Source organism: Felis catus, chromosome D4, assembly GCF_018350175.1.
Source record: "Felis catus isolate Fca126 chromosome D4, F.catus_Fca126_mat1.0, whole genome shotgun sequence".
Taxonomy (NCBI): Eukaryota; Metazoa; Chordata; class Mammalia; order Carnivora; family Felidae; genus Felis; species Felis catus.
In genome coordinates, this window is record NC_058380.1 from 88,549,971 (window position 1) to 88,613,632 (window position 63,662).

Below are 63,662 nucleotides of genomic sequence, written 5' to 3' on the forward strand. Positions count from 1 at the left end.
CATCCTCGCCAACATTTGTTGTTTCTTGAGTTGTTCATTTTAGCCACTCTCACTGGTGTGAGGTGGTATCTCAGTGTGGTTTTGATTTGCATTTCCCTGATGATGAGTGATGTTGAGCGTCTTTTCATGCGTCTGTTGGCCATTTGGATGTCGTCTTTGGAAAAGTGTCTATTCATGTTTTCTGCCATGGATTATTTGTTTTTTGGGTATTGAGTTTGGTAAGTTCTTTATAGATTTTGGATACTAACCCTTAATCTGAGATGCCATCTGCAAATATCTTCTTCCATTCTGTCGGTTGCCTTTTAGTTTTATTGTTTCCTTTGCTGTGCAGAAGCTCTTCATCTTGATGGGGTCCCAATAGTTAATTTTTGCTTTTGTTTTCCTTGCCTCCAGAGGCATGTCAAATAAGAAGTTGCCGTGGTCTAAGTCAAAGAGTGCTGCCTGTTCTCTCCTGTGGGATTTTGATGGTTTCCTGTTTCACATGTAGGTCTTTCATCCATTTTGAATTTGTTTTTGTGTAGGGTGTAAGAAAGTGTCTGTTTCATTCTTCTGCATGTTGCTGTCCAGTTCTCCCATCACCGTTTGCTAAAAAGACTGTCTTTTCTCAGTTGGATACTCTTTCCTGCCTTGTTGAAGATTAGTTGGCCACGTATTTGTGGGGAAATGAATGTGATTTTTCAAAGAAAGAATTGTTAGGAGAGTAAAGAATAACTCTTGTGAGTTAAAAACAGGACAGCAGGGGCGCCTGGGTGGCGCAGTCGGTTAAGCGTCCGACTTCAGCCAGGTCACGATCTCGCGGTCTGTGAGTTCGAGCCCCGCGTCGGGCTCTGGGCTGATGGCTCGGAGCCTGGAGCCTGTTTCCGATTCTGTGTCTCCCTCTCTCTCTGCCCCGCCCCCGTTCATGCTCTGTCTCCCTCTGTCCCAAAAATAAATAAACGTTGAAAAAAAAATTTAAAAAAAAAAACAAAAAAAAAAAACAGGACAGCATACATGAAAAACCCTACAGAAAGATTGAAAGATGAAATTGAGGGAATAGCCCAGAAAGAGGAGTAAAAAGAAAGACAGAAAGTAGAAAATAGAAGACAATTAGAGGACCACTGTAGGAGATCCAATATCCAAATAATAGAAACTCTAGAAAGACGAATAGAGAAAATGCTGGGGGAAATCCTCAATTAAATAATTCAAGACAATTTCTCAGAACTGAAGGACATAAATTTTCACATCAAAAGGGCAACTAAAAAGGGCCAGCATAAAGGATGGAAAAAGACTCATTCCAAGATCAAAAAAAGATTTCCAGAGAGAAGGGGGAAAAGGTCAAAAGGATAATATAGCAGAATAGCATCAGGCTTCTCAACAGCAATGACGGTTGCTTGAAGGTAGTAAAAGAATGCCTTGCCTTGTAAATTATTATCCCAATCTAAAATTCTATATCCAGCCAGTCTATCCATCATCAGTGGTGAGGGCTGAATAATGAGCTAGAGAAAATGTCCTACTGTCCACAAGGAAAAGAATAGCTCTGAATAGACCCAATGATACCACTTCAATTCTAGCAGAGCATCTGGGGGAACTCCACCCAAGTGATAATACTTAAGGAGTTGATAAACTGGGATTTATCCACCCATTACACTTCATTGTCACTTACGGAGAAGGGGTGTTGGGAATACAGACATACAGCAATTTCTATTAGGGATCTGGGTATGTCATTTGGTTTCACCGTGCCTTACTTTCTCCACTTATAAAATGGAGAATCTGATGCTAACCTATGGTGCCTCACAAAGATGATGGGAAGGCCGGGAGGGTGAGAAATAAGAGTAATTTCAGCTCCTCAAAAGGAAGACGACAAACACATATGAAGCCAGTTCTTTCTTCGTGTGACTATAACAGTCACTGACTTTTGTCTGCCCAACAAATATTCCATTCCATTCCATTCCAACCTCCAATCCCACTGCAAGGGTGATGATGAACCCCACTCCTGGCCGCGGTTGATTGGTTTAGGGGTGGACACCTGGCCTTTCTGAGCCAATCAGAATTGTGCCCTAGAATTCTAAACCTGGAGCCAAGATATAGGAGTCAGTTTCTCTTCAGGTGGCTGGAAGTGAGGTTGTGTAAACCCCAGTGCTGTCTGCTCCAATAGTCCATCATCCAGTCTGAGAAGCAGAAGTAGCAGGTTGGCCACCAGAAAGGATGAAGCCAAAAAAGGCACAAGACAGTTAGCAAGGCAACAGATGGAGAGAGAGAGAGAGAGAGAGAGAGAGAGAGAGAGAGAGAGAGAGAGAACTTCCTGACCTGCCAGGCTTGCTCCATTGCCAACCCCAGTCCTTTAAGGCCATGTGTCAGTCCAACAGAGCCTCCCCCTCTTTTTCTGACTCCTCAAAATTTGATTTCCTAGGTGATTAGGTTTTTTATTATGGCAAAATACATAGAACATAAAAATTTACTATTCTCACCATTTTAAGTGTACAATTCAGTGGCATCAGGAATGTTCCCCTGGTTGTACAACCATCCCCACCATCTATCTCCAGAACTTTTTCACCTTCCCAAATGGAAACTCTGTACCCATTAAGCAATAACTCACTGTAAATGTTCACTTGCTATATGATCCAGCTATTTAAAATTTTTTCATGTTTATTTCTTTATTTTGAGAGGGACAGCACTGCACTGTCAGTGCAGGGCCTGACTTGGGGCTTGATCTCACGAACCATGAGCTGAAATCAAGAGTCAGACGTTTAATCTACCGAGCAACCCAGGTGCCCCAGGTCTGGCTATTTTGCTCCTGGGTATTTGCCCAGGAGAAATAATAGTGTATGTCTATATAAAGACTGATAGCCAAATTTAACTCTAATATCCCCCAAATCAGAAACGGTCCAAATATCCACTAACAGGTAAGCAGATAAATAAATGTGGTATATCCATTCAACGGAATACTATTAGGCGATGACAAGGAATGAACTTTTCATACACGGCACAATATGGATGAATCTCAAAATAATTATGCTCTGTGAAACACCTCAGGCAGAAGAGTCATGCTGTCTGCGTTCACTTATATAACATTCTAGAAAACACAAACTAACCTAGAGTGACAGAAAACCTATTGGTGGTTGTTTGCAGATGGAGAGGCTGCTGGGGTGGAGGCTGAAGAAGCGTGGAATGGTAAGATGGCTGGTGGTGCATATGTTCATGACCTTGACAGTTGTATGTATATGTGAAACAATATCAACGTATACACCTTACTTATGTGCAGTTTATTGTATATCAAGTTTTTATCAATAAAGCTGTTTTAAAATACTGGACGCTAGGGGCGCCTGGGTGGCTCAGTCGGTTAAGCGTCCGACTTCAGCTCAGGTCATGATCTCGTGATCCGTGAGTTCGAGCCCCACGTCAGGCTCTGGGCTGATGGCTCAGAGCCTGGAGCCTACTTCCGATTCTGTGTCTCCCTCTCTCTCTGCCCCTCCCCCGTTCATGCTCTGTCTCTCTCTGTCTCAAAAAAGAAAAACAAAACAGTAAAAAAAAAATACTGGATGCTAGAGACAGTGAGTGATGCCTCCAATATTTTAAAGAAAAATTATTTACAGTCCAGAGTTCTGTAACTAGCTAAACTGTTCATTTTGTTATAGTGGAAGAAACAAATAATAAACAAATAATTACACAGTGATTTAAAATCGATTGTGATAGGGGTACCATATGTGACTCAGCCAGTTAAGTGTCTGACTTTGGCTCAGGTCATGATCTCATGGTTGGTGGGTTTGAGCCCTGCATTGGGCTGTGCTGACAGCTCAGAGCCTGGAAACTGTTTCAGATTCTGTCTCCCTCTCTCTCTGCCCCTCCCCTGGTCATGCCCGGTTTCTCTCTCTCCCTCTCTCTCAAATAAACATTAAAAAATTAAAATAAAATAAAAAAATTATGATGAATTTTAAGATGATGAAATCCAGTGTGCTAGTCGGACATACACCATTGGACTTGATCGGGTCTGGGTCGTCTTCCCCTTCTGCGCCCTCAGAAATAAGTCAGCTGCCCAAAGTTACTGAACCAGTAAAAGTGGAAGAATCCGAACTTTGTCTTCCTACTTAGACACTCTGTAGTCTTTGGAATACGCCTTAGGTTTGGGCCAAGAGCTCTGTTTTCACTGTTTATACTCATAGGGAGAGCCAGCTGGAATTTGGATTAACATACTCACCTCAGATTTTTAAAAATATTCAAAACACAAGCATTGTGAGAGTGGGTCGGTAGAACCATCCCCATTCCTGAAGGTTGATGCCACCTTTACCTTGAGTTTTACAAACTTGGCAAAATTAAAACACTCAACACACCCAGGATGGGCCACAAATAGATATGTTAGCATGCGTTGGTCCGGTATGTCCAGGATAGGTATGTCCGGTCATGTGTTGGTTCTGCCTCATGATAACCCTTCACCAGTAACAGCAACCGTGGTCAACTCTGTGCTTTTCTCCACGGGCTGAAACATTGTGTCTGAAAGTGATAACCTTCACTGTGACAAGTTTGCCAAATTCTTTTATTTCGCCATAATCTAGGACTTATTCCGATTTGGCATTATTCGATTCAAAATAACTTCTCTTGGCCGAAAACTACCGTGTGTCAAATTCTAGGGATACAGGGAAAACTAAGACCCCGTCTCTGCCCTAAAGGAACTCACGGTCTGGTCGCAAAGTCACGAACAAATGAAGAACCTCTCTTCGATTGGCCAGTTACTCCACACACTTCTTTCTAAAACCCAAAGCTCTCTTAGCAAAGGATCATCAAAGGAAAACCACACTGCATTTTACTTCTTAATTTCCTTTCTGGTGCTCCCCTTCCTTCGTCACTTCAAGAGGCACATAAAATGCTTGACGTGACTCTCCATTAAAATCCAACTCCTGGGCACCACAGGCCTCGGGAAATATTAATCCTAAGGGCAATCGTGTTAATCAAAAGATGGGAGCCCCTGCTTGGGCCTGCCACCAGCAAGATGTGGGTCAAAACCCCTAAGCCTTGTTTCCTTTCCAGCACGAAGATTCTTTCCCTTGCTTTGAAGTATCTACACCTAGCGAGTACCATTAGGAGAAAGTTACTTAAGCATTCCCAGAAGCCCTCTGGCAAGACGGTTTTGAGTCAGCAGGCTTGGAAACAATGATGGTCCTGTCCTATCTCTTCTTTCCCCAGAGCCCCAGAGTTAGCGCAGGAATGTGTAAGAGGACAGCATGCTGGCTTTCCAGCGGGAGCGTCCTTCCTGAGCTGTGTCGCCAGGTAATCCCAGGTGGGGTTTAGCCCAGCCTCGTCCTCCTGCCACCTGGACCCCGGCCGGGTGCTCTTTGCAAATGTTGGGGAACAGACATTTTGCGGCGCTGCCCCCTCGCCCTCCAGCCTCCCTCTGGGCCGTCAATGGTGCCATTTCCAAGAGCTCAGTCCCAATATTCCAAACCAATGGCCATTCCTGGGAGGGACTGCCAGGGTCAGGCTTTTAGTGAACCAGGGCTGCTCGGGGGCTGTCTTGGGAAAACCATGTCATTCCTCTCTGGGTTTCCAAACAGCCGAGAGCCGGACACCTCGGGCCCCATCCGAGCCTCAAGGGCCTGTCACGACATCAGCGACGGGCCTGGCCCAAATCCGGTCTGGGAACAGCTCCGCGTTCCTCGAGGCCAGACAGCGGCCGCCCCCCCCCCCCCCCCGGCGCTGGACACGCCCCCGCGCCCGCGGCCCCGCCCCCACTTCCGGCCGGGCTGGGATCACGTGCCCTGGCCCCGCCCCCCACAGACTCGGCTCCTCTTGCTTCCAGCGTCCCGGCTTCCCTTCCGCCGGAAGTGGGGCGACTTTCCCTTTCCGGCTACGGGTCCCCAAGCGGAGCTGGAGGCCGGACGGGGGAGCTGAGCGGCGGCGGCGGCGGCGGGGGCGGTAATGGCGGAGCTGGTGCAGGGGCAGAGCGCTCCGGTGGGGATGAAAGCCGAGGGCTTCGTGGACGCCCTGCACCGGGTCCGGCAGGTACGGGCGGGGCCGGCTGGCGGGAGCACGGGAGCCCGAGGCGGGGCCGGGCCGGGCCCGATTGGGAGGAGGGGGTCGGGCCTGGGGGCGGGAGGCAGCCTGGGCTGACGCCTCAGCCGGGCTCGGCCTTTTCTTGGGGCGCCGGCAGCCGGGGAAGCGGAGGGAGGAAGCGCCACCGCGACGCCCGGGCCCAGCCTGTCGGGCGGCTCTCCTAGGTGCAGCCGCTGGGAAACGGTTTGCCGGGGTCGCTTGGCCCCATCGCGCCCCCGCGCCCGGGCTGGGCCTGCAGGGCATCCAGCGTGGGCTTCTGGGGTTCGCGAGGGGAAGGGGGCTGGGGAGCTCCCGGTGAGGACCCCGGTATAGACACAGAGCGGCCGTCTCGGGCCCTGTAGCTTCTTAAAACTTGGAAAACATCGTCTTCGGACTTCCTGTATTCCAAGACTGGAGTGGAAGGAATTCGAGGGTACTTTACTTTTGAAGTTGCTCTTGGAGAGGGGAGAGAGGAGGATGTTAAATAGCTGTGGGTGGTCCCCAGGACGTAGAAGTAATCCCTTACGGGCAGTAGTTTTCCTCTCTCTCGGGGAGAATGTGAGATGGACTCATCCCAACAGTGAAACTTTACCATCTGACAATGTCGTGCATTTTGCCAGAGTTAACTAAGCTGGGTTTTAAGAGATTGCGGGCTTCCCTGGAGAACGAATATGGGACCTGCCAGGAATACTCTGGCTTCTGGCAGGGTGCTTAGAGCAAAACGTGTCCTTGTATCGTGTGTAAATCTTACAGGTTAGCTCTAACACCTAAACCGTTTCTGCTGAGTGTGTTACAGGCATCGTCTCTTCCTATTTAATTGTAGGCATAACTAACTGACAGTGTAAAAGTTGGGCTGTAACTAATTACTGCTTGATTCCTAACAGAAAGCCACAGGACTCATTGTATTAGAAGAAGGTCTCCACTTGGTCGCTTGAAGATATGGTCTTTACATCTCTTTCCGGTATTCCAGGGGAGGGAACCCTACCTGTGTCCCCGATACTGACTTTTCATTTTAATACCGATGCTCCTATAGACATGATATTGGATCCCAGCACTTTCCAAACCTGTGGTTCCACCTAAAATTGTGTCTGATGGCTTGTTACTTACTGCCTAGGCATCAACCAGTACAATAGTGAGTATCCACCTTACTTAGACTTCAGAGCCAACCAGTGGCTGTAATGGATGCCATCCAGCTCCCTTTCCACCACTCTGCTTGCCGGCGTGTTGCACTGCTCTCCTCTACAGTACAGGGTCCTGAACTTTGTTTCTCACTGGCTACTAATATGTAATGGCTTTCGCTTTGTGGCTGATATGTGACACTCGACCTGGTGGCCCTCTGTATCCAGGAAGAATTATAGTCACTACCCTAAAGAGCTCAGATCCTCAGTTTACAGAAGGCCTGTAGTTGAACATAAAATGAATTTTGAACCATTGAGAAGACTTTCTGCTTCTCTTGAGCCAGTGGTTGAACTCGTACTCTTGGACAACCTGCTCAAGAGGGAGGGAGACCCTCTGTTAAATGCTGACCTAATGTGGATTGTTGAAGCAGTGGTGTTTCCTACTAGCAAAGAGAACTTCATTGGAAAAGTTCCCAGCTCTGAAATGCGCCATTGACTGGAGCAGTAATAAGCCCAATGGAGACAGTGCTGTAAGTGTATTACTTCTGAGTATTAACAGCTGGAGGTCGATACTATCTCCAAGGATCTGATGGCCTTTAAAAATCTAAAGAAAAAAAACAGGTTTGTGGGTAATTTTAGGTTTATTTCCAGATTCGCATTGAGCAAGAATGGAATGTGAGAAATTGAAACTGTTGTGTGCTTTATTTATTTTTTATTATTTTTAAAAAATGTTTTTATTTAATTTTGAGAGAGAGAGAGAGAGAGAGACTGAGCGTGAGCAGGGGAGGGGCAGAGAGAGAGGGAGACACAGAATCCGAAGCAGGCTCCAGGCTCTGAGCTGTCAGCACAGAGCCCGATGTGGGGCTTGAACTCGCGAACCACGAGATCATGACCTGAGCCGAAGTCGGCCGCTCCACCGACTGAGCCACCCAGGCGTCCTGTTGTGTGCTTTATAGAAGAGCTTACCTCAAAGGGTCTCCTGTTAATTTGGGCATCCGGTTGATGATGGTTCTACTTCATTGTATACACAGCATGTTGCAGAGATGTGCTTTTTTTCTCTCCAGTAACTGGAAATAAAAGACAGTGTACTTATTTATTTAAATGATTACGCAGCTTCCCTCCACCCCCTCGTCCCCTGACATGCCCTCGTAAACACCAGCAACGGTCTATAAAGCCCTTGCTAGTTTGTCAGGGAGGAGTAAGATGTCTTGTGCTCACTTTATCTAGAAAACCACAATAAAGTCCCAATTGACCCTGCTGGGATTTGAACCTCCTGTTTCTATTAAGTCGGGTTTGTGGAGTCCAGTACCTAAACCCACTAGGCTTCCTGCCTGGCATCTTGAAGCCTCCTGCGTATCCTTTGGACTCTTTGCAACAGAGGGAACCAACCCCTTGTTACTGTTAGTTCACTGTGAACACGGTATTCCTCGATCAAAAGGGAGTCTCTGAAGTTGTGTAAAATTTAAAATTTTCCCCAGCAGTGAGTTAATAGCGTACGACCATTCTGAAGGGAAGTATCCAAGTGTCCAAGCGCGGTCTGACTCGGTCCCGTTGATGAAGATCTAAGACCTGCTGGGTACTGAAAAAGCACGTTCAGTTCTCCTAACTCCTTGGCGGGTCAGCAAAAATAAGGTATTTGTTAAACTCGTTTAGAGAGAGTAGGGTCCTCGTAAGGGTGGGAGGTGGACCCAGAGCCAGACCAGGCTCGGCCATCCTGCCCTGCAGCCACACTGCGTTTTCACCCTGACTGTCTGGGCTCCCAGACGTCTTCGAGGAAATGACGGATAACTAGATACGAATCCCTTCTGTTTGGTTGGTTTTTTCTAAAAGCGAAAATACTTCCCCAAAGCCCCCTGCTACTGGGGATCCAGTAGCCTCTGCCATCTAGCGCACACGTTTGCTTGTTCACAGGACAGTGTGAACGCCACAGTGTGTTGCAGGTTCCCAGCCGCCTTTCCCAGGTTGGGCCAGCTGTCTGTCTGTCATCACCTGAATAGAAGTTCTCTTGCCTGACGGCTAGTGCTTTCCGGGACTTGAAGCTCCTGTGTCGACCTAGACGCAGTCAGTGCTGTGTGTTGCATAACTCCGCGGCTATTCTGTTCGCATGAATACAGTGTGATCGGAGCCTGTCGGAGTTGAGCACCGTGACGGTTCTGCGCCCTGACGATCGGGACTGAGCCGATGCAGAACCAGTAAGAGAGCAGCCTTTTGGACAGTTCCGTAGGCCTGGCGCCTGTTCTTTACAGTACCTTTTTGGGGGGAAAGGTTCATTGGGTTGGGGCCTCAGAATTTCCTTGGTCCTCCGGAAGATGCCATGCCGTGCTGCTGTCTCACACTTTGAGCCTCAGCAGTAGGAGATCTGGCGCTGCGTTGCCTTTACGAGAATGTGCATCCGCCGTTAAAAGACAGAGCCTTTGCTCGTTGGCCCCTGGTCACTCCCAGGGAGAGACTGCCTTTGCTTCCTTCATGTGTGATGTTTCTGACTCACGGCAAGTGTGTGGCGTCTCCATCGATTTAAGCCGGACTCCGCCGAGACTGTCTCACACACGCCCGGTTTGCGTAGCTCAGGTCCCTCAGTCACCAGGGACTGACTACTGAATGTGCGTTCATTTTTGCTCCCTCAAACCCTGTTGCTGTATCTTTGGTGGCACCCAGTAGAGTACCCTGTAAAGAGTGAGACCTAGTTCAAGGGTTTAGGTGATGTGACCAGCTATTTGGGTCACCGCTTTCACGGAAGCCCTGAACTTCCTGTTTGCTATTGGAAGGTAAATAGTAAATGCACACTGCGTTCCACTGTATGTTTCCAAGGTTTTTCTCGTTTTCAACGGAGACTTCTTTTTTTTTTTTTTTTTTTAATTTTTTTTTTTTCAACGTTTATTTATTTTTGGGACAGAGAGAGACAGAGCATGAACGGGGGAGGGGCAGAGAGAGAGGGAGACACAGAATCCGAAACAGGCTCCAGGCTCTGAGCCATCAGCCCAGAGCCCGACGCGGGGCTCGAACTCACGGACTGCGAGATCGTGACCTGGCTGAAATCGGACGCTTAACCGACTGCGCCACCCAGGCGCCCCCCAACGGAGACTTCTTTACCTTTCTCTTAAAATCTGATAGCCCAAATGTATCATAACAAACTTCGGTTTCTTCCAAAGTCCCATTTGTTCTGTAGATACAAATTTGCCTAGACCAGGGTTCCCAAGCTGGTGGCCCACGGGCTGGAGAAGGCTCACAGGGGGCCTGCAGGCACGCTTTGTTTCACCTACACAATGCCAACGCTTGGAAACTAGAATGACGTCCAGTAAAACTTGAGATTTCTAGCTTTTCTGGAAAAAATCTGGCCACACCGCTCCCACATTCTGGAATGGCAGTCCTCAGCAGGAGCCGAGTAGCAGCTGCCCTTTCACACGGGGCATCGGCTCTCTGGGTTGCCATTGGGATGCCTAGTCAACAAGTTGTTTTCTCCTCATCCCTTTCCAAATTGTGAGTCCATCTCTGGTTTTTATTTGAAATTTCTTTTTTTTTCTTTTAAAGGAAAGACTTTTTTTTAAGAAAATGTCTTTGTTATTTGTTTTTGAGAGAGAGACAGAGCATGAGCAGGGGAGGGGCAGAGAGAGAGGGAGACACAGAATCCGAAGCAGGCTGCAGGCTCCGAGCTGTCAGCACAGAGCCCGATGCAGGGCTCGAACCCACAAACCGTGAGGTCATGACCTGAGCCGAAGTCGGACTTAACTGAGCTTAACCGACTGAGCCACCCAGGCACACCTTGGTTTGAGATTTTTGTTTGTTTGTTTGTTTAGTTATTTTTGAGAGAGACAGAAACAGAATGAGAGTGGGTTGGGCAGAGAGAGGGAGGCACAGAATCCGAAGCAGGCTCCAGGCTCGAGCTGTCAGCACAGAGCCCGACGTGGGGCTCGAACTCACGAATCGTGAGATGACCTGAGCCGAAGTCGGACGCCTAACTGACTGAGCCACCCAGGCGCCCCCTTTATTTGAAATTTCTAATGGAAAGAATTGTGTATGGAGATTTAGGAGACCTGGGTCTCCCGCAAGTAGCTATATGACCTCATGCTGGGTCAGCCATTCCCAACATTTGATCTACAGGCTGTTCATAGATCTTCCATGGGAAAGAGGTCATGGACAGATAACATTTGGGGAATACAGGGTTAAGTAAAGGTGAATTGACTTTTTAATGCCGGATTTCTCCGAACCTTTAATATGCTTGTGTGTATTGAGTCCTACAGGAGTTCAGGGTGTGCGTTGTAAATATCCTGAAGTTAATGTAATTTCATACTTTCTTTTCATAAAACCAAGTCATTCTACAGATCACGTTTCAGGAAATGTTAAGCTACATAATCTCAATAGTTCCTTCAAGCCTGCGAACGTTCAGAGAGCTGACATCTAGCTGGAGCTGAAAAAAAATTGATCATATCTTTTGGTTCTTTTGCTTTGTATTATGTTATATCGGGCACCTATTCAGACTCCCCTTCTCCCCAGCTTTCCTGTGCAACCCTTTTATTCTGTTAAGAATCACCTCTCTTGAAAATGTTTCGCATTTGGAGTTTTCTTATAAAGACACTTGGGAAAGAATAGTTGATACTTCTCTTGGAGACATCGACTATACTTTGATCCTCACACCAGATGATAGCAAATCACTTGCAAGACTGAGTAGTGTTAATAAAAGTAGTGATGTGATTCGAATTGCCGGCCATTATTTGAGGATCTGCTGACTCCATGGGCCTCTTGCCTGGATGCTGGGCCAGCACAAAGATACGACAGCTTGCGGCTGGTTTCGTCTTCTTGTGGGCTCAGTCCTCCCCATGAGCAAGTGAAGTAGCCGGGACGAGGGTTCTCATTCTCATCGTGTATTTGATAATAATGAGCCAAAGGAAAAGAAAGCAGTTTTCTCAAAGGCACGCAAAGAGTTAATGCCGTCGTTCTTGGGCCCACATTTTCTGCATTCTAAGGGCTTGGTTCCTTCACAGAGGTGGCTGGCTAATTTTCCATCTCTGCGACTTCAGAATCTGAACAAAGCATCGAAGGATGCTGGTGGAATTCACTGGGACGTAGGGTAGAAGGAGAATGGACCTCCCCTCTTCAGGGCCCGCGCTGGAGGGTCCAGCTGGAGCGTTATTTCGGCTTAGAGCTTTGCCTGGTCGTCTTAGCATTGTGGCCACCAGTGGGCTTCTCCAGATCTGCTTTCAATTTAGCAAGCCTTTGAGGGGTGCCTTCCATGTGGCGAGCACTTTGCTATGCATCAGGGGAGTTGTGCTTTACCTTCTGGGAGCAGGGGCCTTTTTAAGACTCTTGAAAACTTTGAACCTCACCACAGCAATATTTAAATAGTCTCGTGTGTAATTTCAGGAGGTTCGTGAATTCTCTGAAGCCAAGCCCTGAAGTTCTCCGTTAAAAAACCTTTGTCCTGGCGGTACTAAGAAGCTTGAGACAAGTCTGTTCCAAGAGCTCCCTGTAGGGGGGAGACCATAGGACCAATAACTTTGTCAGTGAGTTACATTATTCAAAGGTAGTTTATAAAGTGCTTTGCAAACACAGAGAAGGGAGTATTCCATTCTGCCCCGATGTGGGTGGCATGAGGTTGTCAGGAAAGCCACCACGAAGTGCTGTACCTTATTTGGCCTATAGAATTCCTTGTTTTGGTTAATGCTAGTAAATAGGGCGGGATCAGCTGGGGCCCCGTCTCATGACAACAATGGCCGGCATTCACGGAGCCCCTGTCGTGCTGGGTGCCAGGCAAGGACTTCCATATACGTTCTCTCATTTGATGGTCGCAAAACCCCAGGGGGTAGTACAGTAACCCCCCCCCCCCCCACCTGCGGTTTTGCTTTCCAGAGTTTATCACCCTTGGTCCATCACAGTCCAGAAGCAGACGGTCCTCCTGACACGTCGTCAGGTCAGTAGTAGCCTAACGCTGCTCCACAACGCCTCCGTCACCCACCTCGCGTCACCACAAGTAGAGCGGGTCCAGTACGAGATACACCACGTTCACATAACTTTTTTTTTTTTTTTTTACAGTATATTATACAGTTCTATTTTCCTTTTAGTTATCGTTCATCTCTTACTGTACGTAACTTGTAAGGTCAACTTTATTATCACAGGCACGTATGTAAAGGGAAAAACGATACACGTGGGGTTGGGTGCTGCCTGTGGTTTCAGGCCTCCAGAGTCTTGGGATGTATCCCCCGTGGATAAGGGGTTGCTGCTGGGCCTGAAGTGCCTGTTAAGACTTCGGATTCAGACCGTGTGAGTTCAGGTTCCGGTTCTGCCACTTGCCAGCTTAGTGACTGGACACACAATGTAACTTCTTTAAGTCTTAGTTTCTTCGTCTGGAAAATGGAGGTCTTTGATGGTTGTGATAATTTTTTTGAATAGCTAATATTAGACGTTAGGAGGTCCCCCTTGGGAGGTGGGGGTAGGTAGTGACGGAAGGAGGTAATGAGGCAGACCTTGGGGTACCGGAAGGAGGTAATGAGGCAGACCTCAGGGGTGCCGGAAATGTTCTGTGTCTTGATCTTGACCCTAGGCCACAGGCATTTTAGGAAGCGGACGTCCAACGAGCTGTAAACTTACGATCCGTGTCCTTCTCTATATTATTATTATTATTCAATAAGATACTGGCGTTGTCCTGGGTGCTTTACATTGTTATTTCATTATCCCAGTGGATACAGTTCCAGGTAGATGCTCCCAATCCCACGGTAAGGAGAAGAGTAGCTACCGTGTAAGGTCCCCGTGAAGACGGAATGGGGGCACCATCAGGCACTTAGCAGGCGATAAGTCTGAGACACCTGCTGCTCTCCTTGGGACCCTCTTGGGTCGTGGGAAGTACCACTTGGACTTGACCCTGCACACCCTGACTCCAGAACCTGCCGTCTGGGACTTGGTCTTAGCCCTTGGGCTCCACTGCCTGGGTGACACGCCGTTTCTTCTTGCTGTGGGAAGCAGCGGCTTTCGGTCCAGCCCACGTATTCTCAGGGTCTGAGCGGGGTCACTCAGGGGACCGTGGAGCAGGGGTTCCCGGGAGGCAAGTTGGGTTCCTGCTCCCTGGCAGGTGGCGGGAGCTTGCAGCCTGTGCTTGCTGGGTCCGTGACCATCAGCAGCGGCTCTAGCATGGGCACGGTGTGTGGATGACTGGGTCTTCAGGTGGCTTGGTCTGTTCCTGGTCGGTATAATGTTTTCCTTGTGAAGTGGAGATAGTCACGGCTTCCCCTTTGGGTTTACGAGGCGAGCTACTTGGATTATGAGCCTTGTCAGAGAGTTTTAGTCGCAGGCGTGTGCCCTGGGGATCATTAGTGGCTGTTTCCTAAGTTTAATGATTTGCATATCGCCTTCATGATTTTCGCCATAACGCTGACCCCCTCGATGTTTACTTAGTATTTTTAAATCTTTTTAAAATTCAGACTGACTTAGAATATTTCTAAAAGGAAACTTAATCACTGTCAGAAGTGAACAACTTTGCCATGCATGGAAGGTAACTAAGAAGTACATATGTACGGAAGTTTGAAAACATTTATCCGTGCGTCTCCCAAATATGCCTGTGTACCTCTTTCTCTTAGGGAAACACCGGTTTAGTCTGTCCGTGCATTTTACAGGTGAGTACCCCCAAGGAGCAAGGCCGTTGGGGGTCGTACCCTGGAAGGGCTGACTGGAAAACCAGGACTCTTGACTGCCTCCCAGTTCAGCGCCCCCCCTCTCCTCATTGCCGCTAACTAGTCAGAGTCGGGGTCACATGTGTGACGTTGATCAGTGTTTCATCTATAAGGGTGCCTCCAATAGCACGTGTAGCAAGATAACTGATTTTCCTCCTTGCCTCCCTCCGAAAGAGGGGAGAAGGGGGTCGAGTGGTAAAAACAATCAGTAGCAAAGTCCCCTCAAGGTCAGGCTCTCTGATAAGCTCCGGACTGGCCTTGGTTTTGTTGGAATATCCTGGCTTCAGTGACTCTCTTATATTCTGGCCAGCACCAGTATTAGCTGAGAATGTACCTCACCTCCCTTAAGCAGCTACCGGTCAACGGTCCGTTACGACGTGAGGGATTGCTTCAGCTCCGTGCCCTGGAAGTCATTAGGTCTCAGGTCCTTGGGAAGTGAGAAGTACTCGAGAAAGTCTTAGGCGGACGAAGGGGGGTGCCCAGCGCTGTGGTCGATAGCACAGACTAGAGCTGGGCAGGCCAGGCTTAAATACGGTGCCTCCGCTTATGAGATGTGTGACTTTGGGCAGAGCATTCAGCTTCTCTGAGCCTCAATTTTCCTTGTTTTAAAATGGAAATCCTACCAGCCTCCTAGAGAATCGGGGAGAGGAACAAATGAGGTAGCGAATTTAAAATGGTCTTTGCGAAGTACCCAGCACATAAGTAAACACTGAGTTTTAACTCCTTATTTTAGTGGACATGTAAAATCATTTCTTGAAACAAGGTTGCATTTGTATGAAGGAAGGAGTTCCTTGTCTCTTTATAGAATGTTGTTGTATCTACAACGTATTGTCAGTGATATAATTGTATCTTGTATTGTCAAACTCCTGTTTAACATTGTTTAACCAAGAGTTCAAGTGCAGCCCATTGACTTCAGGGCTACCCCTCTTAACCAGTATTCTGTACTGCTTTTCTCTTAGTGGAAATTTCCCAAATTATAGATAACTGAAGTAAACATGACTTAAGAACAAATCTGAGAGCCTCAGCCTTTAATCAAATTCAGGAACAGGAAACTATTGTAACATTTTTAGCGTATCGGCTTTGGGAAAAAATGACATTCCGGCAACATGTGGAACCTAACCGTAGAAATTACAAGGAAGGCCAAAGACTCAGGAACACATTCTAGCTACTTTGGAAGGGAGGGAAAAGATCTGGAAGCTGAGAGTGTCCTCCGAAAGGAGCAGGGAACGTGCCTAATGTGTCGAGTTTACGTTTTGGGGTTCTGCGTGTGGGAGTGATTTGACACGCATGCTGTTGGGGGACTCCACTGAGAATCATGAGCCCTTGTCCCCCTTTCTTTGTGTTTTGGGGTCATCTTCACTGTCTACTGGGAGCCCTTGGGGCCATCTGTGAAAGCAACTGGGCCAGTAATCCCCAAAACCCCCACGTCAGTCGTTGGCCACTCGGTTTATTATGGCACATGCAAGGGTCTCCTTGGGGCACCAGCCACGGCAGTATCCTCGCCTTTTAACCCACCTGTTTTGCCAGCTGGGTCGTTCACAGTAACATTTGGATCTTAAGTAGCCAACCTCCACAAGCTTATCCAAAACAAATACGGAAAGCAAGATTGCGAGTCCGTGGTAGAGGCAAGGTTTGTACAGTGTTTCGTTTGATAGCAAATGGCCTCCTGGATATAGGAGGTTGGGTTTCTAGCAGCAGTCTTAGTATTGTAATCAGTTATTTATAATACTGTTGTTAAGCAAGCACTCATCCAGGGTGCCATCATCTCTAGCCTAGACAGGGGCCGGCAGACTTTTCCCTTTAAAGGTCCAAATAGTACATGATATGTACGGGCATCATACGCCACACGGTCTCCGCTCAGTTCCTCAACGCAGAACGCACGCGCCTGTATTCCAGTAAAACTTTCTTTACAAAAGCAGGTGGTTCACCAGCCATGCTTTGCTGACCCCTGACCTAGAATATCTCCTAAATGATCTTCTCACTCGTGTCTCCTTAGACGCTGTCTTCCTTGTCAAGGGGATGCTACTTCTCCTACTCAGCCTTGCGGTTGCTTTCTGTCACCCTTCCTGTAAAATCCAAGCCCTGGCGAACCGGCCCTTGCCTGTGTCTTGGAACACGTCCAGTTCTTTCTTCTCTAGTGACCTTGACCTCTCTCTCTTCTAGGCTCATACCTGCCAGGCAGGCTGGCTCCTGCCTCAGGGCCTTTGTACAGGCTGTTTTCTCTGCCTGGAATGCTCTTCCTCAGATTTTTGTATAGCCAACTGCTCATCAGATAGGCCTTAGATCCCATGATCTAAAGAGATCAGAGCAGCCTTCCCTGATCACCGTGTTTCAAGTAGCTCTCCTAAGCACTTATCTTCTCATTAGCACAATTCACTATCTTCTCTTATTAGTATAATGCTTATCACCAGCTGAAATGATCGATTCTTGGTCAGCTCGCAGACCTCGTCACTCCCCACTGACTGCTGACACAGAGTAGGGGCCTGGTTATTCTCGTCGACCACAGTAACCCGGTGCCCGGAACAGAGCCCCGCACATAGTAGGCACTCGGCATTTGTTGGACAAGTCGCCTTATTTTAACAGCCGTGCTGTGAAGTGCTTTCTAGCATACAAAGCTCCTTTGTGTTGAGAGTGTGTTGGTAGCTTGCCCCAAAGTGTGCAGCTGCTGGTGGTACATCCAAAGGATCTCCTGCGGAGGGGAGAGGGGCTTGCCCAGCACCACAGGGCTAGGAAGCCAGAGGGAGAGACCTGACCCCTGGATCCCTGACATCTGAGCCCTGCCTTGGGGTTTCAGTGTCACGCTTGTCTTTGGTTTTTTGTTTGTTTCAAGTCATTCATGTCGGTCGCAGAAGCCGGGCACGTTGGGACAAGCCCAGAACTCCCACCGAAGACCCGCTGTGTGGGGCAGCCCTTCCGTCTGCCCCTTAGTCCACCCTTACTTCTTAAGCTTAACTCAGGGACCAACTTCGAGAGCAGTGGCTGTAAATACTCCTTTGATGACATGATAAAGAGCTGATTTATCAGGGAGATCCCGTTGAACTTTCCAGTGAGAACAAAGTAGACAGAACTTTCTGCGCAGCATTTGTTTCTGGGGAGAAACACTTCAATAGCTGTATGATCATTTTTTTTTTCTTAACTGATAATATTAAAAATGAAATCGCTCTCCGAGGTCTCTCGCTTGGTCCAGCGCAGGAATCCTTCTGAGGTAGTTTGGACAGACAGCCGTGTTCCCCCCTCCCCCCCCCCCCCCCCCCCCCGCCCTCCTCCCTACTCGGACACTCCCAGTGGGGAGCAGCTTGCTGTTCTATGTCTGCAGCGATGACATCATCACTTAACAGGCGTTCAAGTTATGGGATGGATGTTTTCCTAACGCGCGGTCATGTTTGAGCAAACACAGCCTTTTAAACAGTACCGGGGGATTGGTTTCTTAAGGGAATCCTGCGATAAATAAAACCTTTTGAACAGAGTTCTTCATGTCGGTGGCCTGCCTGTTTTCTTCGAATGCAGTGTACCTGTATTTCAAGGGATGGCTTAGAAATACTGATTTGTAGAAGACTGATGTTCAAAAGTATTTACTTCTAAAGACACATTGTTACTGAGGCCGAAAGAAGACTCAGGTGGCAATGAAAAGTGTCCTCGGTGACACTGCCTCGTGCTAATCTAGGTCAGGGGGAGAAGCGGGGGAACACAGGCCTCTGAAGAGAGCTCTCTCGTCTTTCTCCCTCACACGGAGCCCGGATTTGTTACTGAGTCTTTAAATCTGATTCTCTCTGTAGATTGCTGCTAAAATTGATTCAATTCCTCACTTGAATAATTCCACACCTCTAGTGGACCCCTCAGTGTATGGATACGGAGTCCAGAAACGGCCCTTGGATGACGGAGGTAAGTTGCGGGGAAACGTCTTTGCCTTTCAGATTGTAGCAAACCTGCCACTTAGGCCGGAGCCGCGCGTCGGCCGTTTCCACGACAGCTGCCGCCAGCGTCCTCCTGAGGAGGTGCGGTCGAGGGGACCGCCCGGGGTGGATGTTTCTCCGCGACTCTCCAGCCCTTGAGCTCTTAGTCGCCTTGATGATGCAAGAGCGCTTACAGCTGGGCTCGGAGGTAAAGACGAGGCCTTTGCGCATCAGTTCGGAAGTCACTCGACTGATTCGAGGGTTTTGTGCGACGTGGCCCTTCGTGCTTCCAACACGCGTGTGGGGGTTGAAGCTCCCACTCTCCTCCAAAGAAAAGCTAAGATTCGATGCCTGACTCTTAGGAAGCCTGCGGCTACATCCTGACCTTAGAGAAAGAGAAGGTGGGGGCCGGGGAGGGTGTGACCTTGTTTCGGTCGGCTCCCTTTTTCACCGTTTTTGACAGGCTCTCTCTAGAAGCACCCATCTCTCGTTCATTCCTGTGTTATTTGGTGGTTTGGTTCTGTACGCCACTTGAGCCCCCCAAAGAGTTTGAGACCAACGTGGAAGTGCCTGTCCCCCGGCACCTCCGCGAAGAGTATCTATCAGATGGGTCTGTTCAGAGAACTTGGACCTCCTTGATCACGTTGGGTGTCCTGCAGAGTAGGACTGGAAGGGGGAGTCTGAAGTTTACTAGGTTGTACACGAATATGCACGCAGTGGGTCAGCCAGTGTCTTCTCTGGCCTTCTGTCGGTCTGCATGCCTACCCAGCCATGTGTATGCACTTATTTCTATGTTGTCTTATTAGGTGGAAAAAAATCAAGGTGTTCAATAGTATATACAGAGCAATTTCCTTTTCCAAAAAAGAAGCGTGTTTTGGTGTATGTAGAAAAAGTAATTTGGTATGACTGATTTCTCCAGTGTCTTCCAAAAGGGGAGATTGCCATTGTTTTTATTTATTTATCTATTTATTTTTATTAAATGTAATTTATTGTCATATTGGTTTCCATACGACACCCAGTGCTCATCCCAACAGGTGCCCGCCTCGGTGCCCATCAGCCATCGTTTTTAGGTGTTAAACATCTAAAGGTTACGTTGGTAACCTTTTTGGAATAATTGGATAGGTTCACGCTGGGAACTTTATAAGGGGGCTGTGGCTCATTTTGGTGTAAAAGTTCCTTTCTGCTTAAACTTCTTTGGGTTTTTTTTTTTTTTTTTTTTTAAGTTTATTTTGAGAAGAAGAGCACGAGTGGGGGAGGAACAGAGAGAGGGAGAGAGAGGATCCCAAGCAGGCTCTGCACCGTCAGCACAGAGCCCATTGTGGGGTTCGAACTCCCGAACCATGAGATCATGACCTGAGCTGAAGTCGGACACTCAACCGACTAAGCCACGCAGGCGCCCCGTGTTTTTGTTTTTTAAAGTTTACTTAACTTTGAGAGAGAAAGAGCATGCGAGTGGGGGAAAGGGAGAGAGGGAGAGAGCAAGAATCCCAAGCAGGCCCCCACACTGCCAGTGCAGAGCCCAACGTGGGGCTTGAACCCACAAACTGTGAGATCATGACCTGAGCCAAAATCAGGAGAGACACTTGACTGACTAAGCCACGGAGGCACCCCAAGATACTGTTTATGAATATACACTCAGGCAAGGTCTGCCCCATTGGAACTAGGTGACCATTTATTTAATTAATTAATTTATTTATTAAAAAAATTTTTTTTTCTTTTAACGTTGATTTATTTTTGGGACAGACAGAGACAGAGCATGAACGGGGGAGGGGCAGAGAGAGAGGGAGACACAGAATTGGAAGCAGGCTCCAGGCTCTGAGGCATCAGCCCAGAGCCTGACGCGGGGTCGAACTCAAGAACCGCGAGATCGTGACCTGAGCTGAAGTCAGACACTTAACCGACTGAGCCACCCAGGCGCCCCCTAGGTGACCATTTAAAAAAAATTTTTTTTATGTTTATTTTTGAGAGAGAGAGAGTCAGAGCGTGAGCAGGGGAGGGGCAGGGAGAGGGAGACAGACTCCGAAGCAGGCTCCAGGCTCTGAACTGACAGCACAGAGCCAGACGCGGGTCTCCAACCCATGAACTGCGAGATCATGACCTGAGCCGAAGTCGGACGCTCAACCGACTGAGCCACCCAGGCGCCCGGTGACCATTTTAAATGGCTGCTCCAAAACGGTCCCCTGTGATCTTGTTTGGCTGGTGCTAGTGATTTCTTAGACCAAATATGACTGATGGCGTTTTCTGCAGTTGTGCCTTCGTGAAAAGCTCTGATGCGAAGTAACCATCTTCCCTTCTCAGGGCAATCGTGCTTCACCTCTTCTTACAGGACGTCAATACAAAAATAAAACTGAGTTGTCTGGCTCTGAGCACACGCCCCGGTAATGGACAGTCCAGTCTCCCCGGCCCACTGTTTCCAGAAATCAGGATCAATACCTTTCACCGCGCTCTGCCTTGCCTGCGCCCGCCACGTGGTGGGGAAGTGCAAACTGTGTGCGCAGAGTAGGCAGTCACTGTGTCCTTTGCATAAAGAGCGCCGAGGTATTTGCAAATGAAACCACTGTCCCCTGGCAGACTTTCTTCCCCTGTTAGCCCGCTGGACACCCATTTCAAAGAAATTTGTAAAAGCCGCTGAGTTTGTTGACGGAGAGTAGGCAGGTGCAGCTGGTGAGTCCAGAATCTCACTTGCATGCTGCCGCTGTGTAAGGCCACTTCTTGTTTTGAGGACGGTAAGTTTTTCCGTGTCTGCCTTTGCGGGATTGAGTCCTTGGAATCAGAAAACGAACACGGTTTCTCTTCTTCTTCCTTCTGAACACGAAGCCCGGTTACGGTAGGGACGAACCTTCCCGTGTCGGGCCAGCTGTCCGTCTTACGTAACACACTGTGTGTGAAGAACCAGAAACTTCCCCCAGGCTTTTTACATTGGGCAGGACGGCTTGATAGTTAATCCTCTTCTGCTGAGCACCTTCCAAACAACAGAATCAGGCCAGTCGCTTTCCTCCAGCTCAGCTCTCCACCTGTGGCATTCGCTGTTGAGGTTAGAGAGAACTCTGGGAGTTGGGGGCAGGTTCAGAGCCCGCCGAGATCATCTTCTGACGAGGGTGGCAAGGTCACTAGGCCAGTTCTCTTCTCTTGGATAAATGAGTTCGGCGAACGAACAGGACCCGTCAAGGAAGGTGATGTTCGTGGTGACCGGACAGCTTTCTCGAAGGGTCATGGCTGTACCACCTGTGCGACGAGAGTGTAGGAGAGCAGAGACAGTGTAGGAGACGCCGAGCAGGAATTGCCACGCTTTGTTGTTTTTTTTTTTTTTTCTGAGCAACAAAGATTTCCAAAGGGCTCGCTTGCAGTTTTTTGTTTGTTTGGTTTGGCTTGATTTTTTTTTTTGGACAGAAGTTCACCAGATCACTTCTTTGGCAACACGAACCCTCTACCTTTCCCGGGAAGCCGGGTTCTTTAACCTTTGGGGGTTAAAGCTCAGTCCCCTAGAGGCTTTTGGAGGTGTTACGTGGGCGGGTTTAAAAGTGCTTCAACCCGGAAGTCAGGCGGAGAGCCTCGGCAGAAGGTTTAGGCCGGGCCTTGAGATTTGCAAACAGGTGTATGCATAGGAGCGCGAAAACCAGTCAACTAAGGGACGAGACTTGGTCTTGTTGTAGGAAGGGACCGGGGCAGTTGTGTCCAGGGCGGTTTGAGCTTGTCGGGCCACGGCTGTGTGAGCCCACTCGAGGGGTCGGAGCCTGGCTTCCAGAGCCTGCCCTCCGCTCGGCTCAGGTCAGGCTCAGGTCATCATACCTCTCCACGTCTTCAGTCAGCACCCACACCTCCTGGTTTCTGGCAGGTGCACCCTGCCAGCTCGGGACTCTTCCTGCTGCTCTCTGTGTGACAGCTTTTCTATCCAGTGCCTTCTCCCTGCTACCCCCGAGGCCTCTTGGCTGGAGCCAGTCTGACCAGTTCCACTCCTCTGTTCTAAGACCTGTGGCAGCTTCCGCTACCCAGGGGGTCCCGCCCTTCCCTGCCTGCCCTTCTACCGGCTTCCCCATCCTTGCCGCAGGTCCTGTCTCTTGTCTTCGCTCTTCCTGAAACCCATCCCCCCTCCCAGCGCTTTACCTTAGTGAAGAATCTTTACCTTATCCAAGTCCCGGTCAGTCCTTGGGTCTCAGAAGTGATGGGACATCCTCCCAGGGACCCGTTTTGACTCCCTTCAGTGCCTCGCCAGGTGCTCCGTAGCTTCTTTATCTTCTCTTGTCCCCTGTTCCCCCCCCCCCCCGCTTCCCCCTTTCCACACACCCGTCACACTGCTCTGAAGTCCTAAACCGGTGTCCCCTCCCCAGGGCACACGTCTGCAGACACCAGGCGCTTCTCCTGCCGAACTCTGCAGGCTACGATCATGGAGACGGGCTCTTTCTTCCTCACCTCCCTTATGTAGTTGGTGGATAAGTGTAGTAGGTGGATAGTTGGTGGATAAATCACGTGATGCTTCACTTCTTCCTTTTTAGGTCCAAGATGAGCACTTAGAACATTTTACGGAAAGCAAGCTCCAAATCGAAGAGAGTAGTATTAGCTAAGAGATTTGAGAGGTGCAGATTTACTCAGAATCGGGGGTTGGGTAACTTTTCTTAAAGGACCATTCGGGGAGGGGCGCCTGTGTAGCTCAGTCGGTTCAGCATCCAGCTCTCGATCAGCTCATGATCCCACAGTCCGTAAGATGTTTATTCTTTCAAAATTAAACATTTTTTTCTCTTTTCCCCCAAAAGGACCATCCGGTAAATTGCTTTAGACTTTCAAGCCATATGGGCTCTGTCCCACCTACTCAGCTCTGCCATCAGAGCTTAAAAGTAGCTCTGGATGTCCAGGAGCATGGCTGTGCAGCTGGCCCTCGGGCCCTCGGTGTCTTTGAGGTTTATGTACTATCGTCCTAGATAGTACTGTACTTTTTCTTTTTCGTTAGGCTTATTTATGTATTCAGAGAGAGAGAGAGAGAGCGTGTGAGAGGGGAGGAGCAGAGAGAGAGGGGGAGAGAGAGAATCCCCAGCAGGCCGCACACTGTCAGTACAGAACCCGACGTGGGGTTCGAACTCATGACACAGGAGATCATGACCTGAGCCGAAATGAAGAGTCAGACGCTTAACGGGCTGAGCCACCTGGGCGCCCCCAGTGCCATACTTTCTCACGTTATCATGCTGGTGTTCTTGGGGTGCGAAGGCAGAATTTTTGGGTGTGCTCTCACATGAACCACTTACAGGAAGACTGAGACGGAGCATCTCTGTGGCCCTGGCTGAGTTTTGTGTTTGCACGTGTGGCCCAGGACAAAGAGGAGGGAGAAACAAGACTGAGGAGGAAAGATCTGTTCAAACCCAGACTTGGCGAGCAGGAAGAGGGATGAGAGGCGGCAGTCAGTGCTGGGGCGCGGGGAGGCCCAGGGTTCCTGCTGCCGGGGGGCATGGGCGTGTGGGCCACTGTGCACGGCCCGCACCGCCTCTGGCAGGAGCCCGCGGGGACCAGGGTGTCTGCTTTGGAAAGAGAGAAACTGAATCTCAGACACGCCCGCTCGCACTGTCCCCAAAGCCCACGCTCCCCCGTAGTGCCTGAGGCCTGAGGCCTGGGGGGGCGGGGTGGGGATCAAGAGTGTCCAGTAGTGGTTGGTCTTCCAGCAGGGGGAGTGAAGACTCCCCGGGGTGAGGTGGGCGGGGGTGGCCCTCAGGGAGCCCTTCCCAGCTCCTCCCCTCGTGTGCACCCTCTTCCCTAAAACGCACCCCTCTGAGAATTGTGTCTGTGCCGGAGACCCCGTGCCCTTCTCCTTTCCGTGTCCCCGGTCACATTTCCCCTCGGTTTACGGAGGCACGTCACCATCCCCGGGTGCCTCAAGAGGCAGGAGTCCAGATTTCTGGACGGGGATTCCCAGGGCGACAAGGCACGAGAATCCTCCTAAGACACACTGATGGGGAAGCATCTGATGTTGGTTCTATTCAGGTAGCAACTTCCGGCAGAGGCTCAGGCGGTCCCCTCCTCCCCTCCATTCATCCACCCGTTTTAGGATTAGAATCGAGAAGTGAGTGGTAGTCATATGGGTGCATAAAAACATGTATGTGTGAGTTGGAAAGAGGAAGTGAGACTTGTTTTCTTTCCTGGCAAAGTATGATCTGACTGGTTCGACAGTTGGCTTAGCCGACTGGATACGACACGGTAGATCGGCATCGTCCACAGGAATGAATGAATCTGTGGCGTCGACGACCAAAGCTCATACACAGGATTTTAGATGTCACGTTGAAAGGGGATTTATAGCTGTTCAAAATCCTTCTAGGAAATGGGTGACCCAGACTGGCCCTCTACCCTGGCCGGGTGCAAGAACCCCCCAAGGAGCTTTTAAAAGCACGTCTGATGGCACAGCCTCTTTAGAGAACGTACAGAACTCAGCACGCACGTTGTCATTCAGCACACGGCTGCACCAGTTCGTCCTCCAGAGACAAAAACCTGTCGCGGCTTTTTATTCGTAACAGCTCAGGTTTCCTTCAGCAGGTGAATGGTTAACAAGATGGCACATCCGTGCCACGGAACGCTCCTCAGCAGCGAAAGGAATAAACTCTTCATACACTCGGCAGCCTGGATGAGTCTCCAGGTAATTCAGCTGGATGAAGGAAGCCGATCCCAAAAGGTTGCATTCTGTGTGATCCCATTTATATCGCGTTTCTGGGATGGAGAATAGATGAGTGATGGCCAGGGTTTAGAGGTGGCGGGGTGGGGAGGCCCCTGTGTAGAGTAAGAAAAGATGGCTACTGGAAGGAACCCTGAAGCCCGAATTCCCTTTCGTGTAGATAAGGATACCGATGTCTGGGGAAGCGGTTTGCCCCAGGGCAGGTGCCCCAGAAGGGCCAGAAGGAGGACTTGAACCTGAATCTCTGTCTCCTGTGCCATGATGGTGCGTGCCTGCAAAGGGGAGTTCCAAAGTGGGAGAGTGGGGTGTGAATCCCAGTTCTGCCGTTTGTTAACTGTGTGAGTTTGGGCAGGTTGCCCAGCCTCTGCGAGCCTCTGTTTCCTCACCTGTGAGATGGAGACGATACCCACCTCGTGAGATTGTCCTAAGGATTATAACAAGTTATTTTTGAACTTTTAAAACTCTGCTCACAGTATTTCCATCCGAACCAGTTAGCACACGCACGTTAAAACCCGTGTAGCTGAAATAAAAGGCTTTATGGAATACGTACCCTTACTGCATATCATACGCTGTTTTTTTATCTTCGTTTTTAACAAAGCTGCTCGTGATCCCCAATATTGAGTTCATGGCCACCGGTTTAAACGAAAATAAGGCCTAGTGCTCCAAACATGTATCACAGACTTGTTTTTCCTTGGGTCGGGCAGTGGGTAGGTGCTTGGACCGTGGAGGGGTGCCGGTGGGGTTCCCGGCACCCCCACAGGCTTGGAGACTAGGTCAGGTTACTGCTCACCCAGAGCTTTCTCCTGCCCTCCTAAGACTCTGCTTCTTGAGGGCCAAGGTGGCCTGGTGCACCGTGTTACCCTGGGACCGGCCCAGTGCCTGGGCCAGAGAGGCCTGACCTGGAGCACAGCTTCGGGAGCACAGACCGTGACCTGGGCCCTTCACCTTCTGTCGGTAGACGGGGCCTACTGAGACAGCGTCTGCCCCCCTGGGCTCTTGGAGGCCTGAGTGGACTCAGCGGGTGAGGCACCTACAAGAGGCGGCTCCCCAAAGCAGATTAGCCTGCGAGTGAGGGCGCCCTTATTGAGAGGAGCTTGGGGGAGCTTGGGTTCGCTCTCACCTTTTACAAATGACAATTTGCAAGAAGTCCTGAGGGATTACTTGCTTAGAGACTTTCAGCTGACCTCAGCCTGTCTGTGTTTTGTGGCCCTGGCTGGGGAGAGTTGCCTCCTTAGAACACGGGAAGCCTTTGTGCTGTCCTTGGGAGAAAAGCGTTTTAAAAACGCTTTGAAAATGGGAGAAATCCCTGCAGCTGACCGCAGGTATCACTGACGGGAGCCGAGGCCTGGAAGGGCATCGGTCAGAGTCACAGGGAATCCAGGCACGGGTGCAGGATTGTTTCCCAAATCTGCAGAAGAAGGTTTGGTTTATTTATTTGTTTGGTCAGTCATATAAAAGGTGCTGATGTTTTCTGTCCTGGCCGACCCGCTCCCCCGCCTCTGGTCTGCTGCTCTGCGCACCTGCGAGGAGGACGTGGGTGCTGCTGTTCCTCGGGAATGGGGGTCGGCTGTTAAAATGCAGGCATGTTGAAAAGTTGGGTATGTTCCCCAGTGATGGTCGGTAGCATTTCTTTCGGAGAAGAGAAAGGAAGCCGGTTTTCTCCTCACGGCAGGGGGGCGGGGCGGGAATGTGTCCAGTGCCTTATTTTTCTTCAAAGATCATTATTGAAATTGGCAGAGTATTACTACTCTTTAGAAAGAATTTCTTATATCGTGGCGTGAATCTTTTCTGTGGGGAAGCTCATTTTCCCCTAGCCCAGATGGCTTCCCATTATGCGGGGTGTCAGAGTAGATGAGAGCCACACTGTGTGTGCATGAGTGTGTGTGTGTGCGCGCGCGTGCGTGCATGCATGCACACATGCCGGAATGGGGCTGAGCTGAACTTTGGAGGAGAGATGAAGCATTATTGGCCAGCACGCACCATTAACAGGAAATAGAACTGATGGTATGCGGTATTTTGCCTTTTTTACAGTAAAATGACTGTAGTTACTATTGAATTGAACTTGGTAGGTGTTCCCGCAAGCCTCCTTTATTTGACTCCCCCCCCTTCATCATGAAGACCAAGAGAAGCCCGCCCCCCCCCGCCCCGCCCCGTTTGTGGAGTCAGATGTTACCAGGCTGCTGTGTGAGTGCCTAGCGTCCCTGATCTAACTCCTGGTTTTCATTTTGAGGCTTCGAATGGGAATGTTTCTGCAGGAACCGAAACTTTAAATCATGTGTTTCAGCCTAGGACTGCGGTATTTGCATGGAGGAAGGGGGCTGTGTGTCCTTCCTAAGAGTCCAACTTGAGTTGAGTCCAGATTGGAATTTGGTTTCATTTTTTTTCTTTAAAAATTTTTGCAATGTTTATTTTTGAGAGAGAGAGAGAGAGCGCGTGTGCGCGCCTGAGTGGTGGAGGGAGGGGCAGAGAGAAAGAGAGAGAGACAGAATTTGAAGCAGGCTCCGGGCTCTTAGCTGTCAGCACAGAACCCGACGCGGGGCTCGAACTCAAGAACCACGAGACCTGATCGTGACCTGAGCCGAAGTCGGACGCTCAACCGACTGAGCCACCCAGACACCCCTGATCTCACTCTTCGGTGTGGCTCTCATCCATGTCTCTGGGATGATGGTGTGTGTGCTTCTGGTTTCAATCTTTGCAAATGCCTCCCCTTTGTCAGCAAGGCATATGGCCGTACTGTGTGTGTGTGTGTGTGTGCGTGTGTGTGTGCGCGCGCACGTGTGCAACACCTGTGACACACAACCCTCCCGACAAGAGGAGTTTCCTTTTTTTGTGACAGGCACAAAATTTTAAATGGCTTTTGACCAAGAGCCTCCTGAACGTTCTCGTGAACCTCATGAAGTTCTTTACGGTAGCGTTGCCCTTTACCCTGTTTCTGTGGCTTTTCTGGCCCAAATCTCTGAAGATCATCTGCCTTTTGAACATCTCTTACCAAACAGCACAGCGGGCCAGGAGCCAGGGTCCAGCTGTGTTGTCCTGTTTGGGGACTAAGCATCTCTCTGCGTTCTTGGCATTTCAGGCCATCTTAGTGTTCAGCGTCCCTGTCTTCAGTGTATGTTATTCTTGGCCCCTGAGAGGAATTCTGACAGCAAGCAGAGAGGCTGAGCTGGACCCTTGAGGATAGACAGGTAGCCAAACTCATGGGCACTCTTTTGTGGGCGTTCTTCTTTACTCTTCTTCAGCCTGTTTTTTTCAGACCCACTGCCTTCTGTGACGGACGTTCCTCTCTCGCGACACCCAGGGGCTGAGTGTGTGATGGGGGTTCCTTGCCCAAGGTTGTAACTGTCCAGTTTCCGTGTTGCTGGGAGTCGTGAGCACTGTCCATCCCAAGTGAGAGAGAGCATTTGTCATATTCAAACTGGAAATGCAAAACGAGAATTTTAAGATTCAATGAAAAACAATTCTCTTATCCCTGAGATAAGCAGATTAATGGTGTATCGTGTCAATATTTTGGCTGCAAACCATTATCTTGCCATCGATCCGGAAGAGATACGGTATTGACTCAGTAGCCTCGTTTATTTTTTGCTAACATTGTTTCTTTATGCATTTTCTTCTTCTTCTAAACTATGACCTGAGGGGGCACCTGGGGGGCCCAGTCGGTTGAGCGTCCAACTTCGGCTCAGGTCATGATCTCACGGTTTGTGAGTTCGAGCCCTGCGTCGGGCTCTGTGCTGACAGCTAAGAGCTCGGAGCCTGCTTCAGATCTTCTGTCCCCCTCCCTCTCTGCCCCTCCCCCGCTGTGCTCCCGCATAAATAAACATTTAAAAAATACATATCACGACCTGGTTTCTTTTCCTCTGTCTTCTTACGATCAGCTCCTGTCCAGTCAGAAGGACAGGGTTAAGTTCACGCAGAAAAAAGAAGCAATTGGGAGCCATGGACTCGAGATGTCAGACTAGTTCCCTCTTTGTTCTGAAGCTGATGTGACGGACCCTTCCCCACTTCCCTCCTGTCTGTCCCCCGCACCACTCTCCCCAGAGACCTATTTTTGAATGTCTCGCTAGCACATCATAAGGTCCATTCGGTTCCTTGGAATATGTTTAGGATTTGTACTTTTTCAGTGTCTGCTGACCGTGTTTCCCGGGCCGCGTTTTCCAAAAGAGAGACACCACGGACTCCTTTTTGCTGATGGCTGGTGAGGGAGCCGCTCGTCAGTAGCTAAAAGAGGGGAAGCTGGAACCGAAAGCGTGGCTGAAGTGGTTTTGTGGGACTGTGATTGCAGAGTGGGTTTTCATAGTAAGGGGCCGTTTGGTACTGCTGTCTCTGTGAAATGGGCCGGACGGACACTTGCCCGTTCTTCCCGTCCACGACGTGTGGACTGTGGCGGTGGGTTAACGAAGAGCCCCAAGGGGGGAAAATGCCAGCTCCTCTCCCTGAGATGCGTATGTTTTCGGGAGGGCAGGGAGAATTGGGGGGTGGGGTGGGGGGACGCCCCGTGGCCGGCGGGAACATATGTGCACGTTCTCAGTGACCACAGCTGCCGTGGAGCCGTCCTTAACAATGCTCCCGGGCTCGGAGGGTAAATCTTCTCATTTGTTTGAAAAAGAGAAAGAGGGAACCCTCACTATCTTTACATTGAGTTTGGATCCCGAGCAGGAGGGAGGTGGGAAGGGAGAGGGATTTAGGCGAGCGGGATTTTCTCCCAGGCCTCTCAGCATGTGGACACACAGATCAATTTCTTATCCTGCGTTCAGCTGGACACTGGGTTAGAGACTGTGTTGATCAAGACGTCCCCTCCTGTTTCGTATCATGTAACGCGTTCATTGCAGCCACTGAGCCTAAATTACTGTTTGCTTTCTTTCTGCCTGCCTTTTTTTTTCCTCCCCCCCCCCCGCCCCCCGCCCCCCGCCCCCCGCCCCCGAAATGGTAAGAACTTGTGGAGTTAGTTTATCCGTGCTAATGCTTTGATTTTTCTTTTCTCTTTCTCTCTGCCACAGTAGGTAACCAGTTAGGGGCCTTGGTACATCAAAGGTAAGCAGTGGGTTATGTTTTATTATTTATTGATCATTTCTAATTGTTTATTGATCCACCATCTGTACTTGAGTGTTAGCAAGTCAGAGGTTGAGAGTGTGAAAAACCAGGAGCTAGATTTCTTTAAGGCTCAGATTTTTTTTTTTTTTTTTTTTAATAGTCCTTTCCCAGACACTGGAAGCTCGAGGGATAAATGAACAGGGAGTATTAAAAATCAGCCACTATTATATGTAAACTCAATGGATCTCTAGGATGTGGGAGCTGCTTTTTTTCTCTGTCCACCTACTTCTAATTTAAAAGGAGAGACTGTGAAATTTTCCATCCTGATTTGACGGCTTTCCCCGTGTTTTGAGAACCCTTAACGTCTTCATCTGAGCAAACGCGTCCCGAAGAAGTGTGAGTCACTGGGCTTTCACAGGATAAAGTTTGTGATTCACAAGGAGTCGTGGGCCTGGGAGGGCAGAAGCCCAGGGCCCACCCCGTGCCCTTGCAGCAGGGACTTGCCAGAGAACCTTGGAGAAGTGCCCATGTGATCCCCTGCCTCAGTTTACCTTCATAGCCTTCCCTTACAGACTGGGGATTTAGAGAGATACACAGGCCTCTGGGCTTTAAACAGACCGGTCTCTGTAAGGTGCAGGGTTTGCAGTCACAACGTTATCCTTTAAAAAGAATGAAATACACAGGAAAGCCTGGGACAGTGTCTCTTTCCTCACGGATGAAATTCTGTGCTGTGCATCAGTTACTGTAACATATTATCCTTCATTTTCACCAGCAGCGATACAGCTGTGTCCTCTTGTGTGCTGCACAAATGTTGGGGGCTTTCTAGAAATCCTCGGGCACCAGTCAACCAGAAGATTTAGCCTGGGTTTTGCCATTGCCGTGTTACTGGTTTGCTTTGTTTTTTAATGAACTAAAATAGTTTAAACGACGTTGTTAGTATCAGACGTCACTCTCCCATAAAGCCTTTTGTAGAATTTTACTTTCCAAGATGTCCGTACTTTGTGCATTAGACAAGCTTCGGCCCCGCAAGTCAGGTGGAGCTTTGTCTCCAGAGAGCCCTGAGCAGCCAGCCCCTCTTCACACACTTCTTCCTCAAAGAGGGTCGGCTCTCACCGTCCTGAGGGCGGAGGACCTGCCTGAGTTTTGCGACAGTTTGTATTACGATAGCGTTGAACCCCGTCGGTAAATTCCCCGGTAACCCCTGTTGGGAATAGACAGCAGGTGCCATGCACACGAGCCGCGGTCTCGTGGCTGCACGTATGGGAGCACCGTCACCCTCCACCCCAGCCGGGAAACCCTCCCCACGGGGACCCCGCGCCTCTTTCCGGCTGTGTTGGGCCCGCCGAGGCTTGGCGTTTTTGTCCGCGGTTTACTGATTTAGGAAGCTGGAATTGCCTGATTTCGGGCTGAGCTCCAGTAAGTACCCCAAGAGCCAGAGAGGATCCCTGCACGCGTATAACCGGGGGAGGTGAGCTCTGGGAGGCGAAGGCTGTTAGCTCTCATCAGACTGACACGCTGGCAAGTGCTACTTACGCTATTGAGTTCCTGCCAAGTGCCACACTTGCCCTAAAAACGTGTGTTTTATTCGATCCTTTCCGTGATGGGTAAAAATCCAGCTGTGCGAGAGATGTTTAAAAATGCTTATTACCCTTTTTTCTTTTTAAACTACTTGCATTTAGCATCCTCCTAAGGTAAATGTTTAGATTTGATTGCTTTCTGGGGCGTCGGGCAAATTGGATATTGTCCGCAATACACTATATGGCAAATCGGAAGGTTTGTTTGAGAGAACCAGCACAGTAGTTGTTTTAAAAAAAAAAAAAAAAAAGTGAAAAACAACCCAACAGGTAAAGGACGGGATGGCGTTTAACGGAAGGAAGTACCTGATTATTCCGTCCTGGTCAGTGCTGATGAGGCCTCTGTTGGATGCTGGTTCCATTGGGAGTATCTCACCCTAAACATCGGATACATTAGAGGGAGGCCAGAAAACAAGAAAAAGGTTGGGAAACGGGGAATGTTGAAGAGATGTTGAATATCTGTATCCAGAAAGGAGACCGGAAGAGAAAGCTAAACTCACTCCGCAAGCCCCAAAGAATGTTTTGAGTGTTAGGGAATACTGAGAAGCAAAGGCAGTTGTTAGGAGAGTTGACGGTTTCGTGAAAAATCAGAGGTTTCTTCCTCTGCCACAAGGAGAGAGGAGGCTTGGGTCTTTTCGAGAAGTGATTGACCGGAGAGGGTCCATCAGACGGCGCTCTTTTCTCGAGGGCTGTGGCCTTGGTGGCCCAGTCGGCACGGTTCGTTTTAAGTCTCTATCTTCCAGCATTGCCCGTACGGGAAATTTGGGGAAAACCTAAAATGGCTGTGAATTTCTTTCTTCTATATGTTTTTCCAAAATGTTCTTTGTTTTTAGGGCAGTAATAACAGAAGAATTCAAAGTGCCCGATAAAATGGTTGGATTTAGTAAGTATCCGCATTATCTCCTTGCCCCGATTAACCTTGCGGTGTGACTGTCACTGTGGTAGAACGCTTTGCACAATGTGTCCCCCAGAGCCCCGAAGTGCTGTGGGTCTCTCTCCAGGCTGAGAGAGATTCGTGGGTCCCTCCCTTCCCGCCCCCACCCCTGTCCTCCTCCCCACCGCACCCCTCTCTGCGGTTCAGCTGGGGTACCCTGTATCTGTCTGCTGTGTTTCACCTGTGATTTTTTTCCATGGGCTCACCAAGGCCACCCTGATTTGTAACGCTGCGAGCCAAGTGTAAATGTTTGCTGAGTTAATTAAGTGATTCGTGCATGGCTAGAGATGGAACGGGGGGCACGTTCTGACCTTGTTCGATTTGTTTCAGTTATCGGCAGGGGAGGTGAGCAGATTTCACGGATTCAAGCAGAATCTGGTTGCAAGATTCAGATCGCTTCAGGTAAGCCTTCTTTTTTTCGTAGATCTCAGTTTGGTAGAAATCAGTGTTTTGCCAAGCTTCCCAGATTCGTTACCTTTGCTCGTCACTTAGAAGTCTGGGGGCCCGGGTAAGTATATGGGATTGCTGTTTTCCTTGTACTTTTGGAGCCGGACTCCCAGATGAGAACCCGAAACGCCAGGGCAAAAGCAGGCCCCGACACGAGGCCCTCCGCAGTTCCGTGGCTCCTCGTGGCCCCTGCCAGACGCCTGCTGCCCTAGGATCTCTGTTTTCTGCACCAGGATGTTATGCCAGACGGCGGGGCCCGGAAGAGTGCTGGGGCTCTGGGATCACTCCTGGGGTCTGCCCACCAGCTTCCCTGCAGTGGGACCGCCCTGGCCAGCTGGGGGTTCTGGCTAAATGAGCATGTGTTAAACGCAGTCCAGGACCCTCCCCAGCTGGGTCCGTTTCGACCATGCGACCTGGAGAGAGACAGATTGCGGAAGAAGCGTTTTTATTAATAGGTCTAACGACGAATTTGCATTTGTTCTCTTTCCATAGTGGAGGAGGGGCTTTGGAGGAGGACAGTGCGCTAGAGGAGGTGTTATCCACTGAAAAGATACATATTACAGTGTCCTGAGGGCAGCAATTGGTGTTAGTTGTCCTTTTTTTTTTTTTTTTTTTTTTTTTTTGAGTGAGAGTTTTGAGAGGCAGCTTTTTTTAAGGAATAAAGTAAAGCATTGTGTGGTGTTGGAAAGCAAGCTTTTCCTGTGTGGTCACATGGCCCGGAACTAGTTCCACGGAGATGCCCCCGACGTCTCAGGGTAGCCTTGCAGTCGCGCTGAGATCATCCGGAGGTGCAGACCGTTAAATCCCTCGCTAGGGAGCCACCGGGCCGCTTGGGAACAGGCGACCTGAAGCCGCTCTGCGAGCGGAGAAACTGAGGAAGAGCGGGTTACGGGGCTCAGGCCCTCCTTGGCACAGAGACGGGTCCGAAATGAAGCAGGACGGGTCATTAGGGCCCACTCGGCCACCTCTGCCATGTCCTCCCACTTCCCCTGCAGAACTTGTTTCGACTTTGAGAACCTAGGGTGGCACTCCCAGCTTACTGTTCTGCCCGCGGGCGGAAGCAGACCGTCTTTTTCTGGGGCCCGGGCTTCTGTGGGGCCGGCGTAGGAGCCAGCCCAGAGAGGCAGTCTGTACGTGGGGCAAAGGCGCACAGCGGCCTGGCGCCCACCAACACACCTCCTCTTCTTGGTTCTTCTTATAGAGAGTTCTGGGATTCCAGAGAGGCCCTGTGTACTTACCGGAACCCCAGAAAGTATTGAGTAAGTTTATTTTATTTACTTTTTCCTTGTACTCTTCTTCTTCCTTCCCCACGTGGGGAGAAACGGAAGGGCAAAACTGTCACTGAGCACGGTGGATCTGTGCCGCGGCCCGGCCACGACAGCAGGCGCTCCTGCGGAGAAGGGTCCGGGAGGCTGCCACGCCAGGGGAGTTTCCTGTTGAACGCACGCGGTGGCGCGTTTCGGTCCAATTCCACAGAGTTTCTGGCGGCTGTCCTAACATCTCCTTCCTACACCAGGTCCCTTAAGAGCGTGCGCTCACCCCACCCGAATGCTCTAGTCAGCCTTCTTCTTCCTTGGCGCTGTCTCCTTTGCCCGAGCAGGTCTGCATTCGTGAGCCCGTCACTTCGGGAACCAGGGGGACGTGCCGGCACCAGGTCTTTAGCCTGGGCCGGTCCCCCTGCCCTTCTGACACTTTCGAACCAAACGAATTGACTCTCGGTGGCCGTGGCTCCACTCGGGGGGCTGTATGGACTGATCAGAGTGCATCTTGGCTTTCGGGGCCCTGGCAACCACCTGACGTTGCTTGCCGCCCCTGGGCCACCCGAGCTCCGAACCTCGTATCAGATGCAGGCCTCGTCGATCCGACAGCCTCCTAGGGGACAGGGAGGTACTAACTTCCAGTCTGCTCGCTTCCCTCTTTTCGATCCACTGAGTAGCGTCGCACTTGGGGACAGGGGTGCCGAGATTATGTCTGGCTCAAAAGACAGGGCTGTTTCATCGTCTGCGTTTCTCCGGGAGTCCAGATGAGTTTAAATTCTCTTGTTCTGCCGTCGCATTGCAAGCAGTGAACCAGAATAAAGATTGCCGGCAGGTGTGCGTTCTAGGGCACGCGGGATGGCTTTGCTGGAGTCACGGCATTTTTCTTCCAACACAGGTTAATTTAGCACACTAGCAAAATACTAAAAAGCCGCTAAGCTGAGAAGACCCGCAGGCCGATTCTGCACACAGAGGCTCAGGACTCCCAGAGGCAACGTCTGTTTCCCACCTTACTCTTCTAACCGTTCTGCGTCTCTTCTCCCCAGGCCTTCGGGGTAACAGGATTGTAACTTCAGGACAGTACAGCCAGCCTGTGTAGTAGCTGAATTCTTCCCTATTGGAGGAACCAAAAAATAGGTTGTACGTGGTGGTTTAAAGAATAAACAGTGAAAACAAAACAAAAGCCAGCCAGGGGAGATTCTGGTGCAGAAAAGGCAGTTGCCCCCTCAGGTGGCCTCGGTGGGTTCGGTGGTACTGGTTGAACACTGCGGTTTCCCTCCCCCCGCCTCCAGATAAACCGGCACCAGACAGCATCGCAGGGAAAAGCAGGGTCCTGAAAATCCAGCCGGAAAAGCTCAGAGCAGGCGTTTGTGACTCTACAGCCGCACCAGCGTCTTGCCTCCTCCCTCTCCCACCCCTCGAGACCAAACTGGCGGTTCACGGCGTTTGCTCAAAAGTCGTAGATGGGGCGCCTGGGGGGCTCAGTCGGTTGAGCGTCCGACTTCGGCTCGGGTCACGATCTCGTGGTTCGGGCACGCGTTCGGGCACCGCGTCGGGCACTGCTGACGGCTCGGATCCTGGAGCCTGCTTCCGATTCTGTGTCTCCCTCTGTCTCTGCCCCTCCCCCACTCACACTCTGTCTCTCTCTCAAAAATAAATAAAGATTAAAAAAAAAAGTCGTAGAGCAGGTTGGTTAGGGAGAAGACCTTTGGAGTCTGGGAATGAGGATGGTGATTACTAACCCTTGCTTTCTTTCCTCCCGTCTCGTCTCTCGCTGCTCTCTCCTGCCCATATTTAACCAGTGTCATTCTGAGTGTCTACTCTGGGGGAAGCGTCATGCCGGACTGGGGACCAGAGGGAGCAAAGGTGGTCTCTGCCCCCATAGCGGCTGACATTTCTGATAGGAGACGAGACACGTGTGTGAAGTGAATGCCAGACAGCAGCACGAGCAGAGGGCAGGCTGGAAGGGGCTGTGTTGGAACACTGGCGTGTGGTGTGGGTCGCTTTTAAATTCCAGCCCAGTAGCGTGGCGGATGGCAGAGACCTCCCGGGTTGTGGGGGCAGGAGCTGGAGCTGGATGGAGGGCTGCCTTGACTCCTTCGTGTTCTTCCCCCCCGGTGCTGTTTCCCCTTCGTGGGTGCCTAGCGCATTCATTTAATGCTCCTTCTCTTGTGATTCTCTTCCCGCCCAAAGACAAGCCAAACGGCTCCTGGGGCAGATTGTGGATCGCTGTCGGAATGGACCTGGCTTTCATAACGACATAGACGGCAATAGCACCATCCAGGAAATTCTTATCCCCGCGTCTAAAGTGGGTCTGGTCATCGGCAAAGGAGGGGAAACAATAAAGCAGCTGCAGGTAGGTGAGCCCTTAGCACAGCGGCGCTTAAACAGACCTTCCAGCATCGCCGGACAGATGCCTTTCTGAACATTTACCCTGGCCAGGCCTGAGGCCCGCTGTGATGCCGAGTCCTGCAGCTCCCCCGGCCCCCGCCCCGCCCCCCGAACTTACCACGGCCTTGGGGCAGTGACGCTCTGCTAGGATTTTACCACCAAATGACCACATCTCAGATGAAAAGACTGTGTCCAGAGCTGGGGCTCTTAGCCAGCCGTACGCCCCCTCGTTACCTGTGTCATCTTAAATACGTTTCTGTATATCTCGAGGACTCGGGAGTCCTCGTCCGTAAAGGCAGGGAAGTGCCTGCCTCACTGTTGTCAAGAAGCTGAAATAATACTCGTGATTTTATGTTTGTTTAAGACCCCAGCCCAGAGCCTGCTACTGAGCAGATGCTCCGTTGATGTTAGCTGCTTCTGTTCCAGAATCCCCCATCAGAGACCTGGGGAGCCAAACGTGTTTCGGAATTGAACAGCCCCGGCAAGTTCCGGGACCGCACCCTGTAATCCGATGCCTGTTTCCATAGCCAGACACAATGACGGTCACGCTCAGTGAGGGAGGGGTCTGGAAATAGGCTTCCGTGACCTCAGGCTGGCTTTGCTGCCAAATGAGTTAGGAGCAGACTTTTATTTCCGAACTTTTGGGCTTTCGAAGTGGCAGGTCAGGGGTCCCGGTCCACCATGGGTGCCCTCTCGTGGCCCAGGCTCCGGACAGGTGGCACGCTTGTGCGTGGGCTCCAGAGCTCTGGAAGCCGGGACCCGCCTGCTGCTCCCTCCCTCCCGCTCTGGAAGTCCGGGCGACTTGCTGTCAGAGCCCGCCCAGCAGTGAACGAGAGAAACGGTCGCACCCGCTTCTCAGAGCTGCGCACCAGCCCCAGCGAGAGGACGTCCACGCTGGGCCCTACATAAACATTGCTCACTAAACTGGGATCTTCTGGGGACCAGGAAAGGAGGAGGGTTTGGGGAACCGGTTTTCCGTCTCGCACTTGGAGGCTCTCTGGCACGGCCTGTATGCCGGCATCCTCGGGGGACGGCGCCTCGTGGTGGGTGGGACGTGGCCCAGCCCTGCTTCTCGCGCGACACCGCGTTCTCCTTCGTGGCGGCGAGGGCCATACCGCGTGCTGCCCCCACAGGAGCGGACCGGTGTGAAAATGGTCATGATCCAGGACGGCCCGTTGCCTACGGGAGCAGACAAGCCTCTCCGCATCACCGGGGACCCATTCAAAGTACAGGTAGGAAAGACACCGTGAATCGGGCAGGCCCCGGGTGTGGGGGTATCACCTGGTGGGACGTGTAGGGCTTTTACATCATTGGGGAAGTTCGAAAACTGGATGGTCCCTTATTTGAGGTCAGCCGTCGTCCCAAACCAGGTGTGATGGTGGAAGGGCTCGGGGGTTGTACTGCCTACACCAGAGCCACTGGCCACAGGCGGCCATAAATGAACTCGGATTCAATGATTGAGCTCCTCATTTACGCTGGCCATATTTTGAGAGCCCAAGGGCCCCATGAGGATGGTGGCTGTGTTATGGGTCACTTACCCATAAACGAAGATGGTTTTGTTGCACCGATCGGATGCAGTTTTCCACGTGGTGGCCTGTGGGTCCCCTCGGGTGCCGGCTCTGTTTGGCTCTTCCTCGCTCGTTCTCTCTCGGCCCGTTTTTGCAAGGCCTCCGGCTCAGGCAAGAGGTGAGCACCCCACGGGCACGTGTGTGTCCTCGTAGCAAGTGTCCTGTGCCCTGAGCTCCTAGCCACAGAGGGCAGCCCGTTTCCGAAAGCAGGGAGGGGCTTAGCTGGAAACCCTCATGACCTGAGCTGAAGGGGCGGCTCCACCGTCCACCTCTTGCTGTCGGCAGGGATGCGAGTGGGCTGCGGGCGTGGGGACGTGTCTGTTCCCGTGCGATGCGAAGGTTCTTTTCCTGCCCGCTGCAGCGCGCCTCGCCTTTGCTGCACTTAGAGGAGCTCCTGGGTGACGCGCCTTGCGAGCTGGTCTGTCAGCAACAGCTGTTCCTCTGTCCGAGTCTTGGGGCTTTGATCCAGTGGATATTACCGGTCTCTGGCAAAATATTTCCCCCGACTCTCTCCCCTCCTCCCCCCCCCCCCCCCCCCCGGCATCATATGTGCGTGTTTATTTACGTATTTATTGTAGTTGACCCACGATACCATGTCAGTTTCAGGGGTACAACATAGCGACTCGACGTATTGTGAAATTGTGGACGTTGTGATATAAGTGTGCTTACCGTCCATAACCGTCACCATACAGGGTTATTACAGCATCATCGACTGGACCCCCTATGCTGTACTACTCAACTCCGTGACTTACTTATTTCATAACTGCAAGTTCGTGCCTCTTAATCCCCTTCACCTATTTATTTTTGAGAGAGCCTGAGCGTGTGCGCGAGCAGGGGAGGGGCAGAGAGAGAGGGAGACAGAGGATCTGAAGCGGGGTCTGTGCTGACCGCAGAGAGCCTGACGCGGGGCTTGAACCCACAAACCATGGATCGTGACCTGAGCTGAAGTCGGTTGCTTAACCGACCGAGCCACTCAGGAGCCCCTGTAAAATAATGGTTCTAAGACAGGATTGAGGGCCAGTGATGAGAGCGGTCTCTTTCCGGAGGCTCCAGTCGGGGACACAGCCCTTTCCACCCTTCAGGTGGGCCCAGGTCCCCCAGGGGCCTTTCCTCCCAGGGCTTTTCACCTCTTCAGTTGCTTGCAGGTGGGCTTGCCTTCTCTGTTGGAACTTCCGGTTCTTTTATGAAAAGAATTCCAGAGCAAAGAGCTTATTTTGTTACCGCTTCAGAAATCTGCAGGAGAATAACTACAACAGGTTTTTAGTATTTTTTTATTTGAAAATTGTCTCTTTGCTATATTTAGTATAAATTATTGTTCATCGGTTTTCTCTCTGTCCCCAACTTAAGAAAAAAATTTTGTTAATGTTCTTATTTATTTTTGAGAGCCGGAGTGTGAGTGGGGGAGGGGCAGGGAGAGAGGGAGACACAGAATCCGAAGCAGGTTCCGGGCTCTGAGCGGTCAGCACAGAGCCCGACGCGGGGCTCGAACCCATGAGCCTCGAGATCACGACCCGAGCTGAAGTCGTATGCTCAACTGCCTGAGCCACCCAGGTACCCCTCCCCAATTTAAAAAAAAAGTTTTGTTTTTTTTAACGTTTGCTCATTTTTGAAAGAGACAGAGCACAGAAGACAGAGCACAAGCAGGGGTGGGGCGGAGAGAGAGGAGGACACAGAATCAATCTGAAGCAGGCTCCAGGCTCCAAGCTGTCAGTATGGAGCCCGACGTGGGGCTGGAACTCATGAACCGCGAGCTCGTGACCTGAGTCGAAGTCGGACACTTAACCGACTGAGCCACCCAGGCGCCCCATATCCTCCCCAACTTTTTATCATGAGAAACTTCAAGCTTAACAGACAAGTTGAAAAGAGAGAAGAGTGAGCATCTGTGTAGCCCCATCCTGCCTGTCATCTTATCACACTTGTGTCTGTGCGTGTGTGTGTGTGTTATTTATTCACTTACGTCTTCCTCGCCAGTTGTAAGTTAGTGGCAGGCGTCAAAACTGTCCGCCCGTAGGTCCTGCAACATGTCTCTCCTGAGAACTAACTTCCGCAAAACCAGGCCTAAGAAAGTAACAGCAGTCCCCTAACATCCTCTTACAGCCTGTCCGTACTCCCGATTTCTCCAAATGTCAGAAGACTTTAATCGCTATTTTGGGACTTTTTGGTTTGGTTTGGGTTTACCAGAACCAGGGTGCAGTGTGGGCTCCCACATGACCTTGAGCTGTTCTGCACGGCTGGTGCTTAGGGCAGATTCCGGTGGGGCTGGGACTGGTGTGGGCCGGCCGGCTGGGCTTCAGTGCGTTTGTGGGGAGAGGAAGGACGTGCCTCCAGGATTGCCAGGCCTGGGAGGCAGTCTTGCCTGTATTTGGGGTATTTGGGTTATTTGATCTCTGGGTACTAGAAGGTCTTTCCGGGCTCCCTGGGCTGGCCTTTTCCCTTTATGTCCCTGCTGCTCCTCTGTGATGGGGTGCCTTGTAATGTCTTCTCTTCCGTGGAACCTGCCCACAGAGCTCTCCGAAAGAAGACAGTGTGCCATAATGTCTCAGGGCCGTCTTAAGCTCTGACCCAGCACAAATGTGCTGATCCGACTGTGGCTTAAAAGAGGGTGGGCCCTGGGCCGTGTGGATATCTTGGGCGACGTAAGGAACACATCACCTACGATCTGATCGGTGTGACCCTCACTAGCCTTCCCCTGTCTCGTGTTGCAATGCGAGAAGGGAGCTGTCCCACGGCCCAGCGCCTTCTGAGTCTTTCAGCCCAACTTAACAGGGTCTGATCTTGAAATTTCCCCTGGTGTCGGGTCTTTCCTTAGGTTTTGTTTTCCGTAATGCCTTTGCTCTGTGTTCACGCAGCAAGCAAGAGAAATGGTGTTGGAGATCATCCGGGAGAAGGACCAAGCTGACTTCCGAGGCGTCCGCGGTGACTTCAACGCCCGCGTGGGAGGAGGCAGCATAGAGGTGTGCTTGACCGGCCGGCTGGTTAGTTAGTTCCCAGGCAAACGGGCCTAGCTTTGGGCCCAGCTTTCAGATCGCAGGCCACGCTTTGATCTCACCTTGGCAGCCGGGGCGGGTGTGAGGAAGGACCCAGCCGTAGGGGGAGGAGCCAGGCGGTGGGGGGCATAGCAGCCGTCCTGCATTGCAGGGAAATGGGCCATTCCTCTGGGTCGTGAGGTTTTCCTGCTGCCCAGGTGAGGACCAGAGCCCAGATTTTCTCAGTGCTCTGCGTCGTGATGTATCAGACCTGGAAGCCTGGCTTGGAAGAACGGGATGAAAAGCTTTCTTTTCGAATGAAATCCTGAGATCCGCAGCCCCGTGGGTGGACCTTGCAAACGTCATGCTTAGTAGGATAAGCCAGATACAAAAGGATGAATACCGTGTGATTCCGCTTAGGCGAGGTGCCTAGAATGGGCGAGTGCATAGAGACAGAATGGAGAGGAGAGGTGACCAGGGCTGACGGAAGGAGTCTCCATTCAATAGAATACGGTGTTCTGGGGGCCAGCGATGAAAAGGTTTGGGGGATATAGAGACCGGTGATGGGTGCGTCGCGTTGCAAGTGTTTAATGCCACTGAACTGTATACTTATGAATGGTTACGATGATAAAGACTGTGTTCTGTATATTTCACTGGACAAAAGAATGAAGGGCGGGGAAAACGTTTCACGGACCGTTAGTATAATCATTGTGCACAGTACATTTGTGCTTATTTCAGAGAATTGGGAAGATAAGGTGGCCATTTTTAACCTGTTTTTTCATAAGGTTTATCTTGCTTTGCTTCATTTTTGTAACTATTTCGATCGAATATACTTAAGAGGCAGGAATGCCATCGTCAACCATGGTAGTTTTCCTTTTCCTAAGAGGGAGAAACGTGCTGCATTATATCATTTCCAGGAAGGCACTACAGTCACAATCAAGTCGTCTGTTCTTTCTTTTCTTTGTCTTTTTTCCTTTTTTAATGTGCCCTTTAAGAAACAACCGATTTGCAGACAGCGGTGATCAGGTTCTGTTTCCCTGTGCTCTCAGGTGTCTGTGCCGAGGTTTGCTGTTGGGATTGTGATAGGAAGAAATGGGGAGATGATCAAAAAGATTCAGAATGATGCCGGGGTGAGGATTCAGTTCAAGCCAGGTTGGTTTTGATGACTCTCAAAAACCCTTCGTGCCGCGAAGCATCATAAACGCGCTTAACGAGACAAGGACTCTGTACTTGGCTCATGTGTGTGTTCTCTCCGTGCCCCCCTCCCCTATTCTATTACCAAAATACCAGTCCAGCTTTCTCTGGGCCCTCGTGGCGTTTCCAACTTTCCATTTGGTCAAGTAAAGCCTTCAAAAAAAAAAAAAAAAATCCGTTATTTTGACTTCATCATTTAAAGGTAAAACCATTTGAAAAAGGACTAATATCTTAAAACGAAGGACAGACGGTTCCTTAAATGTAGATTTGCCTTCAGGGGCAAAATTATTTACATTGTCTTAATTTCCCTGAAGGTGGGAAAACATTGCAGTGTGCTGATTTTTGGAAACATTGCCATACCTCAACCCTGCTTTCTTTCGCGTTAATTGCTTTTTGTTTCTGTAAGGAGATCTTTTAAAATGGCTATAGCTTGGGGCGCCTGGGTGGCTCAGTCCGTTGAGTGTCCAACTTCGGCTCTGGTCATGATCTCACGGTTTGTGGGTTCGAGCCCCGTATTGGGCTTTGCGCTGACAGCACAGAGCCTGCTTCAGATTCTCACCTCCCTCCCTCTCTCTGCCCCACCCCCACTCGCTCTCACAAATAAATAAAAAGATTAAAACTAATAATTAAATGGCCAGAATTGCGTGAGAAGTGAGTGTTGGCATAGACGGTGTAAAAAGAGGTAGACACACACGTTTCTCTGCGCACCTGGTAGGAATATCGATCGCAAGTCAGACTGACCTTTGTTTCCAAGTTTCATTTGGGCTTTTTCTGACCCAGTCTCTCCCTTTGTTCGGCAGACGACGGTGTTAGTCCGGAGAGAGCCGCACAAGTCATGGGGCCCCCAGATCGGTGTCAGCACGCAGCACACGTCATCAACGAGCTTATTCTTACAGCCCAGGTGAGTCCAGCTGTCTGGAGTTGGGACGTGTCCCCTGCAAAAGCTGATAGTGCCAGCCAGGGTCTCGGGACAGCACCACAGAGCAGTCGCGCCCTGTCGGTCACATTCTGGAACCCAGGTCTCTTGTCGGTTGCCTGCCTCTGGGGGCACAGCCCGCGGCCTCTCTGCCTCTGCCCTTTTCCTGCCTTCCCGTTTTTTTGGTGCTAGCTTCTTGCTCTCCTGACTTTATTGTCCCAGGATGTAGCTTTTGTTCATTCGGTAAGTTCCTGGCTGTGGGAACTGTCTCGAGAAGTACAGTGCAGGTCGCCAGGTTTCCAGCCCATCGGGTGCACTGGGCATAGGACTATTCGGCGAACTCCGATCTTCGCTTCAGAAAGCACTTCAGGACCCCCCAGGTCTTCGAGCTGCCTTCAGGCCCTGGATTCCGCACACATCTCTGTCTCGGGGACGTGAGCAGGCATGTGTGACGCCGTTAACATCTCCACCCGCACCCCGGTTGTGAAGTGCCCTGGGAGTCGCTGTGGCCGAGCTGGGTCGGTCGGCGTGTCCCCTGAGGGATATTTCAAAACACCTAGAGCCGAAGAGAGAAGCATGGAATCAGACACCACAGCCCCAGCTCTGCTGTGAGCCGCGCGAGCTGGGACCGGTCCCCGCATCTCCCTGGGCCGCGTCCTCTCCCCCGCAGACAGAGGGGTGCGCGTCGGGCCGCGCCGCCCACGGGGTCCCCCAAGCCGTCAAGCGTCCGTGCTGAAGTTACGGGTTTATAGCCCCCTCCCCAGACTCCCCGAGTCAGCACACCTCAGAGAGGGGCTTGGGCTTCCTCTGGAGTTATGGGCGATTCTTAGGATCAGATGATCTCAGAAGAGAATCCATCCGTGAGCCCAGCATCCTTTTTAGCAGAGAAGCGTCTATGGACCCGGAGCTGCGGAGGCACAAGCGGCACCTCCGAGAATCTGATACCTGCCTGGGAGTGGGCTCTGTGTGTGCGTGCACGCGCGTGTGTGTGCGAGCGGGCACGCATTTAACATCCGTCCCTAAAATCGCCACCTTTACTCACTGTTTGCGACTCGTAATAGCCGAGCGCAGGGAAAAAGGCACTCCAATCATCTCCGCTTTCTGCTGGTTTAGATTCTGGGTAATGCTCAGTTTACTCTTTGGCAGCAGAGGCAGGTCTTGCCGAACATTTGTCCGCTGTGTTGAACATCTGTTCAGCTTCTCCCTTCCGTGAAGGAGCTCTCAGCTGGACCAGGTTTGCCCTCAACAGATAAAGAAGATGAGGGGGTGCCTGGCTGGCTCAGTCGGTTAAGCGCCCGACTTCAGCTCAGGTCGTGACCTCACGGTTCGTGGGTTCGAGCCCCGCGTGGGGTTCTGTGCTGACAGCTCAGAGCCTGGAGCCTGCTTTGGATTCTGTGTCTCCCTCTCTCCCCCTCCCCCGCTTGCTCGCTCGCTCACTCGCTCGCTCTCTCCCTCTCTGTCTCTCAAAAATAAACGTTAAAAAACCAAACCAGATAGAGAAGATTTTAAATGCTGCAGCTCCAGAGTGACTCAGAGGACCAGGACCTCCGATGAGATTGGCTGCCCCCGAGGGAAAGGAACCTTCTGCTGGGTGTTGGCCTAGGGTGTTGGCTGAGGGATGTGCTCTCTGCTGGGGGTGCAGCGTGAGGAGTCAGAGGCTGCTCCGCCCCCAAACCACGGGCCCAGCCACGTGGCTTGTTCCCTCGGCCTCGGCGTGGAGGAGAAAACTGGCTCCTGATACCTGGACTGTAGGGCCCAGTCCCAAAGACTGCCCAGCAGAGGGGCGCTGGGCCTCAGACACCGGAGTTTATGTCTGACTGCCTGTTTTAGTTGGATGGTTCAGGGCTGTTTATGTAGCCGCCCACGTTAGCCTGCACACGTCCTCCCTGAACGCACCTGTGATTGGTGTTCATTCCGGCTTTAAGAGAGCACTTCAGAATCTGAAACGTGAAAAGGTGCTCAGGTTGTAATGCGTGACGCTGATTCCATCCCGTCACTTCACCTCCTCCCCGGAGATGAAAAGTGGTCCCGGTGGCAGTGGCAGAAATCGTCACTCGAGCTTTGCTTCCCTCCCAGGAAAGAGACGGCTTCGGAGGCCTCGCGGTGGCCAGAGGACGAGGCCGTGGCCGTGGCGACTGGAGCGTGGGTGCCCCCGGGGGCGTCCAGGAGATAACGTACACCGTGCCGGCGGATAAGTGCGGCCTCGTCATCGGCAAAGGTAAGGAGGAGGCACCGGGGTCTCCGACAGCAGACGGGTCCCGTACGGTCCCTCCAGAGCACGCGGGCGGGTCTGTGTGCCGCACTCGACCGAACGTGCCGAGTCTGGGGCTTCCGCTGCCTTCTGCGGGAACCCGACCGGGTCGGGTCTTCTCACGAACACGGGCAGAGCTAGTCGTTGGCTCCCGTGTGTGAACAGACAGCGGGGAAGACCCACCGGCAGCAGAGCAGGCGCCGGTTGTGGGCGAGGCGCCCCGCACGCGAGGGGCCTCTCGGCGTTTGCTGATCGACTGATCGGCGATTCGCTTCCCTCCGAGGAACTTAGAGGAACAGTTAAGATCGTTGCTCAAGTGAAGAGTGCCGTCTGACAAGCGTGTCACTTCCGGTCCTTAGCGGGCATGGGCACTTGGGCCCTGTGGACACGCGGGAGGATGGTGTTTTACGTTTTCGGCCCGTCTCCCGTGAGTAGCAGACACCCCGCGGAGGGGAAGAGAAAACTGACGGGATCGTGGTTTCTGGGCTTTGTAGAGAGTGTTAGCAAGAAACCCTTGTTGGCGGCTGGTGTGGCCCCTCTCCACCCTTCCCTGCCGGCAAGGGAAGAGCAGGCAGACATCGCTGCGGCGGCGAAGGTGTCTCCGTGAGGGGTACCGTCCGTGGGCCCTCGGGGGAGCCTCGCCGGGGACAGCACGTGTGCGTTTGACAACCTGTGGGGGAAGCAGAGACAGGCTCCGCCCCAGGGTTTCTCCAGCGTCCGCGACCACCAGCCCTCCCTGACCTGTCGGAGACGTGCTAAGGATCCACAGTGCGTGATCCGAGAACGTCTCCAACAGGGAGCTGAGGCTGCCTTAGCGCGCTCTCGTGCGCCTGCACGCGCCCTCCTGAGCCTCTCGGTCACCTTCTGGAGTCTGTGCTTAGCCCTGCCCGTGAACAGTGTGTATGCGCTTGTATGTGTGCTCTTGCCAAATGTTTATCTCCCGTCGTCTCTTAGATTGTTTACCTTTCGGAGGTGGCAGGAACGGCGCGGGTTCGTTTTAATTTCCCGGCAGGGGACACGTGCTGATGAGCGTTTAGTGGATATTGTCAGCTGCCCAGATGCTGTGTTAAGTCAGAGCCGCCCCCCGGACCATCGGCCTGGCTGCTGCGAGATGAAAACCAGTAGGTGCCCGTAGGTTGAGAATCAGATCTAGGTTTCCGTGCCTTTTGAGAACCGTTTTGTCCGCGAGGTTTGACCGTGCGTCTCCTCTGGACTGGCAGAATCTCGCTGCCTTTACTGTGACCGCTCCCCGGAGTCCGTGAAACCTGGGTGCGGGCAAACGGCCCCTTGTCGTGTGTCCCCGCCAGAGTCCCGCTGGGGGACTCCTGCAGGAAAGTGACAACAGTGCAAGGCGGTGACCGATCCTGTGTCCCGGGGCTCCAACAGCAGCCTCGATAACCCAGGGTTCGGTGAGCAGGGTCTCTCTCCCCGCCACGCACACCGCACACGGGGGCTGGGTGTGAGAGGCGCGTGGTGAGGGTGAGTGAGGGAGGCAGGAGAGGGAGCCACGGGCAGCCAGGCCCAGCTCCCCCCCCCACCCCCCGGCTCCAGCCCTTGGACAGACGCTGCGCCTCCCGGGGCCCCTGCTGGATTTCCATGATAAATACAGCAGTGGTGACAGATAGTGTGGCCAGCCCTGCTCTTGTCAGCCGGGCCTTTTAGCAGGTTTGATTAATTGCTTTACGATTTCACGTCCAGCCGGGGGGCCGCTGGTGGGTCGCTTCTGCCCCCCATCAGGTGGAAGAATGGACAGGCTGCCGAATGCGTCTGTAGACAGCCACCATGTGCCAAGCTGGTGACCTCATTTTGAAGGAAGGTGAACTTAAATTAACTCCTTCCGGCCCCGTGCGGTTTTGTGGTGCCTCTTCACCTTCCGAGCGTGCTGCCCGGGCCTCCGGGATCGGGGCCTGCGGGGCCGCTGCTCCGGGGCCCGGCGGAGGACAGCCGGTCTGGGCTCGGCCTCAGACACACGCGCAGTTTGTGCGCTCGCCTCCAGAACCCGAGAACCCCGCGGCATCTGGGGGGGACTCAGGGCCTCGGCCCGTTCTTTCTGCTCTTTGATGCCCCCCAGAGACGCTTTGCCCAGGACTGGCAACGCTGTTCACGTGTCATGGTGCAGAGAAAATAAACTCACGACCTGGGAGCGGAGGGCGGCAGTTCCAGGGCTGGGAGGGGCTCGCTTCTACCCGGGGGCCGGGGGAGCCGCTGTGGGCAGGCTTGCTGCGACTTCCACGTTGGTCAGCGCCCTTTGCTCGAGGGGGAAAACGCAGGGACGCTTTTCTGGAGCTGTAGCAGAACTTCACGTGCACGTCCCGACCCGTCGGTCTGCGGAGTGCTTTTTCGTTTGCTCTTGAAGTGAAGCCCACCCTCAACTAAACTGACAGAGGCACAGCCGATCTGCGCCAGGCCCTCTCTCCGAAGGCCATCAGCCTCCTGGTTTCCTTCCTGTGGTGCCCGCCTTCGGGAAGCCCGGTGGGACCCCGGCTCCGTCTTGCTTCCTGGCCCCACAGCGTCCCGTCGAGGACGAGATAAGACACAGGCTGGGCCTGCTCTTGTCTACTCGCCCCAGCAGCGGGCTAGGGGGCCGGTTGTAGCCCAGGAAGGATGGTGGACGTGTTACCACGAAATGACAGATGTCATCTGAGGTCGGTTTTGACTCCGGGCAGACTGGCCTTCGGTCTTTGCTTTTCATCACTTGGGGCTCTCTGGTCTCCTGCACCAGATTTTCCAGACGGTCTTTCTCTAATATTCGCAAAACTCTGCTCCCAAGTTTCCTCATACTCTGCGTGCCCCCCCCCCACCCCCCCAATGGAGCAGGACTGATCTGTAAGTTCTGTGAAATTTCTAAAGAAGAATCACACCATTGTGACACTGCTGGAGCCTTTGTTACGCAAATCTCATTAAGAGACTGGAACTCTCACGGGTTTTTCAAAGAGTCCAACTAAATTTTCATTACCCCGCTCCACCCAGGCCCCTGTGACCCCCATCTCGGCTGCCTCTCTGTCTAGACCTGCCCCCCCCACCCCCGCCCCCGCCCACGGAGGAGGCAGGGACCCGAGAAGTGACAAGATGGGACGTTGGACGCCCGAGTGGGCTCCAGGCATTGTTGGAGCCGGAGGCCGTCTGTTTGCCCTGTGGAGGGGGGAGAACTGCAGCGAGGCGGCCCACGCCGGGGCTCGGGGGGCCCCCATTGTACGAGGAGGATGGGGCGCCTTCCCTGGGCCTGGGAGGGCCGAGCTCCCTCGTGTGCATCCAGGGGCCCCGGGCGCCCCGCGGTGTCTGCTTCAGCCTGGCTCGGAGGGAAGGACCAGCTTCGCCCACGAGTCCGGTTTTGCAGACGAGAGGGCCCTGGTGTCCGTCAGAACCGGTTCGGAGTAAACCGAGGGCACTTCTCTCCCCGGCGAGGGCTGGGGCGCGGGCCCCGCCCTTCCCTCCTCTCCACGGCGGAATCCTCCAGAATGTCCGGCTCTGCCCCCACTGCCACTTATCCTTGTGTCTTGTGTCCACCTGCCCGCAGGAGGCGAGAACATCAAAAGCATCAATCAGCAGTCGGGAGCGCATGTGGAGCTCCAGCGGAACCCCCCCCCCAGCACCGACCCCAGCCTGCGAGTATTCACCATCAGGGGCGTCCCTCAGCAGATCGAGGTGGCCAGACATCTCATAGATGAGAAAGTTGGTGTACGTACAAGGTTCCCCCTACCTGGCGTGACGAGAGCTGGCTTTCCTTTTGGGATGTCCCGGGTACCTGTCCCCCCCCCAGAAGCTCGTACTTCCTGTGCTTTCCGGCCCTCGCGTGCCGTGAGGGCCACCCCTCCCGCTTTGCCACGGGGGGCGGGGAAGGTCGGGGCCCGGGGTGGGGGGGGGGGTGCCAGGCGAGGAAGGAAGCCCTCTGGCAGGTCTCCCCAAGGCCCCCACAGCTGAGCAGCTCAGGCCCAGAGCCGTGCGCCCCACAGGCTTAGATGAGCAGCCCGGGCAGCAGCCTTCCCCCCGGCGCTGCCCCGACTCCCGCGGGCCTGGCCCTGGCGGCCGGCCCTGCAGGCAGCGTTCATTGACTCTGGCTTTAGTTTCAGGCGCCTCAAAGCAGATAAAGAAAGGGAGTGTTGATGGAGGACAGATTGGCCACTGCTCACCTCAAAGGGGACGTAGAATGGGAGAAAGAGCCATGGGCCAGCCTGAATTGACGGGAGAGTCAAGCAGGTTGGTCCCGACCCCCAGGGTGACACGCTAGGGCCGTTGTGGTGGTGCCAGCGTTGGCTGCGTGTGGTATCGGTCACTCCACGGGGCAGAAGCCGTTTCTGCAGAAAAAGTCCACTGTGGGGAAGCGAGGCTAGTGAGCGTCATAGGGTGTCTTGACCTCCCTCGGCTCTGTCTCCCCGAAAGCGGTAGTTTGCCTCCGGGTGGGCCTGGGCAGAGGGCGGAGGTGCGGCCCACGGGCAGTGAGAGCTCCCTCTGTGCCCATGACAGGGGACCAGTCTGGGAGCACCCGGAGCCTTCGGACAGAGCCCGTTCAGCCAGCCGCCCACGGCGCCTCATCAACAGTGAGTCTTACCTCGGTCTCTGCCTCAAGAGGCTCTCTCTTTCCAGCTGCTTCCAGGGAGGGCCAGCCAATAGCCTGAAGTTCTGGGTGTGGGCAGGTCCCATCCCTTTGGCCCTGTCCGCCGGCCCCTCTGTGTCTAGCCTGTTCGTAGCCCGCTGAGCGGTCCCGGGGCGAGAGTCTTCCCGGAGGCCTTCCTGGAGGCGGAGGGCCTCCCGGCCCAGGCCCTCAGGCACTGTGTTCATCGATTCTTCACTTTCTTGCAGTGCTTTTCCTCCGAGGAGCTCGGCCTGCTTCCCCAGCATCGCTGCTAAGGTGAACGGAAACCCCCCCAGCACCCCTGTGAGGTGGGTGACTTCTCGCTCCGTCGGGACGGGTGGCACTGGGGCCCCGGCCACTGCCAGTAGGGGGCGGGGGAGCAGCGATGGGCGAGGGCGAGGCCGGCGTGGCGGGAGGGGGCCCCAGGCCAAGAGGAGGGGGTGTGACCTGCTCTGGGACGAATGACCCTCTCGTCTTCCCAGCGGTCCTCCGGCCTTCCTGACCCAGGGATGGGGCAGCACCTACCAGGCGTGGCAACAGCCCACCCAGCAGGTCCCAAGTAAGTGACTCGGGAGGAGGCGGGACCGTGCGCGCCGCGCGGAGGCGGAGGGGCTGCTGTGCCTGACACGCGGGCCGGGGAGCCGCCGGCAGGCCCTGCAGAGACAGGGTGTGTGTGGGTCTCAGCGGCTGCCCGGCTGAGCGGCTGGCTCCCTCCCGTCCACCTCTCGGGGCTGCCTTTCCCTTCTGCTCTGTCCTTCTCAGGGCCGCACTCCTGTCCGCTCTGCACCCACCACCGGGCAGGAAGGCCTGGGGGTTGGGCCTGGCCCTGCCCTCCTTTCTCCCCCAGGCTGCGCCCGCCTTCGGGGCTCCCCGCCCACTCCCCACGGTGGCTCCCCACGGCGACCATCTCCCCTCCTTGTCTCCAGCACGGTCTTAGAAAGGCTGTTCTTTCTACCTCCTGGACTTGCCGGAGGATGAGCTGTGCCGGGTGATGCCTCTCCCGACAGCTGATTGTGAGAGAAGGGTCCCCGCAGCCCGCCCTCCGGCCCCCACGTGGCCTCATGAGTCGCTCTGGAGCTTTATTGCGGGTACAGCCTTCGAAAACAAGAACGAGACAAAAAGCTCACCTTCAGACGTGGGGCCCTCGGAAGCGGCCGCCTGTGTTTGGAAAGGGCCCTGTGGTCTGTCTGCACGAGGTCCTTGCGGCTCTGCCCCCGAGGGCCCGAGCCCGCGGTCTGGGCTCCCCTCCCGCCCCCCCCAGGCGCGGCTGGACAAGCCGCGTGGAAGCCGACTCGGGGCGGCCCTCCGCACGGTCCCCTTCTCTGGGCCCCCGTCTGGTCGTCTGTGGCACGAAGGGTTTAGACTGCATGCCCCCCGTACCCGGGGGGTCTGAGACGGCACGCTTGCCTTCCGTTGTTCCTTTTCTTCCGCGGTATTTGTGAAGCGTCTCAAACGCACGGGATGCCGTCGAGAATCGTCCCGCCGACTCGTGCGCCCCGCCTGGTGTCCGCCGGGCCCGGGTTTCACGGCGCCCGCTTTGTCCCAGAGCCTCTTCCCGTTTTCTTTCCTTCTGTGCCGGTCAGCTTTAGGGCCCTCAGGACAGGAGGTGACCCGGGTCGGGTTCATGTTTGCCCCAGCGTCGAGGACCGAGACTCTGGGAAAGTCCTAGACTTGGGGCAAGTGACAGGGGCCATGGCGTCCCTCCGGAGGGGAGCTGACCCTGGGGCCACGGTTCCGCAGAGGCCCAGCCCGGCCGCCCGCCTCGGCCCAGGTTGGCCAGGAGGGCTTGGCAGAGGCACGCGGGACGGGTCCAAGAAAGCACCATCGGGGCTTGGCTTCCTGCCGCCATCCCCAGCCTTCGCCGTTGCCAGCCCTCTGGGTCTGACGGAGGAGCCCTTGGTGCCCCCCCCCCCCCCCCCGGCCTCCGAAACTGCCTCATTCCAATCTCAGCCTCGTCCGGAGTCCCTTCCTGCCCCACCGGGAGGATGGGGGTGGTCTTCTCCCCTCCGTTCCCCCCACCTCACTTCTTCCCGAGCCCCACACACAGACTGCCCCGCCCCCACCCCCACCCCTCCTCAGATGCAGTAAATTAACTCGAGGGGCAGACACTTTGCCGTGAACGTGGGCGCCATAGCACGTGCTGCCTGCCGGCCGCCAACTGCAATGGTGACAGAAAACAGGACGCCGCAGGGGTCTTAGCAGGTGATGCGAAAGCCAGCCCTGACCTCGGCAGAAAGGAAGGCCCCGACTTGTCGCCCCGCTCCAGGCTTCTCGTCCCTCCACGCCTGGGGCTGGCCGCTGCCACCCTGTTCCGCAGCCCAGCCCTCGCGGCCGGCGCCACACAGAGCGCACACCCCGGGGAGTGCACTGGACGCGACCCCACGCGCCTCCTCTCCCGCTCCGCTCCTGTCCCGGAAAGGCGCGAAGCTAGATTGGGATCAGGCGCACAGGGCGGCCCTCGGCCCCTCTGCCGTGTGGCCCTCGTCTTCCCGTCCTCACCGCGGCAGTCTCTGGGCCGTTTTCCCTGTACTCTGCTCGTCCAGGGTGAAAGTCGCCAGTTCTCGAACAGAAGGGCCAGGGGAAGGGTGCGGGCAGCACCACTTGGATCTTCTGTCCCGTTTGAAGGCCGATTCGGGGAGCCTCAGACGCAGTCGCCCCGGCCCCGGGGCTCCCTGCAGCTCGGATCTCCACCCGAAGGGTCCAGGCCGGTCCCGCCAGTCGCGGTGGGGGGGGGGACAGCCGTCCCGCCCGGCCCCACCCTTACGGGGACCGTAGTCACACCCGTCTGCCCGTCGGCCTGTCCCTGCGGCCAGCCTGCTGCCGCCTTCCCGGGCCACAGGGCCCGGAGCGAGCGCAGAGCAGGGCCCGGCGCCGGGGGCCTGACCCTTTGTGTTCTCCGCACAGGCCAGCAGAGCCAGCCACAGAACAGCCAGCCCGACTACAGCAAGGCCTGGGAAGACTATTACAAGAAACAGAGTGAGTGCGACGGCCTTCCGAGCAAGCAGACCCCTGGGCCCAGAGGCCCCACGCCTTAGGCTTCGTCGGCCCTGCCTCCCCGTCACCTTTGTTCTTCAACGCTTTCCCTGTGTGACTCGATCTCAGTCCTGCCTTTGTCTCCCCGGGTCCCTGTGTGTCTGTCAGAGGAGACGTCCCCCCCCCCCCCCCCCGCCCCCCAACCCCTTCTGGATGCCACAGGGCCTGAGGACAGCTCAGGGCCGGCTGTCCCTGCCTCGGCCACCCCCTTTAGAACCACTTGGCCACAAGAACCACTCAGACCAGCCAGGCGTCCTCTTCCGTGACCGGCTTTTTCTGGTCGTTTCCGGGTGGGGAAGAGGAAGAACAAAACTCAGGGCGGGAGTCTGAAATTGGAGGGGTTGTTGAGGTGCTGGCCTCCCGCCTCGAGGAAGCTCATTTTCTTAGCTGTGCCAGAAACAAAACCCATCTTTTTAAAAAAAAAATTTTTTTTTCAACGTTTTATTTTTATTTTTGGGACAGAGAGAGACAGAGCATGAACGGGGGAGGGGCAGAGAGAGAGGGAGACACAGAATCGGAAACAGGCTCCAGGCTCCGAGCCATCAGCCCAGAGCCCGACGCGGGGCCCGAACTCCCAGACCGCGAGATCGTGACCTGGCTGAGGTCGGACGCTTAACCGACTGCGCCACCCAGGCGCCCCAAAACCCATCTTTTTAACGAGAGAAGGAAGGGATTTGGGAACAGCAACCAGAAAAGCCCCCAAATAACTCATTGAAAATTCGTGCGACATCCTCTGTATGTATTTGCGAAACTGCCGAGCCACAGTGGCTGTCGGGGAAGACGGCTCACGTGCCTTGATTTCGAAGGGTGTCACCTGCTGGTTGGAGCGGCTCAGGTCAGAGGCCGCTGAGGAGATGCTCGCCCTGGTGTTTGGGATCATCACCAGGTGGATAGTCCTTCCAGGGACTTCGCTGGGGGTCAGGGAGGTAATCGGCACCCCAAGCACCTGCTGAAAGGCTAGATGCCCCGTCTTCCCCAGACCTCCCGAGTCTAGACTCCCAGACACACGTGGGCCTGTGTTTCCAGCCCTGGTGGGATTGGCCCCTCCGCACAGGTGCACCCCACACCCAAGCCAGGTACTTGCACTCCTTTTCCTCTTCCCGCCTCTCTCTCTCTGTCTCTCTCTCTCTCTCTCTCCCTCTCCCTCTCCCTCTCCCTCTCCCTCTCCCTCTCCCTCTCCCTCTCCCTCTCCCTCTCCCTCTCCCTCTCCCTCTCCCTCTCCCTCTGTCTCTCTCTGTCTCTCTCTCTGGCACTGGCAGCCGATGGGGCAGGCAGACCGATGCAGAGAAGGTGATTCTGGAGAGAAGACAGACAGGAGGGTCCCGTAGGGGCGGAGCAGGGCCAGGAGCACGAGGCTAATGGCACCTTCTTGCGGCAGGCACGCGGGCCGCGCCCGACCGCCCCGGCCCCGCCGACGTCCAGCGCCTGTTCCGGCCGCCCCCGAGCCTTTGGGAAGGGACCCCCCTCCAAGCTGGCAGTGTCCCCGACCTCCCCCCGCCACGTGCCCGCCCCCGGTAACCCCTGTCCCCTCCTCTGTCGGTCAGGTCACGCCGCCAGCGCCGCCCCCCCGGCCAGCTCCCCGCCGGACTACACGATGGCCTGGGCCGAATATTACAGACAGCAGGTCGCTTTCTACGGGCAGACGTTAGGACAGGCTCAGGCCCACAGTCAGGTGCGTCGCCAGCCGGCAGGCCCGGCCCCCAGCCCCTTTCCCCGGAGCCTGGGTGTGCGCCCGGCCACGGCCACGCCGGCCCCCTCCTCGCCCCGGAGAGAGCGGGTTTGGGCCAAGCGGGGGGAGGGATTGGCTGGGCAGCCCCTGGGAGGAAGGCGCCTCACGCCCGGTGCCGAGTGGCACTCAGCTTCCCCGGCTGTCGGGGAGCGCGCCCAGACGGAGGACCCGAGGCGGGCTTGGCGCCACGGTAGGGACCGTGGGGGTCACGGTCCTTGAAGAGGGCGGCGTGGCCTCACTGTCACCCTTGGCCCCGGCCAGCAGCGAGGGGCGGGCGGCAGGAGGGCGAGTCCGCAGCGTCTGCGGGCCGGACAGGGCAGGGCACCTGGCCTTCATCCCTCAAGGAAACCCGCTCGGCTCTCGTCCGGTCAGAAGCCAGAAACCGGTTTTTTATTAACGTAGGGAACGTGGCGAGATCCTCCCACAGAGCATTTTTCACGTGACCCGACGCCAGCCAGGTCCCTGTGGACGGCGTGTCGGGTCACCACAGGCCCCGGGCCCAAAGCTCGCCGGTCATCTCACCGCCAAAATTGGCCCTCTGTGCCCGGGGCCCTGCGGAGACAGGGGACGGGGCTGACGGGTGGCCGAGGACAGCTCTCTCGCGCCCGCTCCCCTGCCCCACACCGCGGTGTCCCTTGCTTGGAGAGCCGCCCAGGACCTCCTGTTCAGGAGAGGGTTTGTCTGGGCCAGGTCCCATGACGCGGGGCCCCGGGGAGACGTGGAGACATTGGCTCGTGTGTGTGTGTGTGTGTGTCCACGCCTGTTGAGGGGCCAGAGGGGGGAGGGTGACCTGTCACCCCCTGCCGACAGGGACGAGGACATGAGAGGTGGCCTCACAGACTAACTTCTGTCCCCTTCCTTCCCCAGGAGCAGTAGGGCGGTGGCCCGCAGTGCTTTTCTCCCCGAAATCATTGTGAGCGAAAACCCGTTTGGAACAGAGGTTTATAGATTTGCAGACCTTTTGATGAAGAACTTGTTTTGTTCTGTGAAACACTATATTTAGATTAACAGGACTTTTCTAAAAATCGGGAAAAATTCGTTACTAAAAACGGCTGATAATTTCTGTTTCATCGTTCTTGTTTGTTATTTCAAACGTGTAAGCTCTGGGATTCTTTTTGGAGCAGTGCCTACAAATTCAGGCACCAGAATGTGCCTCAGAGCAGTGACATTTCAACACGGTGTGTGTTCGTTTCGTTTCGTTTCGTTTCGTCGCGCGTCTTTTTATTTACAGTTTTTTGGTTTGTTTTTTTTTTTTTCTGTTGCGACAGAAAGTGGCTTGGAAATCTTAGGTGGTATGTAACAAATTCTTTTAAAAATTTTTAAACAGTATTTAAATATTCTTAAATGTGTAAATTCATTAAATGTTTTACTTCTAATTTCTTGTATCTTGGCTGTCTGGTTTTACTGCATTTTTTAAAAAAACTGAACTATTGTGTATTGTAATTAATTATGTGAATTCTGAATTGAGACAGAGAATTGTATTGCTGTCCAACAGGGATTGGGAGGGGGCATTTTATAGGGTTTGTATAATTTCTAGAGTGCTAAAGGGGTAATATAAAATGTTCTTGTGTTTAGCATACGTTTTTTTTCGTGTCTCCATTACCATTTGCAACTGTGTATCTAAGACCTCCAAGCTGGTTTTAAAAACAAAACGAAAAACCTTTCTCTCTTCTCTCAGAAATATAAATACTGTTATTTTTAATATTAAAAAGAAATCCGATATAACTTTTAACAAACACTGTGGCACATTAAACCGCATAAAAACGTAGTAACTATTTTTTAATTCCAAGGTGTTTCCTTCCTTTTTCCTTTGAGATATTTTCTTAATATTTGTCAAATTAACTAGACGAATAAATAAATCTAGTATTAACCACAATATGAATTAAATGATTTTGATTTAATAAAAGGGATAATATGATCTCCGACGTTTACCGTAGTGTATCTTGTACAGATAACATGTATTTTTAAAGGAAAGAAAAACGGAATCGAAGCTGTTTTTCCTTGCATTTTTCATTGATCTGAGGGACATTCCGTTTGAAATGTACCGACGTTACAGTCTCTGTTTTTTTTTCTCCTTATTTTCCTTATAATGCTTGAAATGTCTAACTATTAAAAAAAAGGCAATTGGAAAATGTTATGCATGTTGTTTAAAAAAAAAGTGTTCTTTTTATTTGACTGACAATTCATTTTACACTCTATATAATAAAATTTCCACAAGACGTCTTGTGGGCGAAGTATTTTTAGTCTGTTCGCTTTCCTCTCGCTCGTTCGGCCCCCTGCCCCCCTGCCCCCTGCCCCCCTGCCCCCTGCCCCCGGCCATAAAATCGAGCGAAGATTCTCGCAGTTCGTAGCCCGCTCATCCTGCGCGAACATCAGCCCGACTTAGCTGGGGCCCGGCTCGTTAAGCTCATTTTATTTTAAAGGCTTCGCAGAAGCGGACGGTCTGACGGGAGAGCCTCGATCACCACCAGCCCCTCTTACCTGTCCCATCTGGCCGGGGGGGGGGGGGGGGGGGGGCTGTGACACCGAGACGTCAATAGCGAGTTTCCTCACGGCTGTCATGCTAAGTGGGGCCGGAAGATTCATCGAAGGGAGGTTGTGACCAGCTCTGCAGCCAGATCAGCACGCTTCCCGAAACCGAGTCGGCACACAGCCTCCCTCCGCCCGCCCGCCTCCCCACACCCCTCCCGGGCACGCGGGGCGGCCAGGCCGGGGACGGCAGGGCTGCTCTGGGCCCGGTCGGTGCCCTTGGCCTGCCTTCCACGCTGTCCTAGGCTGCCCGGCCGCTCCCTCCGGGGCCCCGAGCCCCGCCGAGGGATACCGGGGACTGGGAGACCCGGAAAGCCCCAGCGAATGTGCCTTCTTCCCGTGTTCCCGTTAAGGAAACAAAAGCGGGGGCAGGGAGGGTCCTTACCCACAGGTTCGAGTCACGGAGGGCCCTGCCGGTTCAGGACAGGGCGTGACCGTGTGGGCCCTGCTCTAGAGGGGACTGAGGAAGACAGAGGAGCCTTGTACTCCGCTTTCTCCTTCCCTCCTTTCCTTTCCGGTCGGTTAAAGCAACGGGCTCTGAACACAGCTCCCGACTTTTAATATTTGAAAACGCCCTCCCACCGCCGCTAGCTTTACATGTGAGTCATTGCCTCGCGTAGACACCCGGTGCTGCGAGCACCCCGTGCAGAACCCTCGGTGTGGTGGGGGGTGCGTGCGTTTCCAGTGTGGGTCCCTTTTCTCTTCACCCCAAGCTCTAAGAGGAGGGGGGGGAAAAAGCATCTGTGGCTCCTCGAGGCCGAAAAGGGGTGTGGACGGCAGCCGTGCGGAGGCCTGTTGAGAGCCGGAAGACAAAAAGATGTGGCATCTTTAACTACACCTCTAGAGAATCGAGTTTGACGTTGAGAAATTGAATAGTAAAAGCCACTTGGAAAGAAGGAGGGGCGGGCAGGAGGAGGGCATAAACGCTGATGATGGGAATGGGAATTGGGGAGAGGGCATTACAGAGAAGACTTCCTTCTAATTCATCTTCCAAGCTCTGTGCCAAAACAGCATTTGGCATGGTTCACAGGGAGCGATTGTGTGATAATGAACCCTAAGGTGTCCCTTAATTGAAGACTGAGCATTGCGGTTCGTGCCAAGAGTCGTAAATGGTGCAGGCTTGCGGGAGGATGCATTTTCTTAAATGTATCGGTAAGTACAGATTAGCGTTTGTCCCCAGTGAAATGCCCATACTATAAATTATGGAAATCTCTCTCTCTCTCTCTCTCTCTCTCTCTCTCTCTGTCTCTGATGCAACCTTTTATTGAAGCGGGGGAAGGCGGGGTATAGTGCAGTAGGAGGCAGGGGGGAAAGTTTGCAAGCATATGAAATTTGGCCCTTCATTAACATGGCGCCCACAGAAGATGGTGTTCATCAGCTGTCTGGTGTCCTGGAAGGAAGGCCAAAGTGCTCGAAATGTACCAAGTTCAGCGATTGTGTTCCATTAAGAAAGCTGCACGGTCATCACTGAAAGGACAGTCTGGGTTTGGGGAGGCGGGGGTGGGGCGGGTGCCCAGTCTGACTCCAGAACCCTGCCCCCCCCTTCTCCCACCCACCACCACACGCCCCCGGACTTGGCCTCGGCCCGCCTCCCCAGGGCAGTGTTCAAGGACCGGGCTGGGCTGTTACCGAAGGACCCAAGAGTTTGGGCTGGGGGTGGGGAGTGCTCCCGGCAGTGTGCTCCATCGACGTCCCTGCCCTCTCAGCGGGTGGGGGGGGGGGTGCCGTCTTTTCGGTGTCCCTTTTCAGGGGTGACCGTCCGTGGTGCCCTGCAGCCCCCACAGTCGGGTTGGCTGGGGCCCAGATGGCATGAGACAGGACCCGGCCCATGAGGGCGTTTGGACGCCACGGAGCCTCAGCTCCCAGCCGGCTGCGATGGCACAGTTTTCCAAGCCCCACTTCTGGTCCCCAGGGACCCAGCCGGGTTTGTTTGTTTTTTTTTAGACAGGCTAATGCAAATGGTCCTAACAGACTCTTAGAGATTAATGGCCAGAAAGTGGCTTGACATTCAGTTCCGCAGGGGGTGCTGGCCCTGGGTCCGTGCCTGGCGTGGGGTGGAAGGGGAAGTCGAGGAACCCCCGTAACAACGAAGCTCCTTGCTGGCCTTTGTCCCGAGGGACTTCTAGCAGCATCTAGCAAGGGAGTTCTGGTCCCTTCCCAGAGGAGACGGATGAAGGTCTCCATGTCTTGGAGGGTAGACAGGAGGGTTCTTCCCATTTCACAGCCGAGGGCTCCGCGTGACTTCAGCGGTCATCCAGATGACCTGCCCTCGTTCAGACAAGTGGAGGGGCCGGTTCTGTGCCAAGTTCTATGCTGTGCTCATCCAGGGCTGCATTCGAGAGCCCACAGGAGCGTCAGGGCCACCAAGCGAGGCAGCCAAGATGGTGGGGGAGTGGCCGTGAAAGTTAGCGTTGAGCGCCGACCGTGGGCCAGGCCCTGTGAGGCCCTTACAGCCGACCGTTGTCTTCCGTTCCGCATTTACAAATGCCCCTGCTCACCAATGGTTGTGTGTAATCTCCAGATGAACACCCACCGCGCTTCCGTGGATGTTCTCGGCCAAAAAAATACAATTGGAGTTGCGCGACGCACGGGTCTCTCGCCGAGGGAAACAGAGGCAACGCGCTGCCTGCCCGTCACGGCTACTGGGGCCGTAGGCAAGTGTCCGTCTGGCGGTCTATTCAGTGCCACGGTTTTGCAACGTTTGTGCTTCCTGTGGGTGGTTTCGCTGCTGAAAATGGCCCTGAGCACGGTGCCGTCCAATAGCCCTAAGTACAAGCAGGCAGTTGGTGTCAGTGAACCGACAATATATATGAAATAAGGTGTTTTTTTATTTTTTTGTACCTATTTATTTCATTTAATCTCTACACCCCAACGTGGGGCTTGAACTCATGACCCCAAGCTCAAGCGTCACGCGCTCCTCCGGCTGAGCCACCCGGGCGCCCCCAATAAGGGTCTTTACTGTTTTATGAAGTTTGCTTATTTTCGTTTTGAGAGAGCGCACCAGCCGGGGAGGAACAGACAGAGAGAGGGAGACAAGAGAGAATCCCAAGCAGGTTCCGCACGGTCAGCGCAGAGCCCGACGCTCGGACCATGAGATCGTGACCTGAGCCGAGATCCAGAGTCGGACGCTTAACCGACAGAGCCAGCCGGGCGCCCCCCAGATAAGGTGTCTTTAAACGGACACACGCATTAAACACGGTTACGTGCCGGTGGGCGAGAGGCTGTGGCCAGAGGCGTGAAGGGACCTAACCTTGTGTCTCCCCTGGGAGCGATGGTGCCCTCTTCCCCGATTCAGCTTCTCCGAGACTTTATAGAGCGTAACGGCGGCCGCGGCGTGGAGGGTATAAATGCACCGACACTCGAGCTTGGGTGTGAGCACCGCCCCCACCGCTGTGACCTAAGGCACAGTATTCAGCACTCCGTGCCCCCAGCTCCCTCAACTGCAGCGTGGGGATGAGAACTATCCACCTGGCCAGGGGCTGAGTTAGGATTCAATGACAAGTATGTAGAGCACTTGACATCTGCTTCGTGATGAGCACCCAAAACATGGCAGCTCATGGTGATGACTGAGTCCAGAACCTCTGACAGTTCCAGCGGCTTTTCCCATTCCGCGGCGAGTGCCAGGGGCTGACGGTGCGATCTGAAAAAAGGCATCAGCCTCGCTACTGACCCTCTCTCTGGCTTCTTCCGGGCTCTCCCGGTCTCCCCCAGGATTCTAGGACCCCCAGATCAAGTTTGTTGGTCCCCCAAAGCCATGGCGGCCAGGCCGTTAGGAAAGAGCGGCCTTCGTGGGCAGGGGGGGCAACTCTGGGAGAAGCCAGGACCCCACCCACCCACCCAAACACACACACACACACACACACATCGCCGTGTGCCACAGATGTGTGGGCTGGCCAGCGCGCGGGGGTGCGGATCAAGGCTGCTCCATTCTGGCCCGAAAGCTGATGTTCAAGGCAATCCTATTTCAAGCACACCGAGAAGGAGTTTGATCCTTTGTGTCTCGCCCTCTCGCATCAGATTCTCTAATCGGGACCCCCTGGGAAGCAGGGACCTGGGCCCCAAACTGTCCCAGCTGTACTCACTGTAGCCACTTTGTTGAGTTCCCACGACACTCCAGAAAAATCCATGTACCTTCAGTTCACTGCGGGGGAGTCGGATGGGAGAAGGATGACAAGGCGGGGCGCCTGGGCGGCTCGGTCGGTTGAGTGACTTCAGCTCAGGTCGTGATCTCACGGTTTACAGTTCCGAGCCCCACATTGGGCTCTCTGCCGTCAGACCAGAGCCTGCTCGGGATCCTCTGTCCCCCTCTCTCTGTCCCTCCCCTGCTCACACTCTCTCTCAAAAATAAACAAATAAATAACTGTGGTACTTTTTTTTTCTTTTTGCAGTGTTTTAATCCGTGTAGATAGGCAACTATCATAATTGAAAGGAGACTGCCTAGTAATTAATTAGACTGTAAGAAAAAACCTCTACCACGAAACCACCTCCCTAAGTGATCAGGGTCCTAGAAAATGGTACTTTTTAAATGTCGCTTTTCATTTCTTTGTCGCTGGTTTTAGAAAAGTAGTTTTTAAATTTCTTGACCTGGATTCCAATGACTTTATTTGAATTCCTTATTAAGTCTAATAGCTTGTAGATTCGTTTGGATTTTCTTTGTTCTAAATCATGTCATTCAGGAATAACAGTGGTGTTATTTTTTTCCTTTCCAATCTCTGTGCCATTTAAAAACAAATCGATTGTTTCACTGCCCTGTCCAAAGCCTCCAGTACAGCAAAAGTAGTAGGGACAGGGCATCCTGGCTGGTCTCATCCGTAATCTCGGCGGCAACACTTTTTTTTTTTTTTTTTAACATTTTATTTATTTTTGAGACAGGGAGAGACAGAGCACGAAGGGGGGGGGGGGTCAGAGAGAGAGGGAGACACTGAATCTGAAGCGGGCTCCAGGCTCTGAGCTGTCAGCACAGAGCCCGACGCGGGGCTCGAACTCACGGACCGTGAGATCCTGAGCTGAGCCGAAGTCGGATGCTTTACCCACTGAGCCACCCAGGCGCCCCTCGGCGGGAACACTTTTAATAATTCGCCATTAATTATGTTTGCTGTCCATTTGTTATACACACTTTTTATCAGATAAGGGAGTTCCTTTCTGTTTCTGTTTTATCATGACTGGGGGCCAAATTTTTCAAATGCTTTTCCTGCATCTAAAGAAATCATCCTATGATTCATCTCCTTTTTAATATTAATATAGCAAATTACAGTGATTGTTCAATATTAAACCAGCCTTGCATTCCTAGAATAAAGCTCACTTGGTCACAATCTGTTATCAATGTTTCTTGTATATCATTGGATTGAATTGCTAACATTTTTCTTTGGAATTTTTGCGCGTATATTCATGAGAACAACCGATCTATAATCTAAATCGTAATTTAACCCATTGTAGACCCACAACATGTTGACTTGTGCTACTTATTAGCTCACGACCCATTTCCATCTGGCTATGCCGTCGCTGGTCACATTCCTGATGAGGGATGTTCTAACTCTAGACTGCGCTTTGAATACAGGCCTCCAGCAAAATCATACCATAAGGTTCATTACTGAGTTCCAGACTCAGATGCCAGGCAAGGCTCCAGCAGACAGACCACTCGCCGTGGCCAGGATTATCACATCAGATATTCCTTCTGCCCCATCGCTCTTTCTTCTCCTTCCGGGACTGCAATTTCGCATCTGTTACACCTTTTAATTGTCCCACGGTTCTTGGCTATCTTGTTGTGTCTTTCATTTTTCTTTGCTCTTTGCACTTCCGTTTGGTAAGTTTCTATCAACACATATTTAAGCTCCCTGATTCGTTCCCCCGCCACAGCCAGCTTACTGATGAGCCCGCCAAAGGCATTTTTCATTTCTGTTACAGTGGCTTTTTTTTTTTTAATGTTTACGTATTTTTGAGAGAGGGAGAGAG

General features: G+C 53.0%; 1 protein-coding gene and 1 long non-coding RNA gene across 8 annotated transcripts; one reads left to right on the top strand and one right to left on the bottom strand.

Moving 5' to 3' along the window:
- Positions 1–5,803: 5,803 nt before the first annotated feature.
- On the top strand, positions 5,804–57,418 carry FUBP3 (far upstream element binding protein 3). Of its 6 annotated transcripts, XM_045042468.1 has the most exons (20): positions 5,846–5,973; positions 6,888–7,651; positions 18,556–18,661; positions 30,316–30,349; positions 32,757–32,806; positions 33,188–33,259; positions 34,506–34,563; positions 36,754–36,916; positions 38,085–38,183; positions 41,369–41,494; positions 42,535–42,637; positions 43,480–43,580; positions 45,672–45,813; positions 49,364–49,524; positions 50,311–50,384; positions 50,647–50,727; positions 50,902–50,978; positions 53,324–53,395; positions 54,997–55,124; positions 56,049–57,418. In XM_045042468.1, exons 5-20 carry the CDS (start codon positions 32,794–32,796, stop codon positions 56,055–56,057), a joined length of 1,479 nt encoding a protein of 492 aa, XP_044898403.1. In that variant the 5' UTR covers positions 5,846–5,973; positions 6,888–7,651; positions 18,556–18,661; positions 30,316–30,349; positions 32,757–32,793; the 3' UTR covers positions 56,058–57,418. The 6 variants fall into 6 exon arrangements, with proteins under 6 accessions (XP_044898399.1, XP_044898400.1, XP_003996020.1 ...); XM_045042464.1 differs by lacking the exon at positions 6,888–7,651 and having other exon boundaries at positions 5,804–5,973; XM_045042465.1 differs by lacking the exon at positions 6,888–7,651 and having other exon boundaries at positions 5,804–5,973; positions 30,319–30,349.
- LOC109494012 lies at positions 42,430–44,961 on the bottom strand. Of its 2 annotated transcripts, XR_006588481.1 has the most exons (3): positions 44,638–44,961; positions 43,421–44,151; positions 42,430–42,832 (listed from the first exon to the last, which is right to left on the bottom strand). It is a non-coding gene; the product is annotated as an uncharacterized LOC109494012 (long non-coding RNA). The 2 variants fall into 2 exon arrangements; XR_002148569.2 differs by having other exon boundaries at positions 43,421–44,961.
- Positions 57,419–63,662: the final 6,244 nt, after the last annotated feature.

Bases quoted from the DNA above. Each gene is read 5' to 3' on its own strand.
- FUBP3 (XM_045042464.1), top strand. From the start codon at position 5,890: ATGGCGGAGCTGGTGCAGGGGCAGAGCGCTCCGGTGGGGATGAAAGCC. The intron at 18,662-30,315 runs GTAAGTTGCGGG...TCTCTGCCACAG, and splicing joins ACGGCCCTTGGATGACGGAG to TAGGTAACCAGTTAGGGGCC. The intron at 43,581-45,671 runs GTGAGTCCAGCT...CTTCCCTCCCAG, and splicing joins AGCTTATTCTTACAGCCCAG to GAAAGAGACGGCTTCGGAGG.